The sequence below is a fragment of the Hordeum vulgare genome, chromosome 7H (assembly GCF_904849725.1).
Source record: "Hordeum vulgare subsp. vulgare chromosome 7H, MorexV3_pseudomolecules_assembly, whole genome shotgun sequence".
Classification (NCBI taxonomy): Eukaryota; Viridiplantae; Streptophyta; class Magnoliopsida; order Poales; family Poaceae; genus Hordeum; species Hordeum vulgare.
In genome coordinates, this window is record NC_058524.1 from 21,005,440 (window position 1) to 21,077,528 (window position 72,089).

Below are 72,089 nucleotides of genomic sequence, written 5' to 3' on the forward strand. Positions count from 1 at the left end.
TGATGGACAAGACCCCATCCTAAGCATAGCACTAGATCGTATTGTTCGTGTGCTAAAGCTTTTCTAATGTCAAGTATCTTTTTCCTTTGACCGTGAGATTGTGCAACTCCCGGATACCGTAGGAGTGCTTTGGGTGTATCAAACGTCACAACTTAACTGGGTGACTATAAAGGTGCACTACGGGTACCTCCGAAAGTGTCTGTTGGGTTGGTACGAATCGAGATCGGGATTTGTCACTCCGTGTGACGGAGAGGTATCTCTGGGCCCACTCGGTAGAATCTCATCATGAGCTCAATGTTACTAAGGAGTTAGTCACACGATGACGTGCTACGGAACGAGTAAAGAGACTTACCGGTAACGAGATTGAACAAGGTATTTGTATACCGACGATCGAATCTCGGGCAAGTTCTATACCGACAGACAAAGGGAATTGTATGCGGGATTGATTGAATCCTTGACATCGTGATTCATCCGATGAGATCATCGAGGATCAAGTGGGAGCCACCATGGGTATCCAGACCCCGCTGATGGTTATTGGCCAGAGAGGTGTCTCGGTCATGTCTGCATGTCTCCCGAACCCGTAGGGTCTACAGACTTAAGGTTCGATGACGCTAGGGTTATAGGGAATTTTTATACGAGGTTACCGAAAGTTGTTCGGAGTCCCGGATGAGATCCCGGACGTCACGAGGAGCTCCGGAATGGTCAGGAGGTAAAGATTGATATATAGGACGGATGGTTTCGGACACCGGAAGTGTTTCGGGCATCACCAGTAACGTACCGGGACCACCGGAGGTGGCCCCGGGGGTCCACCAAAGGGGGGCAACGACCCCGGGATGTAAGATGGGCCAAGTGGGGGAGGGAACCAGCCCCTAGGTGGCTGGTGCGCCTCCCCACTCAGCCCAATGCGCAGGGGAGAGAAAGGGGGGGCAAACCCTAAGCCAGGTGGGCCTAAGGCCCACCAGGGGTGCGCCACACCCCTCCTCCCCCTGGCCGCTGCACCAGCCCCCATCTAGGGCTGCCACCCCCCCCCCCCACCCTAGGAGGGGGAAACCCTCAAGGGGGCGCAGCCCCTCCCTTCCCCTATATATACCGGGCACTTTTGGCCATTGGGAGATAGACTTTTCCCTCTCCCTCGGCGCAGCCCTGCCCTTCTTCCTCCTCCTCTCTGCCGGTGCTTGGCGAAGCCCTGCCGGGAGACCTCGTCTCTCCATCGACACCACGCCTCGTGCTGCTGGAGTTCTTCCCCAACCTCTCCCTCCTCCTTGCTGGATCAAGGTGCGGGAGACGTCACCGGGCTGCACGTGTGTTGAACGCGGACGTGCCGTAGTTCGGCACTTGATCGAATCGCTTCGAGTACGACTACATCAACCACGTTCTAGTAACGCTTCCGCTTAGCGATCTTCAAAGGTATGAAGATGCTCTTACCCCTCTCTCGTTGCTGGTCTCTCCATAGAAAGATCTGAATATGCGTAGGAAAATTTTGAATTTATGCTATGTTACCCAACAGATAGTACCTATGATACTCCCATTACGGACAGCCTAAGTAGGTGTAATACTATGTCTGCGTAGGATTTCAGGAGATTTCCGGGATGGGATGAGGTGGATGGTTTTGTTTGGTAACTAGAGTAAAGCGAGGGGGATTTGTATGTTAACTTCGTAACTCCTCTATTGTATGTCTAGAATTTTTTCTTGAGTAGTTACAATGTCAAGTTCGCCCCATTCTGGGCTTCCAAGACCAGCAAAGAGGCAATGCTTGCATGGCCACCTTGAGACCTATCTGTATTGCTTGACAATCTCTCCCCACCTTTGAGTCAGCTTGTTGCCACGCCGGCACACACACAACAACAGCTAATTGAGGGGATCACCATCTGCCCATGTAGCGAGCTAGATAGAGCCGGCGTACAACAGCACCAACACTTGGACGATTGACTCGTCACCGCTACATCACCTCCACAGAACCTTCAGTTGTGCGTCAGGTGAAGGTAGCTAAGGAAATACGGAACAACCGGGCTTGAAAAACCTGCGTAACAAGGATACAAGCAATGCCGACTGCGCTCAACGTATCTCGGGCAGCTCTAAACAGTAGGCAACTTCCCCAATACGCTAATGTTCTGATATGCTAATGTTCTGATGTCTCTAATTCCCATGTGCATGTCATTGCATTTGATCTCTCCGTTCTTTATCTCATTCTCCCCATCATCCATGTGTGCTCGTTACCTATATGAATGAACAACTAGGCTAGCTATCTAATACAATGAAGATTCATATACAGGCTGGTATATGTATAGGGGTGGGGAAAGGACGGACACCATTATTCACACAAGTGTGTAACATGTTAGTTGAATATTCATTATGCGTCCATGGTATGAATGATCATAGGTACTATAAGGTTGAGGTATATAGAAATCCTTGGCGTACTTGTAGTAAGCGTGTAGTCTTCATGAAAGGCACACCTTAACTCAATATAACTCTGATGAAAAGTTCATGGTATACTACTATTGCGCCATAGGCTCTATGCCTCGTATTTCATTGTTTACTTGTTCTTTTTTGAGAGACGGATTGCGTGGCACTCTACAAATCAGAGCAGCAACAGTTCAGTCACAGCAAAGTTGTCAACACAAGTGGTACCCTAACTAGTGTCTCCTGCTACAATTTTATCCGCCAAAACCCACAGTAATCCACAAATGTCCTCGATTACATCACCGATCTGATCGCAACGCCGTGGTGAATGATGGCGCCATCCTTGCACAGCTGTGATTGATCTTTTGGGACAGCAAATAGGACCGACCGAATTGAACTAACCGAAAAGCATTGTGAGGTGGCGGTGGAGGCCCCTGGGCGATGGCGTTCGCGGCTGGTATATTCGACGGTTGTTGTGTCGTACAATGCTACTGTCTCCAGGTGCGAAGTGGGGCCCCAAGCATCCAGGTCAGGGTGTGCAAAACCGAACCGAAAACCAAAACTGAACCAAAATAACCAAACCGAACCAACATTTCAGTATTTCAGGTTTAAGGTTTTAGTTATGGTGTCCGGATCTGAAAACCATATGACATTCAGTTTTTTCGGTTAAAATCAAAAACCGTTTGGTTAAACCACAAAACAGAAATGATGTAATTACACGCTCACAAAATTTAATTTGCACATGACTGTGTCAAACTCCTAACTTTAAACATTTTTTTAGTCTAAACACGCTTTTATTCATAGCTCAATAATGTTCATAGGAAGTGTTTAACAGCCACAAATGGCACCCAAAATCCAAACCGAAAGTATGCTTAGAGAGGCTATGTGCCTGAGCATTGGTGGCCCTACCTTCGAAGATGAAGGTGCAACTATCGAAATTATCGCTTGTCTCCGCATTCTCCCTTGTGGTGCTGACGTAGTCACCCCCGGTGCAGTTCTTGATGTTTACTACTCCTTGACTGTCAGTAGCAAGAGCAAGAGCCTCGCGACGTGCCGACGCCTCGAATGTCGCCGGATCCGTCACCCCATTGATCTTGAAATCACTTATTAAGGAGTACTTCTTTTAAAGATAACTCCCATCTCACAGGTTCCGATAAGTGACACAGTACATATTTGCCACCTGTTGCAACCTGGGAGTTTCTTTATCCAAAATGGAAAACGAGTGTGGAAAAATAAAAAATTATCCAAAGGGAACGCTTAGAACACAATACGTGGCGACGGCTGAGAACGCGTCAAGTGGCGACGCATAGCAATGATCCTTATAAAGTTTCCGAAGGAGCCCTCGCCAACTAGTTACTCTTATGAAGCCCTCAAAATACCCGTGGCGACTATTTTTCGCGTTAAGCGGTACGAGGAGCTGCTCTCACTGAAGGTTTTCCTTCCAAGATTCGTATTAGGCCGGATCATTTGCACATGTAGAAGTAAGAAAAAGAGCAAAATAAATAGAAGAATCCTTGGTCTCCAGCGACAACTGCGCATGATGCTACCACTCCGGCCGTGTCATGTTAGTGATATGTCATAGGTGCGCATTGTACTTGAGGAGATACAAGACGGTTTTCTTAGATTGTTGTTTCTTTTTGTTCTTTCTTCTTATATTTTCTTAGACATTTTGTATTATTTTTCCACTTTGTTTCTTTGTTTTTCAGTTCTTGTTTATTTTTTTATTTTTATTTTGTTTTCTTCGTACTTTTGGTTATGATTCAACATTTTTTGTATAGGTCGACAACATTTTCCTAATACCATCTAACATTTTTCCTATACTTGTCAAACATTTTTAGATATTGTTCCATATTTATATATAAGTGATCAACATGTTTTTATGTACTTATTAAAAAATTTTACATACATGATCAACCTTTCATAAATACTTGTTCAACATTTTATTTAAATACTTGTTCAATATTTTTATAATAATTGTTAAACATTCTATTCAAATACTTGTTCAGCATTTTTCCAAATACTTGTTCAATAATTTTGCAATATTTGTTCAACATTTTTATATACATGATCAACTTTTCCTCAAATATTTGTTCGACATTTTACAAAATCCTTTTTCAATATTTTTCTCAAATATTAGGTCAACATTTTCCAAATGTTTGTTCAACATTTTCAAATACAGTTCAACATATTTTCAGATAAATTTTTAACAGTTTTTTTTTCATATAATTATATTTATAATATTTTAAAGTAAAAAATAACAGTACAAAAATAAAGGTAAAAAGAAAATAAAATAAACTTAAAAAAGGGGGGAAAGAGGTTTAGGCCTTCCAAGCTCGTGGAGAAGATTGCATACGGTGCAGCGGGAGTCAAATCGCCAGCGTTGATGTTCTCAGCCATGTCGTTGATGAAGAGGTTGCTGAGGTTGGGGAAGAAATCGTCGTTGAGGAAGTCGTGTTGCGAGCAGTCGCGTGAGTACGTTTCCCAAAAATCTGATCGCACCTCTCCCATACAGGATCACGAGAGGCGGAGCTCCGGAGGCCTGTTGTCCCTTCTCGCGGTGCACGCCGGAAGGAGGGATGGAGAAGACCTGGATGGCGGTGCAATGATCTGGAACGGTGTGAAAGCATATGTTGTGATGACGGCTAGGGTTGGCACGAACCTCACGTGTGTGTGTGTCTATATATATACATATATATATATATATACACATATATATATACACATATATATATATATATATATATATATATATATATATATATATATATATATGTGTGTGTGTGTGTGTGTGTGTGTGTGTGTGTGTGTGTGTGTGTGTGTGTGTGTGTGTGTGTGTGTGTGTGTGTGTGTGTGTGTGAGGTGGAGAGATGTGAACCCTATTATTGAATATGAGTACCATATGTGATGAATGTGTGTCTTTTTTGTGCATGGTGATATGTTACATAGTTGATACTTGCATGCTGAAAGATTTAGAGTTAGTTGGTATCAGCGGAACCCGTGATTACATACAAAGTAGTCCTAACAATAAGTACAACTATAAAATGCAACCTGGTATACATGTTAGCCTCGTCCTGCATCTTTGTGTTTTGTTAGGAAGTGCAGAACAGAGAGAAACCAAGAGCCAAATTAACTAAAAAGCAGTGGCAGAGCCAGTTCCCAACGATCGGTCACCCCCATTAAGTTACAACCGGCGCTATGCTAATTAACTGTACTAGACTGGGCAGGTCGTCAGCCACCGCTTGTAAGGTATATAAATATTACTTTCTTCCTTGCTAAATATAAGTCATTTTAGAGTTTTCACTACCGACTACATTCGGATTAAAATGAATTAGTCCACACATTAAAGTATGTTTCCGTATGTAGTCCATAGTAAAATTTCAAACAAAAACAGAGGAAGTATTAACTGATGTGATAGTGCCATATGCATTACTTAGTACTCATATCATGCCCTCGAACGCGCACGGCAGCAGTCCTTAGACAGATAATGTGTTTTTTTGGTCCGTGTTGGAGATGCCCTTATATTGCCAAAATGATGTTGGGGGGAGATTTATAAAAGATACCATGTACTCCCTTCGATTCTAAATATAAAGTCTTTGTACATATTTCACTAGTGATTACATAAGAAGTAAAATGAGTGAACCTATACTCTAAAATACTCACCAAACTATTACATGCTTAGAAGTGGATGTTGGACAAGGAAGACAACGTAATGAATTGTGTTTGCTTAGTTCCAAACAATGTTATATGATTAGAGATCCCTTAGCATGTGACGATTGCTTCCACCTTATATTAGTCAAAACTCCCGCACCAAGTAGAGATACTACTTGTGCATTCATAAACCTTCAACCCAGTTTTGCCATGAGTGTCCACCATACCTACCTATGGATGGAATAAGATCCCTCAAGTAAGTTGTCATCGGTGCAAGCAATAAAAATTGCTCTCTAATATGTATGATCTATTAGTATGTGGAAAATAAGCTTTATACGAACCTGTGATGAGGAAGACATAAAAGTGACAGACTGCATAATAAAGTTCTTTATCACAGGGGGCAATATAAAGTGACGTTCCTCCGCACTAAGAGGACACGCATCCAAACCTCAAAAGCGCATGACAACCTCTGCTTCCCTCTGCGAAGGGCCTATCTTGTACCTTTACTTTTTGCCCTTGTAAGAGTCATGGTGATCTTCACCAATTCCTTACTTAGCCTTTTTCTTGATGAACGTCATATGCTTGGGAAAGATCTATATTCATATATCAACTTGGAGATGAGTACTTATGCTTTATTATTGTTGATTTTACCCTTGAGGTAAATGGTTGGGAGGCAAAATTATAAGCCCCTATCTTTCTCTGTGTCCAACTGAAACTTTGATACCATGAGTACCACGTGAGTTGTAACAATTGTGGAAAACAAAAGAGATGATTGAGTATGTGGATTTGCTTTACAAGCTCTTATTTGACTCTTTCTGATGATATGATAAATTGCAATTGCTTCAATGACTATGGACTGTTGTTGGCTACTTCTCGGTAAGGTTTTTATTTCATGCTTTGCTTTTTGAAGGAATTGTTATTTTCCCATAAGAATCTTTATGATATATTGATGTTCTATGTGTGATCATGATGCCCTCATGTCTGTATTATGTTTTATCGACACCTTCATCCCTAAACATGTGGACATGTTATGGGTCTTGGTTTTCGCTTGAGGACAAGCGAGGTCTAAGTTTCGGGGAGTTGATACGTCCATTTTGCATCATGCTTTCATATTGATATTTATCGCTTTATGGACTGTTATTATACTTTGTGGTACCATACTTATGTCTTTTCTCTCTTATTTTGCAAGGTTTATTTGAAGAGGGAGAATACCGGCAGCTGGAATTCTGGACTGGAAAAGGAGCAAGTCTGAGTCCTCTATTCTGCGCAACTCCAAATGCCCTGAAAATCAACGTGGAATTTTTTGGGAATATATAAAAAATACTGGGCGAAACAAGTGTCAGAGGGGAGCTGCCAGGGGCCCACAAGCCTGGTTGCCGCGGCCTACCCCCCCTGGCCACGACAACAGGGCTTGTGGGCACCCTGGTGGCCCACTGGCCCCCCTCTTTTGCTATATGAAGGGTTTTGTCCGAGAAAAAATTAGGGTGAAGCTTTTTCGTGGATTCTCCGCCGCCACGAGGCGGAACTTGAGCATAACCAATCTAGAGCTCCGGCAAGACGATAATGCCGGGGAAACTTCCCTCCCAGAGGGGGAAATCATCGCCATCGTCATCACCAAAACTCTTCTCGTCGGAGGGGAGTCACCTCCATCAACATCTTCATCAGCACCATCTCCTCTCCAAACCCTAGTTCATCTCTTGTAACCAATCTCCGTCTCGCGACTCCGATTCGTACTTGTAAGGTTGCTAGTAGTGTTGATTACTCTTTGTAGTTGATGCTAGTTGGATTACTTGGTGGAAGAGTTTATGTTCAGATCCTTGATGCTACTCATTACACCTCTGATCATGATTATGATTATGTTTTGTGAGTAGTTACTTTTGTTTCTGAGGACATGGGATAAGTCATGCTGATAATAGTCATGTGAATTTGGTATTCGTTCGGTATTTTGATATGTTGTATGTTGTCTTTTCCTCTAGTGATGTTATGTGAACGTCGACTACATAACACTTCACCATCTTTGGGCCTAGAGGAAGGCATTGGGGAGTAGTAAGTAGATGATGGGTTGCTAGACTGACAGAGGCTTAAACCCCAGTTTATGCCTTGCTTCGTAAGGGGCTGATTTAGATCCACTAGTTTAATGTTATGGTTAGACGTTGTCTTAATTCTTCTTTCGTAGTTGCGGATGCTTGCAAGAGGGGTTAATCATAAGTGGGATGCTTGTCCAAGTAAGGGCAGTACCCAAGCGCCGGTCCACCCACATATTAAACTATCAAAGTAACGAACGCGAATCATATGAACATGATGAAACTAGCATGACAGAAATTCCCGTGTGTCCTCGGGAGCGTTTTTCCTCTTATAAGACTTTGTTCAGGCTTGTCCCTTGCTACTAAAAGGATTGGGCCACTTTGCTGCACCGTTGCTACTACTTGTTACTTGTTACTTTTTGCTTGCTACGTTTCACCTCACTACACCATCACTTGTTACCGCTACTTTCAGTGCTTGCAGTTATTACCTTGCTGAAAACCATTTATCAGAGCCTTCTTCTCCTCGTAGGGTTCGACACTATTACTTATCGAAAGGACTACGATTGATCCCCTATACTTGTGGGTCATCAACCTTCTTCGACGGCATCGTCCGCCTCCACGGGTTTCCTTCTTCTATCGTCAGCAACCATGACCTCGTGTTCACCGGCCATGTTTGGCGAGATCTTTTTCGGCTGGCCGGCGTCAAGTTGCGCTTGAGCACGAATTTTCATCCACAGGCCGACGGCCAATCAGAGGTCGTCAACACGGTGATTGCTATGTACTTACGTTGCATTATAGGCGATCGGCCATGAGCTTGGGTGGACTGGCTTTCATGGACAGAGTACTGCTACAACACCTCTTACCAATCCGCCCTACATGCAACCCCCTTTGAGGAGGTCTATGTTCGGCCTCCTCCACCCATCTTGCCGCTCCAACCAGGGACAGCCCGGACTTGGGCGGTGGGAGCCCTTCTTCGCGACGCAATGTCATTCTTGAGGAGGTGTGGCAGCATCTTCTGCAGGCCCAGCAGTTGTCCAAGAAGTACTATGATGCTCACCACCGCGAGGCCGAGTTTGTTGTGGGGGTCTGGGTGTGGTTGCGGCTTCTCCACGGTACTACGCAGTCACTTGACCCTTGCGCCAAGCGCAAGCTAGGTCCTCGCTATGCTGGACCCTTTCAGGTATTGGAACGCATCGGCAACGTCGCCTACCGCATTCAGCTGCCACCTGGTGCCCGCATCCATGATGTCTTTCATGTGGGCTTGTTGAAGCCGTTCCATGGGGAGCCTTCGGCGACTGGACCGGATCTTCCTCCGACATCCGACGACCGTCTACTTCCAAATCCGGCTAAGGTGTTGAAGGTCCAGTAAAGCCGTGGTGTGTGGCGCCTATTGATCCAGTAGCACGGCCTTCCGGAGGAGGACGCTACTCGGGAGACCCTTGAGGAGTTCCGCAAGCATTTTCCAGACATCCAGCTCAAGGACCAGCTGTTTGCGCAGGCGGGGAGAGATGTTATGATCGGTTTACATTATAAACGGCGAAGGCCCAGTTAAAGCAAGCTAGCCCAATTATCTAATAGTATTACGGGATTAGCCCAGTTTATTATATTTCCTAGCCTATAGAGATTATATATACTCATGTAAGAGACACCGTTTGAGGTTAAGCAGAATCAATCTATTTGATCGGCTCATAACAAGAGCCGGCGCCCTATCCCTAGCCGCCCCTATTCTCTCTCTCTCTCTCGGGTGCGACAACGGCGCCTCGCCGCGGGCAACCGCGCCCAGCACCACGTCAGTCACCCTTCCACTCATATAACTTGCGATCTAGGTCTGGTAGGGATCCTATTCCTATCATGCAGCGATCAACATCTTGAGGAAGGCTCACTCGATAGATGCATCTAACCCATACCAAAAAAGCTCTACCAGATTTGTGACATTTTTTCGAAACCATTGTTCGAAATAAAATCGACATCTAACCCATACCAAAAAAGCTCTACCAGATTTGTGACATTTTTTCGAAACCATTGTTCGAAATAAAATCGACCTAGAATGCATTTTCTTGGGTTTTGAGTCCTCCAATGGAACTCCGCCGGGGTCTCATCTGAAGGGAGGCAGGCTCTCGTTAAACGAATCCACCTTTCCCGAAGGCTTTATTTTTAAGTTTATATCTAGAATGTATTTGTATTCAAGGGATAATCTATTTGAGAAACAGGTTTCTAATTGGTATTCCTCTTTCCCCATGCCCCAATGCATGCAGCCATATATTAAAAAAAGTAAATCTCGGCACAGTACATAAAAGGTGTAACAACAAAGTGCATAAAAAAGATACAAGGCGTGCTTCGCGCCCAAACCGGAGATGATAATAAGATCTAGATGACTAAACACCTATCTTATTAATATGACGCCATCCAAACCGGTTGAAGATACCCTGTGCTACCATCTCCCAATGGACATACCCAGTAACCATAGGCTCCTTGGCTGCCATAGGATTGAGTAATGACCACGTGCGGATCAGTGCGGTAGCCGTGAAGATAACCTGCAAAAAGTGAATATCGCGTAATCTGTTAAACACTAAGTCATTTCTGCAATTCCATAGAGCCCACAATACTGCACACAATCCGACACGAATAAGTTTAGCAGTTTGAACATCAACTCCCTCTAACCACGTCCCAAATAACGAGTCTATACTATTAGGAGGAGTGATGTTGAAAGCAATGTGAAGCGAGCGCCAAACCAGTTTAGCCATAGGAAAATCTAGAAAGAGATGCTTAATACTTTCTAACCTCGTACGAAAGCTGAATCTAGGATTACCATTCTAATTTCTCTTGGCAAGATTATCCTTCGTTAGATTAACCCTTTGTGAACAAACCACATGAAGACCTTAATTCTAAGGTGAACTTTGATGTTCCATATATGCACTGATTTTGAAATAGGTGTAGAATCTACGAGATCTAAATACATAGATTTAACCTTGAATACTCCATTTAAGGTCAACTTCCAATGAACACGATCAGGTCTGTCAAAAAGGTTAACATCCATCAACCTTCGGATAAGATGCAACCAGGTAATCCATCTGTCGCCAATTAAGGATCTACCGAATTGAATATTTAGAGGTATCTCGCGTAATATTGAAGCAACGGACGCTTGTCGACGTTGGGCAATATGGTACAGCTGTGGATATTGAAAAGCTAAAGGCCTCTCCCCTAGCCAAGTATCTTCCCAGAATCTAGTCGATTCACCATCTCCTAGAATGAACCTAGTTCTGTTGAAGAAAGCATTTTTGACCCGCATCAAACCCTTCTAGAAAGGCGAGTCAGTTGGTCGTGCTGTAACCTGAGATAAGGTTTTAGATTGTAAGTACTTGTTCGTCAGAATCTGTACCCACATGCCTTCTGTTTCCATAGATAGTCTAAATAGCCATTTGCTGAGTAGACATCTATTTTTGGTCTCAAAATTTTGAATTCCTAAGCCCCCTTGTTCTTTAGGCTGACAAATAATGTCCCACTTAGTAAGGCGATACTTAGTTCTGACCTCATCGCTTTGCCAAAAAATTCGGGATCGATAGAAATCCAATCTTTTTCGCACCCCTACATGTACTTCGAAAAAGGATAGGAGAAACATAGGTATACTTGTTAATACTGAATTAACAAGTACCAACCTTCCTCCATAAGATAGGACTTGCCTTTCCAGCAACTTAATTTCTTTTCAAATCGATCTTCGATGCATTTCCAATCCTTATTTGATAGTTTTCGATGATGAATAGGAATTCCTAAATACGTAAAAGGTAAATTCCCAGTTCCACACCCAAACAATTGATTATAAGTGTTTTGTTGGTTTTTGGCCTCACCAAAACAAAACAATTCACTTTTATTAAAACTAATCTTCAGCCCAGATAGCTGCTCAAATAAGCACACGATGAGCTTCAAATTTCTAGCCTTTTGCAAATCATGCTCCATAGAGAAAATAGTGTCATCGGCATATTGTAAAATAGAGACACCCCCGTCAACAAGATGCGGGATTAGTACCCCTACCAGGTCCTTCTCGTTGGCTCGTTTAATCATAAGAGCTAACATATCAGCAACAATGTTAAATAAAATAGGGGACATCGGATCCCCTTGTCTGAGACCCTTCAGTGTCTGGAAGAAATGACCTACGTCATCATTAACCTTAATCCTGACGCTCCCTTTTTTTATAAAACAGTCGACATGCTTTCGCCAAAGCTCGTCGAACCCCTTCATACGTAGGGTTTGTTGCAAAAAGACCATTTAACTTTATCATATGCCTTTTCAAAATCCACTTTGAAGATAACACCGTCAAGTTTCTTCGAGTGAATTTCATCTAATGTCTCATGCAGGACAACTACTCCCTCAAGAATATTCCGTCCGTGCATGAAAGTTGTTTGCGTAGATTGCACCACTGAATGAGACATCTTAATTAGCCTGTCCGTTCCCACCTTTGTGAAAATTTTGAAGCTAACATTGAGCAAACAAATTGGACGAAATTGCTCAATACATGTCTCCCCCTCTTTCTTTGGTAGCAACGTTATGGTACCAAAATTCAAATGAAAGTGTTGTAGGTGACCAACAAACAGATCATGAAACATTGCCATAAGATCACCCTTGATAATATGCCAACATTTATTGTAAAACTCCACCGGAAACCCATCTGGCCCGGGGGCTTTACCGTTCTTCATTTTCCCAATCGCATCTAGCACCTCTTTCTCCGTGAAAGGAGCGGATAAAAACTCATTGTCAGCCTCTCCAACTTGGGGAATATCCGCTACCTGATGCTCATCCATAGTCACAAAACTATGATCATGACCGCCAAACAGCTGTTTATAGTAGTTAGAGATATACAATTTTAGGTTCTCATGACCTACTATTGTACCCTCGTCCTGCTCTAGCTGCATGATTCTCTTTTTCCTATGTTTGCCATTTGCAATCAAGTGGAAAAAATTAGTGTTATTATCCCCGTGAACGATTGCCCGAACTTTTGCTCTAGTTGCCCATTTCATTTCCTCCTCTCTAAGGAGTACTCGAAGTCTTTGTTCAACCTCGTTCTTCAGAACCCTCTCGTTCACATCCAGCAAAATGGTATCAGCCTTTCGGTCAAGCTCATCTATAAGTTTGATAAGCCTCTCCTCCTCATCCTTATACATCCCCGATACGTTCTTAGCCCAACCTCAAAGGTATTGTCTAAGATGTCAAATTTTATTTTGCCAACGATCCACGTTGCATGTCCCACCCAAGTTCTTTTTCCCTGGCAATCATATTCATGAACCCCTCCCGTGAGAACTAACTTGACTCAAAGGAGAAACCATTTTTATTACCCATATGATTTGCATTGCCAGAGTCTAGCAAAAGTGGTGTGTGGTCTGAGATCGCTCTTTGAAGCGCACGCACATTTACTAGTGGAAACTTATGTTCCCATTCGATACTAGTTAGAACCCTGTCCAACTTTTCAAAAGTTTGGTTTTGTAGGGAATTAGCCCATGTGAATTTCCTACCAGAGAGTTATATCTCCCTTAGGTCCAGGCTCTCTATAATAGTATTGAACATAAATGGCCATCTACCATCAAAATTATCGTTGCTCTTTTCATCAGCCCTCCTAATAATATTGAAATCACCCCCATCAAAAGTGGCAATTTCTCATCGCAAATTTGAACCAGATCAGCGAAAAATTCAGGTTTAAGTTCCGGTTGAGCAACCCCATACACAGCTACGAGAGCCCACTGAATCCTGAATTTAACCGCATAATCTCCCAACACCACTTCTCCAACTTGAAGTGTGTCACATTGGACTCCAAGTAATATCCCCCCGATCTTCCTCTTGGAGGGAGACAGTGCCAGTCAAAATCAACACCCGCTGATAAAGAACTTCAAAACTGAGAAGTAAAATTTGTTGGAAATATGCCCTAGAGGCAATAATAAAATGGTTGTTATCATATTTCCTTGTTCATGATAATCGTCTATCGTTCATGCTATAATTGTATTAACAGGAAACAGTAATACATGTGTGAATGAATAGATCACAATGTGTCCCTAGCAAGCCTCTAGTTGGCTAGCTCGTTAGTCAATAGATGATCATGGTTTCCTGATCATGGACATTGGATGTCATTGAAAACGGGATCACATCATTGGGAGAATGATGTGGTGGACAAGACCCAATCCTAAGCCTAGCACTAGATCGTATTGCTCGTATGCTAATGCTTTTCTAATGTCAAGTATCTTTTCCTTCGACCGTGAGATTGTGCAACTCCCGGATACCGTAGGAGTGCTTTGGGTGTATCAAACGTCACAACGTAACTGGGTGACTATAAAGGTGCACTACGGGTACCTCCGAAAGTGTCTGTTGGGTTGGCACGAATCGAGATCGGGATTTGTCACTCCGTGTGACGGAGAGGTATCTCTGGGCCCACTCGGTAGAACATCATCATGAGCTCAATGTGACTAAGGAGTTAGTCACACGATGACGTGCTACGGAACGAGTAAAGAGACTTACCGGTAACGAGATTGAACAAGGTATAGGTATACCGACGATCGAATCTTGGGCAAGTTCTATACCGACAGACAAAGGGAATCGTATACGGGATTGATTGAATCCTTGACATCGTGGTTCATCCGATGAGATCATCGTGGAGCTAGTGGGAGCCACCATGGGTATCCAGACCCCGCTGATGGTTATTAGCCAGAGAGGTGTCTCGGTCATGTCTGCCTGTCTCCCGAACCCGTAGGGTCTACACACTTAAGGTTCGATGACGCTAGGGTTATAGGGAGTTGTTATACGAGATTACCAAAAGTTGTTCGGAGTCCCGGATGAGATCCCGGACGTCACGAGGAGCTCCGGAATGGTCCGGAGGTAAAGATTGATATATAGGACGGATGGTTTCGGACACCGGAAGTGTTTCGGGCATCACAGGTAACGTACCGGGACCACCGGGACCAACGGAGGTGGTCCCGGGGGACCACCGAAGGGGGGCAACGACCCCGGGAGGCTAGATGGGCTAAGTGGGGAAGGGAACCAGCCCCTAAGTGGGCTGGTGCGCCCCCCACCCAGCCCGTGTGCACCAGAAAAAAAAGGGGAAGGGGGGAACCCTAACTTAGGTGGGCCTTAGGCCCACCAGAGGGGTGCGCCACCCCTCCTCCTTGCCCTGGCCACCACACCCCCCATCTGGGAGGGCTGCCGCACCCCCTAGGGTGGGAACCCTAGGGGTGGCACCCCCTCTCCCCTTCCCCTATATATAGTGGGCACTTTTGGCCTTTGGAGGACACGGTTTTCCCTCTCCCTCGGCGCAGCCCTGCACTTCTTCCTCCTCCTCTCTGCCGGCGCTTGGCGAAGCCCTGCCGAGAGACCTCGTCTCTCCACCAACACCACGCCGTCGTGTTGCTGGTCTTCTTCCCCAACCTCTCCCTCCTCCTTGCTGGATCAAGGTGCGGGAGACGTCACCGGGCTGCACGTGTGTTGAACGCGGAGGTGCCGTTGTTCGGCACTAGATCGGAATCGCTGCGAGTACGACTCCATCAACCGCGTTCTAGCAACGCTTCCGCTTAGCGATCTTCAAAGGTACGAAGATGCTCTTACCCCTCTCTCGTTGCTGGTCTCTCCATAGGAAGATCTGAACATGCGTAGGAAAAATTTTAAATTTATGCTACGTTACCCAACAAAATTATCCCGCCCTGTCTCCATAAGTGCGATAAAATCAAGTTGATGTTTTGAAGTTGCCTCTGCAAGAAACCTAGTTTTAGCCAAGTCACGAAGACCTCTGATATTCCAAAAGATGCCTCTCATCTTTCATCATAAAAAATTTAACAGTCTTAAATCTAGCACTCCTATGAACCGCCGAGACCGGATAAACTTTCCGTTTCCAAGGCCGTTTTGGTTTCTCACCAAATCCCTGGTCCATATAACCAGGTAATTGTGATTCGGCTTCAAGAGATTTCTCAGCGTCAGCCCTCTGATCTAGACTATAATCCTCTCCTACCTTCGGATCATCCATGGGGACCAAGTTGTCACATAAAGAATTCAGCCCCCTAGATCATTAATCTCAGATTCTTTCATAGGTTTCACGGCAGCCAAATTCCGAATAATATCAAGAGTCGTATCTACCTCCAAGTCTAGTAGGTCATTAATAGATTTCGAAACTTGTGTACGTGTGTTATCCAAAGATACCCCGACAGAAGCGGCATTATCTATAATTTCTTGCGGAGAAAAATGAAGAATGGAATTGTCTTTATTAAAAGACATACCTGTCGTATATTCCGCATCCCTCATTTTTGCAGCACGCATTGCACGCCCCAACTGCAGGTCATCCGCATCTGGCTAGTCTTGAATACGCTGACTGGACCTCCTCTCCGGTGTCATCGGATCCGGTATACTGCCAAAAGCTATGACTTCCTCAGCAAAGAATTGAGACATACCTTGGTCGCTACTCCCTTCAATATGCACCTCTGCCGCCGGCGCCACCACCGCGACTACCTCCTCCACTATATCAGATGGAGGAGTTTGAGGCCTACCCAAAATAGGCCGAATCTGCCTCGGCATTGAGCTCTCATCCTTTACCTGAGCAAGGAACTGGCCCAGCGAGACAGCCGGCACGCCGTCGGGCCGCGCTGGTGGGCTGCTTCCCAGGAATAGACAGTTGGACCTATCTCCTCTGTCCAACCGGGTCTGCACCCCACGTACCTCCAACAATCCTAGAAGGGGCCGAAGCTGGTTCAGACGAACCAAAACGCAGCTGCGCCAAAGGCGCTGAAATAGACGCCCCTCCCCCTGTCGATGGTGCCTTAGGAGGCTCCGACTCCTTTGCCCTTTTGAACAATGGTTCCCTTTTGTCTGATTCCCTAGAACCCGACTCATCATCCCCATCAAACATATGCACATCTTTGTCCGCCACCCTTTCATCGAACATGGGCGGACTCTCGATCTTAAGGCGTAGGGTGTATCTCATGCCCGCATGTGACCATACCACTTCATCCGACACCAGCTCGATATCAATGACACTGACAAGCAACCGTGCAACTCCTTTAGCACGAGTAAACGCCAAGTCTACTTTCTCAGTCTTTCCTATCAAAGACCCAAAACTCCAAGCGACTTGAAAATCATTAACCGCCTTAGGCGGAGCCCCTGAGAAGAGAACCCAAATCAGAGAAAGAGGGACCCCTTGTGGCTCTTCACTCTTCCACGAATCAAACTCTAACACACAACTCGTACTTGGCACTCTGCACATGCCAAACTTAAGCAGTCGTGCTAAATCTTCCTTGGAGGGAAAAACGACCTTGAACACATTATCTGCAATCAAAACTGGGTCCCACCTGGTCAGCAGACATAGTCCCACGAGCCACGGTAACCGTACCAGTCAAGGCCACATCTGGCGCATGTACGGCTGTCGTCGCCCTTGGGGACTCAAAAAACATAATCTCCTCGCAACAGACCCCATAAATAGCTACCACCGGCATCGGTCCAACCGTAAGAGGGCACTGAGTAGAGCCATGTTCAGGCTTGAGACAAAACTCACAAAGATCCGCCTTACATTCAGACACAAAGTGACCAGTCTCTCCGGATCAGTAACAAGTCATCTTTTCCTTCTTGCGCGCCCACTTAGATGGTGATCACCCCCCTCCAGCTTGCCGTGGGAGTTGCTCTTGTCCGTCGCGGCAACCACACCAGCATCAATACCCATGGGTTTTTCTTGTGCGTTGGATGAGTCCACCGGTTGCCCCTACTTCGGCTCAACGAAAGGCTCGGTCGCAGCAAGAACATCCGACGGCAGTAGCGGTGGTCTTGGCTTCCTGCCTCCACCTCTGCCACCCCAATTCTGCCGGTAGCCTCCTCTCTTGGGGTGCGCCGGGCCTGCAATACCTGGCGCAAATTTACCCGGAGGACCCGAGCAGCCAGCCCCATTGCCGCCATTGCCCTACCACGCATAGCCTCGTCCACCTCTTGATGAAGAGGACCCGCGGTGCTGGCCTTCACCATAGACATTAACACCATCGTCGCCCCAGCGACCGCGTGGTTGCAGCCGGTTCACATCATCTCCTGTCGGCCCTCCCGCTGTCGTATGTTGCACCGCCGGCTTCGCAGCCTGGGCCGGAGGTCGAGGCCCCTGGCCCGTCGGTCTACCAGGGTGTTGCATCGGCGCTTTGGCCGGTGGCGCTCCCCTCCCTGCCATGATCGCCGGTGGCCTGAGAGGAGGGACACGAGCAGCGCGACCCAGCCCCAACCTGGGGAACCCTTTACGAGAAGCAACCCTAGGGATCGACGGCTGCACGTCCTCTACGGATTCGTCTCGGCTGCATGTAGGCACTAACCCGATAGCCTGGGTCTCTTCCTGGGCCATATACCCAGGGTTTAGAGAACCCGAAATAATTGTCTGAGCTTCAGGCCTAACAGCCGCCAAAGCTGCTTTCAAAAAATAGACCTAGAATCACGCGCAGAAGGCCCGATCACCGCCTCCGCCGATGGCCAAACTGCGCGACCAAACTTCTTCTTGTTCTTGGTGACCATCGTCCAACAATCCGGTTTGAAGAAATCTGATAATGATAAAGGAGGTAGGTTTACCTTTGGAATCGGCCCGACCCATGGTTTCCTTGCAGCCGCCACCATCTTCTTCTTCGCAAGGATGAGATCAGGCCGCACCTTGCGCTCTTGCGTCGACGCCACCGGCGGTTCCAGGCTAGAAGGGGTTGGTACATCCGGCATCGTCACCTCCGACAGATCGGCGCATTTCTCATCATCCTCCTCGGCAAGAACCCAAAAGCGTACGCCAAAATGAGTAGGAGGCGAGGTTAGATCACATATCGAAGACTTGTCGAGAGTCCCAAGAGATAACGACTTCCGCACGATCATCCGAAAGCCATCAATCTCAAGAGTCTGCCCTACTCTGGGAAACTCTTGCTTTTGCAGGTAACGTCCTGCTAGAATGTCGCCCTTCGCATCTCTAATGGTAATCCAAAGAGAAGAAAGGTGTAGGTAGATGAAACCATGCCGGTCCCCCGGAGAATCAATGGCCGAGCCTTCAAACATGACCTCCCACCGGCGATGAGAGAGATCGGCCCCAAGCTCACTGAGTCCATCCCTGATCTGACCGTCGCCGCCAGCGACGAGGCTGATGTCCTCGCCGATAGCAGATGAAACACCGGGAAAGATCTCCTCGCCAGTTGCTGCTCCTATCTCTCCAGAATGGATCTTATCGTCGGTCGCCTCGCTAGTCTCCCCGTCTGTCGCCTCCCCTGTGGTCTCTCTCATCGTAATAGTAATAGAAGTGGCATGTTTCCCTTCACTTGGATGAGGAGGAGGTGCAGCTTCTAGCTTACATAGTGGGAGAGGTTTCGGACGTGGGCTTGGATGAACCTGGGCTTAGTTCATTACGACCAGATTTGTGACATGATTTGCCATCATATAACATCACCATGGCCGTTAAGGGGTCACCAATGTGTCGGGGTGGAACTAGCCGATACAACTCCACACCGCCGATTCATTATGTAGAATCCACCATACTGCCTAAGCCACTACTATAGTTCTACTCCCTCCGTTCTTAAATATAAGTCTTTTAAAAGATTTTACTAAGTGTTTACATAAGAAGTAAAATGAATGAAACAATATTTTAAAGTATGTCTATATACATCCGTACGTAGCCTTCTAGTGAAACCTTTAAAAAGACTTATATTTAGAAACGAAGGGAGTAGATGCTTCATGCTGGCGTCTCACGGGACTGCCTTTGTCATGCCAGCAACAATGCTGATGTACTCTCAGAGGCGCCGCCACACCAATTAATCTTCTTGTTGAGGTCACATGGTACACATGTTATACATGGCAGCATAAGTAAATATTCAAGTAGGAGTAATGATCAGAAATTGCTCTTGGCTCCCGAGCTCCATGACGGCCTTTAAATTCAACCTCCAATTTTGTGAAAAATCATATTTTAATATTTCAAAAAAAATTGAAAAAATATATATATAGATAGATGAAGATAATATACACAAGTGTGTAAATTTTCAGAACAAAATACGTTGAAATAAGGGCTATGCAAAAAAGACAAATCTGAAACCTTTTAACACATGTTATTATTTATCATTTCAGACCATGAATTTGTCTTTTTTATACAGGTCGCGTTTTAAAGTATATCGACCTAAAATTTCACACACATGATCACATCCTTGTTTAATTGTATATTTTTAAAAATGAAACTAAAATTTTCGAATTTTGATTTATTAAAAAATTTCAGGTCCCATGACGGCCGAGCTGCAAAACGCCATTCTCGAATAATAACACACTAGGTATTAAGTAGGAGTAATACTACATCTACATAGGATTTCAGGTGGTATTTGCTACACACTACGTGCCAGCCTCCACTTATTCAACTTTAGCTTGACAATTCCTCGCCAACTTTGAATCAGCTTGCTGCCACGTCGATACGCACGAGAACAGCTAATTGAAGGGATCACGATCTGCCCATGCAGCCAGCTCGGCAGAGCCGGTGTGCCACTGCAGTAACACCTCGATGATTGACAGGTCGCCGCTATATCGTCTCTTTATAACCTGAACCTATGCGTCAGGTGAAGGTAGCTAAGATAATATTTCATCTGTCCCAAAATAAATGTCTCAACTTTATACTAACTCTAGTATATAATTATACTACGTTTGAGACATTTATTTTGAAACGGAAAATGTACCTGACAACAAGGCCTCAAAACCTTGCTTAACAAGGACAGAAGGAACACCGAGTGCGCTCGACATATCTCGGGCAGCTCTAAGCAGGAAGCAACTTCCCCAATACGCTAATGTTCTCATATGCTAATATTCCGATGTCTCTAATTCCCATGGACATGTCATTGCATTTGATCTCTCCGTTCTTTATCTCATCTGCCCCGGCATCCATGTGTGCTAGTTACCTATATGAATGAACAACTAGGCTAGCTATCTAATACGGTGAAGATTTATATATAGGCTGGTATATGTATAGGGGTGGGGAAAAGACGGAGACCATTATTCACACAAGTGTGTAACATGTTAGTTGAATATTCATTATGCATCCATGACATGAATGATCATAGGTACTACAAGGTTCATGTACATAAGAGCCCCCGGCGTACTTGTGGTAAGCGTGCAGTCTTCATGAAAGGCACACCTTAACCCAATATAACTGTGAAGAAAAGTTCATGCGTATACTACTCATGCGCCATATGGCTCTATGCCTCTTATTTCATTAGTTACTTGGTTCTTTTTTTAGAGATGGTTACTTGGTGTTAGAGCATCTCTAGCACACTCCGTATAAGTGATCAAACCCGTAAAAAAATTACGTTTTACAGTTTTGATCGTAAAAATTATGCAGAACAGAAACCGTAAAAATGATCAAATCCATAAATTTTTAAGAGGAACGAAAAAGCCACACCCGAAACCTTAATTTTGAAGGTTGGAAGGCCGATTCTAGGTGGCCTTATATATCGCGGTCAAACCTCGTCGGAGCAAACACGTTGACGCGGAGTTTGCCGGTATCCGCCCTAAACTCGCCGAAATTCGTAATCACATGTCGGAAAAGGCCGTCGGAAGCCGCAATCGGTCGCCGCCGGTATGAATTGGACGAGCTCATGTCGACCTCGCCATGGCCTCCCATGACCTCAGCCTGGCCGCCTGAATCCTCCCAGCGCGGCAGGCAAAGGGGTACGGCTCGGCCGGCACGGCTGGCAACAGAGCAAGGCGCTGACGACGGAGGCGACGGGGCTTGGCCAGCGGGCGACAAGGCGTGGCCGGCGTGGTGCTAGGCGCGGCCGACGGGCGACGGGGCATGGCCGACGGGCAACAGGACGCGGCCGACGGGCGACGGGGCGCAGACGACAGGGTTGGACGCGGCCGGCATGGCCGGCACGTCCGCCTGGAGGAAGGGGCGGTGGCCTCCGGGCCGGAGGAAGGGGCACTTTATCACAGTTTTACAGTTTCTGTTCTAGCGTACCTAAAATAAACCCTTAAAATACTTTTTTTTACCTGTATCTCAATTTTACAGCTTATGTTTTTACGGGTATGTTAGGGTGTGTTTGGTTGGACGGACAGGCTAGGGTGGTTGTGGGTATCCCCAACCCTGCCGCGCCGGCCTCCTCCCGCGCCGGCCGCCCCGGCCGCCCTGCCACGCCGGCCTCCTCCCGCTTTGGCCGCCTCCCGCGCCGGCCGCCCTGGCCGCCCTGCCTCCTCCCGCGTCGGTCGCCTCCCGCGCCGGCCGCCTCCCGTGCCGGTCGCCTCCCGCGTCGGCCGCCCCGGCCTCCTGCCGCCGCGCCGGCCTGGCTCGGGATCGAGAGGAGTGGCGCGACGCGTGCAGAGTGGTTGCCGCGGCCCGCCCATTTTTTGGGTTGACCACGTCCCTTTTTTTGGCGAATATTCCCAGCATCTGGCTGCCTCTATCCCTCCTCGTCCCAGATCCAAACGCATGACAACCACAGAAAAAAAAAAGTGATTATCTCTATCCCTGAGAGGATATCCCTGCAATCAAACACACCCTTAGAGAAGCTCTAAATAGGTCATGTAAGCAGAGTGAAGGCTACAAAGAAAGCCGCCCAGGTCCACCTATCCTCGGTAGGAAAACATGCATCTACAACGGGTCAAAAAAAAGCATGGAACTACATGCATCCAAACCACACACTTCACATAGCCGTGTTGACAGGGGTAGTCATAGCTCCTTCATAGTGCGAAGTTATCATTACTGCTTGGAGTTCAATAATTCTTTGCGTATCCTCAACTACAGGACATAGCAGAAGCGGCAAGGGCTCGATTCTAGTATCCTGTCTCAAAGTATAGTTGGCTAGACCCATTGACAAAACATATCCGCTTCGCGTCCGTGGCGACCCATTTTCAACTTAATTTTTGGAATTGAAATGCGTCGACGCGCACACGACGCGGACACGCGCGCGTCTTCTTGGTGTCAGCATGTGGTCGGCCTGGCCTACTTGTCACACAACCACTAACTCACGTCTGTCCGTTTATTTAATTCGTTGACCCACCCCACCCATTTCTCTTCTATTATGTTAATATCACAGTGTTGATGTCTATTTGCTTCCGGTTGGGTGCATGTGCCGACCCAATTAAAAAAAACAGACACGAACTGACCGACGAACGATCCAAACGGGCAAAAATGTTTTCCGTTTGGGTCACCCCATTAAAATTGCTTTAACAAATACTACGCCATACCCATCAACCATGTGGGACCGCAGAGGCAACTAAGCCGCTCCTTTTGACACCATCGCATGGCCGCCCCAAGGCAACGCCAAGGATACCAAATTCTAGCGTTGTTAGCCTTCCAATCTGGCAGATCCCTGCCACCCCTGCCGTCGGCGTTAGCCACAATGGCGGCAGCGACCGGCACCAAAGGGCTAGGGCAGGAGGGTTATCGTGGCTCCCCTATTGAGGGGGCAGGGGTGCCTCGTGATGGGTGACCTTGCACGGTTGTCGGGGCAGGTTCCTCGCTATGTGGCCATAGTCGGCGACTCCATGGCTGAAGGGGTGCTCCGATGGACTCCTCAAAAGTGTGATGGACAGCGATGGTGGCCATGGATCTGGTGTCTTGTCTAGATTCGTCGTGGCGTAGCTCCGGCCAGTCGGTGGCGCATGATGGGACCGGTGTGGGATGGCCGGAGTTCCTCTACCGGTATTCCGGCGGCGCCAAACATCTACATGGTGAAGGAGCGCAAAGATCAAGTCAGTGGCAAGATCGAGGTGGTGTGACTTTCAATGAGAATCGTGTTGTCTTTGGTCATGGCGGAAGATGACGGAATCTCCGACAGGGTTCCCCTGCTAAGGCATCATTTTTGCATGTTGTGTCACCATGGTCGGGATGTTTCTATGGAAATCCTACATCTGGGTCTCCAATGTTGAACGATGACGACACCTTCAATGCAGTTCTCCCTCCTATGGGTATCATTTTGAAACATGTGCTAACTGGAGCGGACAAGAGGTGGAGCGTTGTTTTGGCATGAGCTGATGGTGAAGAGGCCAGGGGTTTAACCTCCTTCTCAAAAAGAAAAGAAAAACTCACATGCTACCTCTTAAGTAGGAGTAACGTGACACTGTATGTTAAGTAGGTGTAATACTATGTCTGCATAGGATTTCAGGAGATTTCCGGGATGGGATGAGGTGGATGGTCTTGATTGGTAACTAGAATAAAGCGAGGGGGATTTGTATGTTAACTCAGTAACTCCTCTGTTGTATGTCTAGAATTTTATTGAGTAGTTACAATGTCAAGCTCGCCCCCATTTTGGGCTTCCAAGACCAGCAAAGAGTCAATTCTTGCATGGCCACTTTGAGAGCTATCTGCATTGCTTGACAATCTCTCTCCACCTTTGAGTCGGCTTGCTGCCACGCCGGCACACGCACAACAACAGCTAATTGAGGGGATCACCATCTGCCCATGTAGCGAGCTAGATAGAGCCAGCGTAACAGCACCAACACCTAGACGATTGACTCGTCACCGCTACATCACCTCCACAGAACCTTCAGCTGTGGGTCAGGTGAAGGTAGCTAAGGTAATACGAAACAACCGGGCTTGAAAAACTTGCGTAACAAGGATACAAGCAACGCCAACTGCGCTCAACATATCTCGGGCAGCTCTAAACAGTAAGCAACTTCCCCAGTACGCTAATGTTATGATATGCTAATATTCTGATGTCTCTAATTCCCATGTGCATGTCATTGCATTTGGTCTCTCCGTTCTTTATCTCATTCTCCCCATCATCCATGTGTGCTTGTTACCTATACGAATGAACAACTAGGCTAGCTATCTAATACAGTGAAGATTCATAGTCTGGTATATGTATAGGGGTGGGGAGAGGACGGAGACCATTATTCACACAAGTGTGTAACATGTTAGTTGAATATTCATTATGCGTCCATGGTACGAATGATCATAGGTACTATAAGGTTGAGGTATATAGAAATCCTTGGCGTGCTTGTAGTAAGCGTGTAGTCTTCATGAAAGGCACACCTTAACTCAATATAACTGTGAGAAAAGTTCATGGCATACTACTGATGCGCCATAGGCTCTATGCCTCGTATTTCATTGTTTACTTGTTCTTTTCTGAGAGACGGTTACTTGGTGCTAGTAGGTCATGCAAGCAAAGTGAAAGATACAGAGAAAGCAGCCCAGGTCCACGTATCGTTCTGGGGGAGCAAGAGATGCAACTACAACCGCTCATAGAAAAAAAGGCATGCAACTACATGGATACAAACCACACACTGCACACAGCCGTGTTGACAGGGGTAGTCATGGCTCCTTCATAGTGCCAAGCTACCATTACTGTTTGGAGCTCAATAATTCTATACGTATCCTCGACTACGTAGCTCAAGCACCAGCACTCAGTCCAAGGACACCTAGCTCATAGTTTAGTGCGCTGTGTAACAAAATCGGCACACACATCAACCATCATTGCATTGTGGAGACAACACCAATCTGCTCACCTGCGTGAGTTAGCTCCGTAATGAATGGCCATCGCCATAACAAGCTTGTGGCCTTGTGCGTATGCACAACAACGCCATTGGAGAGCGCGCACATGGAGCGATGCGCATTTCATGGCCGCATCTCTTGGGCATCAACGTCTAATTCTCAAGATGCAATGAGTAATCTCTCCGTCTGTAATGAACGCTGAACACGGTGACCCTCTGAAACTCTAACCTTCTAGAGTTCAGAGACTGTCCATATGAACGGTTATTAATGGTGACAACCTGCCATGCGTTCCCTGTTAATCAACAACTCGCATAAAGTCATGTTTCTTGTTCTCTGTTTCTCCTTTTTCTCTTCCTATATTTTCTGATTTGGGGTCGAGATTTTTGCTGGTTGGATTTTGGATGTTGCAACATATCATTGGTTATTATTAAGAATGTAATGTTTCTGAAGATAGTACTTTCATAACCTTCAATTTCGCTGGCACCACAGAGGCACAGACTTCAGAGCTCACCAATCGTCACTAACAGTCTATAAATCAGGTGTTTCATGTATGTGTTTGCAATGGAGATTTATTGTTGTTGTTAGACGGATTGCTTGGTAGTCTAGAAATCAGAGCAGCAACAGTTCAGTCACAGCAAAGTTGTCAATACAAGTGGTACCCTAAATAGTGTCTCTTGCTACAATTTTATCCGCCAAAACCCACAATAATCCACAAATGTCCTCGATTACATCACCGATCTGATCGCAACGCCGTGGTGAGTGATGGCGCCGCCCTTGCACTCATCGCCGGCCGCATAGTAGGTGTTCGTCCTCCACAGCTGCGATTGATCTTTTGGGACAGCAAATAGGAGCGACCGAATTGGACTAACCTAAAACCATTGTGAGGTGGCGGTGGAGGCCCCTGGGCGATGGCGTTCGCGGCTGGTATCTTCGACGGTTGTTGTGTCGTACAATGCTACTGTCTCCAGGTGCGAAGTGGGGCCCCAAGCATCCAGGGTGTGCAAAACCGAACCGAAAACCAAAACTGAACCAAAATAACCAAACCGAACCAACATTTCAGTATTTCAGGTTTAAGGTTTTAGTTATGGTGTCCGGATCTGAAAACCATATGACATTCAGTTTTTTCGGTTAAAATCAAAAACCGTTTGGTTAAACCACAAAACAGAAATGATGTAATTACACGCTCACAAAATTTAATTTGCACATAACTGTGTCAAACTCCTAACCATAAACACTTTTTTAGTCTAAACACGTTTTATTCATAGCTCAATAATGTTCATAGGAAGTGTTTAACAGCCACAAATGGCACCCAAAATCCAAACCGAAAGTATGCTTAGAGAGGCTATGTGCCTGAACATTGGTGGCCCTACCTTCGAAGATGAAGGTGCAACTATCGAAATTATCGCTTGTCTCCGCAATCTCCCTTGTGGTGCTGACGTAGTCACCCCCGGTGCAGTTCTTGATGTTTACTACTCCTTGACTGTCAGTAGCAAGAGCAAGAGCCTCGCAACGTGCCGACGCCTCGAATGTCGCCGGATCCGTCACCCCATTGATCTTGATAACACTAGGTACCAATGAATTGAAGCCTACTACCAACGAGGCCGCCTAAGTTTGCTTATTTATAACAGAAATGACTTTTCATTTCCTTAATATGCATATATTATTGTACGAGTGCAACATACAAGTCACCATGCACGTACTGAATGTTACCCCCAACCAAGAGATATTAAACTTGTACGCATAACTAAGATGGTAAAAACACTTCATATAAATAAAAAGATGGTGAAAGTACTTAATCAACATTTGATAACTAAGTTTGATACATGGTATTGCAGGAAAAAATGTACCACAATGAAAAACGTATTTCAATTTTTGATTATCCCTGAACTGAAAATTGAACTATGTGTTGTATAAAAATTAGCTTCAACCTTGGTTATTACTGAAACCGAACCCAAAGCAAGTTTTTATTGCCAAAAATGAACCGTATTTTTATACAAAACCATAAAAACCGAAGTATAAAAATCATATTAATCAAAAACCATATGAAGCAGACCGAATCAAACCGAACGCACACCTGACCCAAGGCCCAGGCCCAGAGCGTACAAAACATACCAGGCTATTTTACACATATAGGTGTTTCTATAGGTCCGTCCGGGGTGCAGCACAATTAAACAAAAGAGGCCCAAAGTCTGATGCCCTGGCTCACCTTAAGCGTGTGAAGACCTGAAATCATTAATTAAGGAGTACTTCTTTCAAAGATAACTCCCATCTCACAGGTTGCGATAAGTGACACAGTACATATTTGCCACCTGTTGCAACCTGGGAGTTTCTTTTTCCGAAGATCCATTATTTTCAAAACAATTAAACTCTTAAACCATGTGTCCGAATATCTAACCGTTTTCACCCTTAGATTCCTCGTGCCGTTATCTCCAAAACTAGATCCTATGTTGATAGTTTTTGACGAACTTTTTCTCACGCAGAAGGAAAAAATAAGTTTTTTTGTTTTCGAGAGGCACGCTCGAAAGCAAACGTTTGCCTCTCGTGAAAGCAAAATCGTGCCTCTCGTGAAAGAACAAAAATAGAAAATGCGTTTTGTTTTCTGTTTACGAGAGGCAAAACCATTCCTCTCGTGAAAAAAAATCAATGCCTCTCGCGCAATTAAAATTGTGTCTCTCGCGAAAGAGAAAAAAACAAAAAATGAGTTTTTCGTTTTCAAGAGGCACAACCGTTCTCTCATGAAGGCAAATCCATGCCTCTCGCAGAAGCAAAACCGTGCCTTTTGCGAAAGGAAAAACAAAAGCAAACGTTTTTTTTCTTTGCCAAGAGGCACGCCCATGCCTGTCGTGAAAGCAAATCCATGTCTTTGACGAAGGAAAATCGTGGTTCTTGCGGAAAAAACGTTTTTTTTCGAGAGGCACGGCCATGCCTCTCGCGGAAGCAAAACCATGGTAATCAAGGAAGTGAAAAAATAAGTTTTTTGTGCTATTTTTTTTATTTTTGTTTAGTCCGAAAGCAATGAAAGACCGTGGAAAACTGGAACACCAAAACAATCAGAAAAACTCTAACTAAAAAATGGAAAACGAGTGCGGAAAAATAAAAAATTATCCAAAGGAAACGCTTAGAACACAACACGTGGCGACGGCTGAGAACGCGTCAAGTGACGACGGATAGCAATGATCCTTATAAAGTTTCCGAAGGAACCCTCGCCAACTAGTTACTCTTATGAAGCCCTCAAAATACCCGTGGCGACTATTTTTCGCGTTAAGCGGTATGAGGAGCTGCTCTCACTGAAGGTTTTCCTTCCAAGATTCGTATTGGGCGGGGATCATTTGCACATGTCGAAGTAAGAAAAAGAGCAAAATAAATAGGAGAATCCTTGGTCTCCAGCGACAACTGCGCATGATGCTACCACTCCGGCCGTGTCATGTTAGTGATATGTCATAGGTGCGCATTGTACTTGAGGAGATACAAGACGGTTTTCTTAGATTGTTGTTTCTTTTTGTTCCTTTTTCTTATATTTTCTTCGACATTTTGTATTATTTTTTCACGTTGTTTCTTTGTTTTTCATTTCTTGTTTATTTTTTTTATTTTTTTTGGTTTTCTTTGTACTTTTGGTTATGATTCAACATTTTTTGTATAGGTCGACAACATTTTCCTAATACCATCTAACATTTTTCCTATACTTGTCAAACATTTTTAGATATTGTTCCATATATATATATATATATATATATATATATATATATATATATATATATATATATATATATATATATATATATATATATATATATATATATAAGTGATCAACATGTTTTTATGTACTTATTAAACATTTTTACATACATGATCAACCTTTCATAAATACTTGTTCAACATTTTATTTAAATACTTGTTCAATATTTTTATATTAATCGTTAAACATTCTATTCAAATACTTGTTCAGCATTTTTCCAAATACTTGTTCAATAATTTTGCAATACTTGTTCAACATTTTTATATACATGATCAACTTTTCCTTAAATATTTGTTCGACATTTTACAAAATCCTTTTTCAATATTTTTCTCAAATATTAGGTCAACAGTTTCCAAATGTTTGTTCAACATTTTCAAATACAGTTCAACATATTTTCAGATAAATTTGTAACAGTTTTTTTTCATATAATTATATTTATAATATTTTAAAGTAAAAAATAACAGTACAAAAATAAAAGGTAAAAAGAAAATAAAATAAACTTAAAAAAAGGGGGAAAAGAGGTTGTGGCCTTCCAAGCTCGTGGAGAAGATTGCATGCGGTGCAGCGGGAGTCAAACCGCCAGCGTTGATGTTCTCGGCCATGTCGTTGATGAAGAGGTTGCTGAGGTTGGGGAAGAAATCGTCATTGAGGAAGTCGTGTTGCCAGCAGTCGCCTGAGTACGTTTCCCAAAAACCTGATTGTACCTCTCCCATACAGGATCACGAGAAGCGGAGCTCCGGAGGCCTGCTGTCCCTTCTCGCGGTGCACGCCGGAAGGAGGGATGGAGAAGACCTGGATGGCGGCGCAATGATCTGGAACGGTGTGAACGCATATGTTGTGATGACGGCTAGGGTTGGCAGGAACCTCACGTGTGTGTGTGTGTGTGTGTGTGTGTGTGTGTCTACGTTTGGGGCTCCTAGGTGCCCAGGCTCCTTGCATTTGCACCATTTGATTGCATTTAGATGTGTGTTACAAAAGGTAATGAATTAATCCATCACTAATTAGCAATTTTGAAACAATTATGAGACATAAATGAATGTTATTAAGCATGGTCTAGCACGTCATGCATGGAAATATATTTTAAAAAGGAAAAGTACTACACATTATGTATATGGACATTTATTTCATACAGGTATGAATTAGGTATGTATGAATTCATTTTTTAAGTATGTGCCCGTTTGATTTTTATATGTATATACTTAGAATATTTACTATACATGCACTAGATTTTTTCTACGTATATACCCAAAATACTTAGAACGTATCGATTAGATTATGTATGTGCAGATTCATTTATTTAATACACACGCATTACATTGTTGACTACGTATATAGCAAAATATTTCGTATGTATGCATTACATTTTTTGTGTATCTATATACCCAGAATATTTAGTACATCCCATTCGATTACGTATGTATGGGTTCACTTATTTAGTATGTATAGATTTTTTTTGTGTCTATATATATCTAGAGTACACAGTATTCTTTTTGTAAGTGCATACTCGTCGTATTTACATACCTCGTCATAAAATTTATGAGTATATACCCCTAGACAATAAATACATAATATCGTGTGTATACATGTATTTCTAGGTATATCTTCAGTATCATTTGTGGGTATGTCTCAAAAGAATATACGTCTATTAAAAAGAGTGTATTTTTTTTTGGTACGAACCATCCAAAGTATATAGTTTTGTATATATTTCCAAAGCATGTGTGCATTAAAAAATTGTATGCCGGCATGCAATCTTAGGTCCTTGTATGTATGAAAATAATCATGTGTGGGTATTGGCATGCAATATACATTTCTAATAAAACTAAAAAAATCATGAGTGGATATATGGACGTACAAAAAAATCATGCATGGGCATACATACGTAGGAAAAAAATCATGCGTATGTACGTAATTTCTTTAGTAAGTATTAGATACCCCTATTATATCGTTAGTAAACAAAAATACACGTATTTAGATACCCAACAATTCAGGAAAAAAAATCAAAAATTAATACAATTTATTGTATGGCAAGTCTTGCATGCCTAATCCTTAAAACATAAATAAAATATAAGTATGGAAAGTCTTGCATGAAGAATAGTTAGGAAACAAATCAAACATTCATTGTGCAGCGATACATACCTAAAACAATCAAGGTGCCCTAGATAATTTACCTATATATGTGTGTGTGTGTGTGTGTGTGTGTGTGTGTGTGTGTGTAAGGTGGAGAGATGTGAACCTTATTATTGAATATGAGTACCATATGTGATGAATGTGTGTCTTTTTTGTGCATGGTGATATGGTGAAATTACATAGTTGATACTTGCATGCCGAAAGATTTAGAGTTAGTTGATATCAGTGGAACCTTTGATTACATACAAAGTAGTCCTAACAATAAGTACAATTATAAAATGCAACCTGGTATACATGTTAGCCTCGCCCTGCATCTTTGTGTTTTGTTAGGAAGTGCAGAACAGAGAGAAAGCAAGAGCCAAATTAACTAAAAAGCAGTGGCAGAGCCAGCTCCCAACGATCGGTCACCCCCATTAAGTTACAACCGGCGCTATGCTAATTAACTGTGCTAGATTGGCCAGGTCGTCAGCCACCGCCTGTAAGGTATATAAATATTACTTTCTTCCTTTCTAAATATAAGTCATTTTAGAGTTTTCACTACCGACTACATTCGGATTAAAATGAATTAGTCCACTCATTAAAGTATGTTTTCGTATGTAGTCCATAGTAAAATTTCAAAAAAAAAATAGAAACAGAGGAAGTATTAACTGATGTGATAGTGCCATATGCATTACTTAGTACTCATACCATGCCCTCGAACGCGCACGGCAGCAGTCCTTAGATAGATAATGTGTTTGTTTTGGTCCGTGTTGGAGATGCCATTATATTGCCAAAATGAAGTTGGGGGGAGATTTATAAAAGATACCATGTACTCCCTTCGATTCTAAATATAAAGTCTTTGTACATATTTCACTAATGACTACAAAAGAAGTAAAATGAGTGAACCTATACTCTAAAATATGTCTATATACATTTATATGTAGTCCGTAATGAAATCTCTAAAAAGTTATATATTTATAAACGGAGGGAGTAGTTGTTTGCATAAGTAATCTAGGGTATTCAAAAAATCTCTACATATTGGGCGACGTCGTGGCCCCTCTCGTCTCCTCTAGCCCCGCGGTTGTTAGTGAGGATCAACTACATCGATATATATGATTTAATATTGTAATAAACTGGCAAAGTCCAAAATTATTTAGTTAAGCTAAATCACTACATAGTTGCTAGATGGAAAGTCGTTGAAAACATAAAAGAGTAAATTGAATTAATGAGCAATAGAAGTTTTTCACTTATTGATTTGTAGATGAATGCTGAACCATGTGGCACCAGCTCACTACTGCTACCTGGGTACTATAAATGCCATTGCTTGAAGCCTCCAACCATACATTTCATCTTATAAATGACACTAAAAACACGTCCAAGTAGCACCATTTCCCATTTTTCTCTCCATAACTTCGACAATGTGTGTGCAGTGTCTTGATGGATATGTTGTTGGATTGGAAGATGTTAGGAAAATTTGGTTAGGCACAAATCGTCAAACCTGCATGATCTTGGGGGTACCTCACACTGGAGATTCATTTCCCGGGTGGTCAGGCCACCAAATTCTCTTTCCCTTCTCTAGAGCATCTGCATGACTGCTCTGTTTAACGACATAGTTATATGACTGTTGCAGGTAATTGGTAGGCCAGTGTTGAGTTGATTTTATATGTGTGAAAACTAGACATAATGGGGTTTATCTACATTTATTGCCATCCCACATTTTATTTCTTATGTAGGGAATACTTGGTTGAGGCAACGGAAAGAGATAACAAAGCAGGCTACTAACAGAAATGAGATGTTTTGACCCGTGTGAGAGAAAAAGGAAATTGAAATAGCCAAGTTTGCAACGAAATTGTCAACATGCAACCTCCTTTAAAAAATATCAATTTGAAACATATAATCATGCAAAAGAACCGTCTCAAACTTGATGTAGAATTCAACTATTTCTAACTAACTTTTTAAAGGCATTATCTGCATTAAAAAAATTATGAAGATTGTACCATTTCCAGTCCCGAAACATATCTTGTTTGATTCAGTTGGGTTGGATGGTGACATGACGTATCGGTTGGGCTTGTTGACGGTTGGGCTACATCAATTCATATTTGACGCTCACTATGTCGAAAAGCCGGGAAAGTGTGCTTGCCCCATATATCTTTATCTGGCCCACTTATCTTGTCGTTCTTTCTTTTTCTTCATGTTTTCCTTCTTTTACTTTTTACATTTGTTTTTTCTTTCATTTCACCTTTTTCCCCTTTTCACTCTAAGTGTTTTTATTTTCTATATTTCAAATTTTGTGGTGTGTGTCTGAACATATTTATAAAAGCGTATGAACACATATTGACACTTGCACGTACATTTTCTTTGAAATACATGTTTAGAAAGGTGCATGAACTTTTCTACAAAAAAGACATGGATATATTTTTGTGCACAAAATTATATAAAGATGAGATGTGCATTTTATACATAAAATATTTTATTCATTTTTTATGAAATATTTTACATATTTATTTGAAAATTCATATTGTGGTACTGTTGGGGAACGTCGCATGGGAAACAAAAATTTTCCTACGCGCACGAAGATCTATCATGGTGATGTCCGTCTACGAGAGGGGATGTGTGATCTACGTACCCTTGTAGACCGTACAGCAGAAGCGTTAGTGAACGCAGTTGACGTAGTGGAACGTCCTCACGTCCCTCGATCCGCCCCGCGAACTATCCCGCGAACAGTCCCACGATCTAGTGCCGAACGGACGGCACCTCCGCGTTCAGCACACGTACAGCTCGACGATGATCTCGGCCTTCTTGATCCAGCAAGAGAGACGGAGAGGTAGATGAGTTCTCCGGCAGCGTGACGGCGCTCCGGAGGTTGGTGATGATCTTGTCTCAGCAGGGCTCCGCCAGAGCTCCGCAGAAACGCGATCTAGAGGTAAAACCGTGGAGATATGTGGTCGGGCTGCCGTGGCAAAGTTGTCTCAAATCAGCCCTAAAACCTCCGTATATATAGGGAGAAGAGGGGGAGCCTTGCCTTGGGGTCCAAGGACCCCTAAGGGCTTCGGCCGAGCCAAGGGGAAGGTCTCCCCCTCCCAAACCGAGTCCTACTTGGTTTGGAAGGTGAAGTCCTTCTTCCCTTTCCCACCTCCTCCTTTTTTTCTCTCTCTTTGATTTTTCTTCCAATGCGCATAGGGCTCTTTTGGGTTGTCCCACCAGCCCACTAAGGGCTGGTGCGCCACCCTCAATGCCTATGGGCTTCCCCGGGGTGGGTTGCCCCCCCTCTCCCCCCCCCCCCCCCCGGTGAACTTCCGGAACCCATTCGTCATTCCCGGTACATTTCCGCTAACTCCAAAAACCTTCCGGTAATCAAATGAGGTCATCCTATATATCAATCTTCGTTTCCGGACCATTCCGGAAACCCTCGTGATGTCCGTGATCTCATACGGGACTCCGAACAACATTCGGTAACCAACCATATAACTCAAATACGCATAAAACAACGTCGAACCTTAAGTGTGCAGACCCTGCGGGTTCGAGAACTATGTAGACATGACCCGAGAGACTCCTCGGTCAATATCCAATAGCGGGACCTGGATGCCCATATTTGATCCTACATATTCTACAAAGATCTTATCGTTTGAACCTCAGTGCCAAGGATTCAGATAATCCCGTATGTCATTTCCTTTGTCCTTCGGTATGTTACTTGCGCGAGATTCGATCGTCAGTATCCGCATACCTATTTCAATCTCGTTTACCGGCAACTCTCTTTACTCGTTCCGTAATACAAGATCCCGCAACTTACACTAAGTCATATTGCTTGCAAGGCTTGTGTGTGATGTTGTATTACCGAGTGGGCCCCGAGATACCTCTCCGTCACACGGAGTGACAAATCCCAGTCTCGATCCATACTAACTCAACGAACACCTTCGAAGATACCTGTAGAGCATCTTTATAGTCACCCAGTTACGTTTTGACGTTTGATACACACAAAGCATTCCTCCGGTGTCCGTGAGTTATATGATCTCATGGTCATAGGAACAAATACTTGACACGCAGAAAACAGTAGCAACAAAATGACACGATCAACATGCTACGTCTATTAGTTTGGGTCTAGTCCATCACATGATTCTCCTAATGATGTGATCCCGTTATCAAGTGACAACACTTGCCTATGGCCAGGAAACCTTGACCATCTTTGATCAACGAGCTAGTCAACTAGAGGCTTATTAAGGACAGTGTTTTGTCTATGTATCCACACAAGTATTGTGTTTCCAATCAATACAATTATAGCATGGATAATAAACGATTATCATGAACTAAGAAATATAATAATAACTAATTTATTATTGTCTCTAGGGCATATTTCCAACAGGTAATTGGACAAATTCTAAGTTTTATTGCAAAAGAATCTTAAAAATAACAACACTTTTGACACTCCAAAAACATATTTCTTGTAGAAAAAATTGATGAATTTCCCTAAATTATATATTTGAAATATTAAATCTGAATATGTTGATCGCGTTAGTGGCCAGGCTAACTATTCGCCTTAATAGGGTTTTGCTATTAGTATTCACCGTGTGTCACGTAGGAGTACGTACCTCCTTTTGTTTGTGGGTCGGTGAGGGGGCTATTTCCAAGGCTGCGGCCCCTTGCCTCTGTTTTTGGTCGTTTTTCTGTTTCGTTTGGGTTTTTCTTTTTGAAACGAGGTATGAACGAATCATTTTTATTGATTAAGAAGAAATAAGAATTGCACTGTTAATTGATAGAAAATCGGGTTAAAACTAGTGCAAATTCTGCCGCGGATAAGTTAGCTAAGTTAAGTTTAAGTGATGAACTCTGTGATGTGTGGTTTGGTGCTTCCTCGGACTGTGTTTTGGGGATTGTTTCGGATGCGATTTATGTTCCCTTTGATTAGTTAATAAAGCGGCAGATGTTAAACCTCAAAAAAATAACCATAAAATGGGCGCCACCTGCCAACCTGGCCAACAAGCCAACAGATGGCCACACACGTGAATCGCCGACAACTACGGACCCCTGCTGGTTCAGCTGGTATTGTGATTTGGTTGGGTTCGGCTGGAGTCGTAGACACACGTTTGTGTATGAGCTTTCTATTTTTTGTTGAATCCTAGGCCAATTTGGTAATTGGTATGCGATTTTCCGTTTCCATATAAAACGAATACGAGTAATATGGCAATCTTTCTCTTGTGTAGTTTGAAATGTTTTCTTGGTTTCCGAACAGGACCGGGCCTACAGTAGACTCTGCACGTTAATATGCCGACGTTTCAACTACCATGGGTGTGCTGTCAGCAGTCGCCTGTCGGTTCATTTTACCTGCTGCCTGCGTCGACACAAGTCATTGGTCTCGCTTTTGTTTTCAGGCGACGGCACACGACTTATTCTGTCACGACTTGGTCGAGCGCAAATGTCAATCGATAATCAGCACAGCACAGCACTCTCTCAAAGTCAATCATTTAATTCATTTTCTTTGAGCAAACTTGCAGCCTGAGATAAGATCCCAATCCTGCCATTCCGTAGCTGGCGTCAATGGCGTCAAGCCAACTACGTTCTGTGCGAAATAGCCAGCGAACGATCGACAAATAGTGGCAAAATGCAAGTCTTCCGGCAAAGGAAATGCATGAGCTGCTACGAATCTTCCGGCAGTGGATAACAAAGCAGTGGCAATTACACGGTCTTACGAATCAGGGTGGTGTCGATGGCGAAAGCTCGGCTGCGGCGGCGGACATGGCGGAGAGGCGGCTGGGCAGGGCGCGGAAGGAGGAGCGGCGACGCTGGCGCTGGTGGTGCGACGAATGGCGGACGAGGGCGGCCAGCGCGCGCCTGACGTGGTCTCCACCCTCGACCAAGGCGGTGCGCACCAGCGAGTTGGCCGTGGCCGACCGCCTCGCATGGTGCAGCCAGCCGGACACCGGCTCCGGCGCCGGCGAGGGCCCCCGGTGCAGCGCGCAGCGGAAGGAGCCCGGGTGCGTCGTTGGCGAGCACGAGCAGGCCTTCTTCGCCCGGCCATGACCGCGGGAGACTACGTCGGGCACCCAGAGGCGGTTGTTGATGCTGGGATGGCGTGGCTGCGAGCAGATGCCGCCGGCCGCGGCCGCCGAGAGAGCGACGCGGCGGTCGAAGGATTGCGACGCGGTGGAGAGCGCAATGGCGGCGCCCCACGGCGGCCGCCGGGTCGGCGCGGTCGCCCTCACCATCCAAAAGTCAGCGCTTCGAGCGGTTGGATTGGCCACCGAGCGGTGCTATGGTGGTGTTCCGGATGGCAAATGGATATTGCAGCCCGAAACAGATTTATATACGCGGGAAACAGGACAGGAGAAGAAGCGACTCGGTTCAAGGCCAACCGTTTGAGATGGGCCTGTCATATAGTATTGGACTTTGGTGCCCTGTGCATGAAAATAAAGAACCACACCTCGACATGAACATAATCAAGTTTTTTTCTTAACCAAGTTTCAAATACTTGAGTTTCATGAACAGAACACATGAGATATTCTTTTTGGTAACTTTGAGACAACGTGATAATTGGTGCAATACAATATTATACAGTGGATGATACAGTCTATTGCCCCTGCTTTATAAAAAAATTGAAAAACAAATTCATGCGTTGTGAGAGGCCGCAGGCACATGGTTCACTCGGCGTGGACGCGGATTTATCCTAACTAGATGCGCGCGCAGCTCATATCGTTGCCGTCCATCCGCATGTGGTCAAATCAACAGGCCCCACATCTGTCTGCGCCATGCAGCGTTTTCTTTCGGAAGTGAGTTTTTTTGATGCATGCATGCCTACTCGTGCTAATAAGGTATACAAATTAAGGAGATGTGATACCAATGTTGACTATATTTAAATTGAAGAATTTTTTCATTTGAGTTTACCATAAATACATTCTTTAATATTGTGTGTGGCTCAAAAAAGTTCCGTAAAATTTTCATCAAAGTTCTGGCAAGCTATTTATAAAGTTCTTCATTTTTAAATACAGTTTGTAACAAAGTTCTTTCATATTTCTAACAAAGTGCAGACCCGTTATTCAAAAAGTTCTTCACTGTTCCAACAAAAAAAATCTTTCAAATGTATCCAAGACTGATCTTGCTCTAAAGGGCTTGATGTCACGAGTTCAAATATGTAAAAAGTTTGAAAAACGAGTTTTTGGTTTAAAAGATATGAGCCACCAAAACTATCAATTTTTTTAAGAAAGAGATGGAGTTAGAAGGAAGAGGGAAAATAAAGTAGGCATGCATGTGTCACTGTCTGCACAGCAAGAGAGAAAAGAATCATGCACATGCAGAGGATGGGTCCAAGTGGGACAACATCGCGCTGATCCACAAGGCAAAGCTTCGGTGTCGATTCCCGCTGCGCGCGCAACCGATTAGAGAAAGCCATATTCGCGTTATTCATCATGTTCATTGACCCCCTCCCTCCTACAAGCTCGGATATTGACGGAGGGAGACCCTAGGCCTATCCAGGCCGTTTACTCCTTTTTTCCTTCCAAACAACACGGGGTGGACGCTAACCGCAGCCGGCCGCCGCAAGGCGACGTCACACAGTGCAGCCCATGCCACTGCAGGACGAGCGCGCACCAATAGCAGCGACTGGCCGGCGGGCCCGTGCTACCGACGGGATCCTGCAGCCGGCAGGCCCTACACGCAACAAGACTCCTCAACCGGTGGGGGCCTTGCAGGCCAGAGAGGATGCCAGCCGGGTTCCCCAGTATCATACACATGTCCAAAAACGCATCAAAAAATCTAGCAAAAGTCATGCCAAAATTTATAACACAAGTGTCCCGGGCACTCGATATATTGTACTTTATAGCATTAGTCATAACAAATTTCGGCATGACCTTTACTGAAAAAAAGGACATATTGAGCGCTTGAAATTTTTCAGAATGAGAATTAATCAATATTTCGTCAAAACATAGGCCACTCCATGTGTTCCGTGCAAAATGATACTTCATTTCAAACATCCATATTATCTATCTATGTAACAACAAATATAGTACACAAAACATATAAAATATTTGGATCTATCCATTTTTGTGGCATTTTTCATAATGAAAGAAATTAAAATTTCATCAATGCATGATGCATCCATGCATCCATCCATCTAACAATCCATCTAATAAAAATAAACCTAAAACTAAAGACACGGGAGAGGGAGGTGCTCACGGTGGGTGGGCGGAGTGAGATACTCATAGTGGCCTGCCGACGCACACGGGGAGGGTGGCGGTGCGGGAAGGGCCTAGACGAGGGATGGGGCAGGGCAGGGAGGGCCCGAATGGGGGAAGACCGGAAAGGGGGACAACGGCGGCGCATGGAGGGCCGAAACAGGGTAGGGCGGCGGCGGGGGGAGGGCCAACACTAAGCCGGCGGCCACACGGGGAGAGGGTTAGCCAGGACATACGGGTGGGAGCGAGAGCGTGGAGAGTTAAGAGCGTGGTGAGTTAAGAGCGTGGTGGGGGAGGGGAAGCTATTGAACGAGAAAGTAAACATTACACGCGGTCTTGGCGCTGGCGGGCGCAAGTTAGTATCTGCCACGGCTAAGTGACTTCGGCAACACACCAACACGGGAAAACTATTCTATGGAGGGTCTCACAAAGTGCCTGCCACTCTCGTTTGACCTAGCACCGGCGATCGGTAAGCAGGACCAGTCACAACTATGTTTTGCCAAAACTAAACATCCGGTCAAGATAACTAGTGGTGGTTGTCAATCACCGCTCGTCACTGCTCTGTGATATAGCTATGGTGAGCACTAGATAGGGCCCGTCACTGCTGAATTACGCAAGCAAGTCCCGCAATAGAGATTGTACCAGTGGTAAGCGCTGAGGGCTGCCCGCCACAATTATTCCCTTAGTTGTGGCGGTTTATTCTTATTACCAGCCACGGCTTCTTTTAAAAAAAATGGTGGCGGATATACAATACGCCCGCCACTAATCGATGTTTCACTTATAAGCCCTTTTTCAGTGGTGGCAGCACAAGTGATATGCGCTACTTCTAAGGATACCTAGCAGTGAAATCCTAGTGCGCCATGGAACAAACATCGCGATGCCCATCAGGCCATCAACCATCATTATACCTAGTGCACCAGTGCTCTGCGCTCGATCCAATGTACTATGATTCCACATGATGCAACACAATTATTATTTTTAATATCGACACACTTGATAGTGGCGTTGACTAGTGTCGGACGCCATCAATTACATTTGTATCTACGGCCTGGCCTACCCGCGCATGTACGAAGACATTATCGCCGGTATTGGAAGTGGACATCGCTACTTGGACTCATCACTCGCGTTATACCATCGTGTGTGGGCTCTGTGCTGGTAACCAAGTTTTCGAACGCCGCTACTAGGCATTCTCCTACTACTATCCTAGGCTTGCATTTTTCTAGTCCATTTGCACCCTTTCCTTATTTTTTGTGGCATACAAATATTAATTTAGAGTTGTGCATATTGGCATATCAAGACTTTGTTTAGACTATAACCGGCTATCAAATCCCGTTATCTTTCATCAAAAGGACAAATCAAACCCTAATAGAGTGTAACACTCGTGTAGAAATGATTATCGTGTTACTTTTTACGAGTGTGAACAAAGCGAGACAATTCGTTGCATGAGAAAGATGAAATAGACGAGTTTCACTCATTTCTTGATTTAACGTACGGAAATATTACCACTCCGAAGATGGTCCCGTTTAAACCCTAGTTTCATTTATACTCAAACCTTAATATGATTCTCACGTTCATCAAGCCCTGGCTCATAGTGGTCTACACGGTAGACAATATCATAAGCCAAAATATGAATTGTAAGTAGTTGAGAAGCAACCGGTTATTTCACTAGAAAACCATTTCAGATTCGCGGTACCAAGTTGGATCGAAGTTGTTGAACCGAAAGACATCGGTCACTAAAAGTCATCCAAGAGTGAACGAACATCAACCGCAGTGCGCTTGGCATTCTTGCAACCGAGCCGAAGGCCCAAGGTTGAGGCGGCAGCTTGGGTTGTAGCCATCACATGAGCACTAAAGAACCGCATCACCCCATCAACGAAGGGATTGCACACCTCTTGATGCAAGAGAACCACATTCACATAACCTTCGCCGTCGTGATTACCACCCGCCCAATCACCAAGATCGCTAGTCAGATAGGCTGTGGTGATGCTTGGGCGGAACAATTCAGAGCGGACGATGCTCGCGGTGGGGGAGCTACGAAACGTAACTATGCACCCGGAGGATGCATCTGATAGAGACCATGACACAGAGGATTTGGGTGGGGCATCTCTCGGCATTGAGAACTCATTAGCGCTTGGACACATGAGGCTTGCGGCCTATGGAGAACTCATGAGATTGTATGGCTAGATACTCAACGCTGCTAACATTCTGATGTCTCCCATTCCGGATTTCATAGGTCATATGTCCTCCCCTCCCCCTTGGTTCATGCGTGGTCATTCTCTATACGAACGAAACAACCGGGCTTCCTACTGACTTTGGCGAAGATGGCGCGGTATATGTATAAGGGGGGAGGTCTGATGCATGATCCACACAGGTATAACATCTTGGTAGAACATTCATTGTGTATCCATAACATGATTGGCCGTGTGTATTGAATTTCTATACCTACAAGGAAAAAATTGCATCCCATGACAATAATGCCGTAGGACGCTTGGTGTTAGTATGTCCGGTAAGCAGGACGAATGAAAGGATACGGAGGAAGCGGCCCAGCTATCATGGCGGGGAGAGGAGGGCATGGAACTGTTCGGCCATGGCTCCTTCACAGTGACAAGCTACCATTAGGTCTCAATAATTCGGTGCGTACTCGTGACCACCGAGCAGCAGTGCTCTGCGCTCGATCCAAGGACACCTAGCAGTGAAAGCCTAGTGCGCTACGGAACGAAATCGCGACGCCCCGTCGACCATCATTGCGGTGATGCTGCACCCGCACCTGCTCACGCGACCCGTGATCAATGCCATCATTTCGATCTCGAAAACGCATGGCGCGCAACGCCCACGCCTGGGAATGGGATGGACGCAGCCGTGTACGTACGTACTTTCCTACTACGTTTGTGCAAGCAATGGCAATGGCAATGGCAATGGTTGTTCATCCAGATTCCCAATAATTGGTACTCCCGATGCTTCAAATGTTATCCAGATGCACAAAATGACATCGAATTTGAATGAAAGCCCAAAACATCGTCAGCAAATCATGAGCTCACTGACCGGCGACCGGACCACCATGCTTCGGAACTCTATACAGGAGGACCGGCCATGGATGTCCCGAGGAAGGAATCCAATGCTATGCTGGAGTTGGAGGAATACTACGACGACCGCTAGCGCTAGATGCGGCGACGATGGTGAAAGAGAAACGAAAAGCTAGTGGTGGTCGAGCGCGTTGGGGCCGGAGCAGTAGCTGCGGTAGGGGTCCCAGACCCACTGCACCAGGAACCGGCGCCCGCCGACGCCGTTCAGGTTGTAGGACGCGCCGGACCGGCCGTCGGTGAGCAGCTGCCCCGTGTACGCGCCGCCGCCGCCGGTGCCGTAGATGCCCTCGCAGAGGTCGGCGATCTCCGTCGGGAAAGACGGGTCCCCGCCGGCGTACCACGCGTTGGCCAGCGGGTTGGACGCCATCTCGGCCAGCTCGTGCGCGATGACGCTCACCATGCCGTCCACGCCTGGGTCGCCGTTGGGCGGCGCCTCGGGACGCCGCCCCGGCACGTACGCCGGGATGGCGAACGGGTACGCGCACACCTCCGGGCACCGCCCCGCCGAGTTGCCCACCCACGCGTACGGCAGCGTGTACCCGACCACCGACGGGAAGGTGAAGTAGTGGAACCCGCACACCTGCCCGCAGAAGCTCTCCACGCGCACCTCCGGGGACGTCAGCACCAGGTACACCCCGCCGGCGTCCACCGGGAGCGGCCTGGTGCGCGCGGTCACCGCGTCCTTCACCACGGACTGGATGTCCATCCTCGACAGCGACGCGCCCCGCGACATCCGCACGTCGCACTTCTCCTGCCCGAGCGCCACCACGGCCGACACGTTGGCCGTGGTCTGGTCCGTGTAGAGCCGGACGGTGCGCCACCAGTCCGCGACGGACGGGGACGGGACGGGGGACTGCGGCGAGAGGGAGCGGAGGAAGGCGCGGATGGTGCGCTTCTGGTCGGCCGGCCAGGCGCCGTACCAGATCGGGTGGACGGTGATGTCGGCGGCGAGGACGGGGCCCATGTGGTACTCGAGCTTGACGAGGTCGGACGACCCCTCGAACTTCTTGGACGCGCCGAGGGCGGCCACGGCGTCGCGCGGCGGCCACGGGCGCCACGCCATGGCGAGCGGCGCCGCGGCGAGGGCGAGGAGGAGGAGGAGGGGGGCGCCGCCGCGCTGCGGCATCTCGGCTGGCTGGAGGGGAATGACGCGCGGTTTACCGGAGGTTCTTGGCCCCGGATGCTTTATAGAAGGTGGGGGACGGTGGTGGTGAGACTGTAAAATCCATGGAGGGAGAGTGGGGGTGTGGAGTGGGAGTGTGGAGTGGAGTGGAGAGGAAGACACGGGACAGTGCTCTTGCCTTGGCGCTTCTGGGGTTTCAAAGATGGAACAGTTTGGCTCTATGGTTTTGTCTGGGGATTAAATTAAGGGAGAGGTGGAACTGGAACGTGGGGTGTTCCTGCTAATCTACTGCTCACTAAACATTCCTTCTACTGCGTCAGTGTCAACCTGTAACGTGCATGGGCTACACTTTTATTGATGCGGATTAACTGAGCACGGGTGCGCAGTAAAATTTTCAAAAAAATGGGTAATATTCAACATATACTTTGAAAGCTAGCAAGATTCCGTCATAAAATGATATTTGTGTAAATCGTGGTAGGAGAAAACTAAGTCGGTGTTTAAAAATAACATTTTTTGAGCATTTGTTTTCTTTGTCACGGATTCCACCCCGTCATTTCAGTATAAAATCTTACAAACAGTTAAAATATTTTTCCAAACTTGTCATAAAAAGGTATCAAATTTAGTACAGTATCAATTTTTTAGCTTTCACTGTTCACTCTCGAGGTAAGAAGGGCTCGGTTATAATCTTCTCGGAAGTTAATTTTTCTGGAGTAGTAAAGTTAGTGACATGAGTGAAAACTTGTACCACGTTTGCCTTTCTTTTTTTACATGAATGATTGTAGCACCACATTTGTACTGCCAGTCAAGTGGGAAGACCAGAAGCGCATATGGATCCCTCCAGCTTTACGACCGCACCACATCTTGCGCTTCCACGCAAGAACGAATGCCAGTAAGAAAAGAAAAAGCGCGATTGTGTACCGCTTAGTACGTTAGCATGGGTGGTTTGCCATTTCAAAAATAAAAACAGTAAAAAAAGCATGAGCCAAGTGCGCGCGCTCTAGACTTTAAGCAATCGGTGGGACCCGGCTGCCAGATTGCGGGGCGTCTCTGTCTCGTCCCTTCGCACCGGCGTCCGGTTACCATCATATCAAGCGGGGATGAGAGCAAGTACAATGATTTTATTTATATAGAAAAAAGAAACATGAAAAAAAAGTAAGCTCTTATAGAAGAATCTAGCTATAAACGAGATTCTAGTCAGATGCAATAAACATGAAAAAAAAAGTAGAAAATCAGAAAAAATCCTAATTTTACAATCAACGTTATAACTAATTTTGCTGTATAAGCAGTGACGGCGCTTGCGCATGATTGAAGAAAGGGCCATTATCCAAAGAGAACCAAATTAATAGAAAAGGGATCCTAATATCTAATTTAAACACTAATTAGACCTAAAATATAGCAAGTGTTTGCATGGATGCAAAAATCAAGTAGGGCCATGACCCTTGTTGGTCTACATTAAGCTTCGCCAGTGTGTATTAGAGCATGGTTAATAGTACAGCCAGCTGCTGGCTATATGATGTTGACACGTCATCTATAGCCAAGCTTATAACCCGCAAGTACAATAGGTAGATGTAAATGAGTACTACTTTATTGATACAAGGTCCACCATTCTCTCTCACAAAGTGTCTAGGAGCACGTGTTACAGCCGGCTGTTAGTTTGTAGCCCGCTTCTCTTCTCTCTTCTCTTCTCTCTCTTCCAACTCATCATAAATATATTATTTTAAATTCTTACAACCCGCCTACGTCATCCTATTATACTTGCTTTTAGTGAATGCATATAAAATACTAATTCCTCCGTAGCGTAATATAGGTCGCTGGACTACTGTAAAAGTTTTGGGAACCACGGTCTGACGTGTTTGGGCCCACACCACGGTGCGCCGCCGTACACGCGTCACTGTTGGAGGGACTGACGCCGTGGGCCACACCGGAGATATTTCCTTTCGTTCCCACCCGACCCGCCTCGGCACGCGCAGGCGGGGGTCCGGCTCACGAGGCCCCATGTCTGTCCGACCCAAACGAGCCGCGATGCCAAGCCGAATAATAACTCGAGCACCGTCCTGCGGGTAACGCTCGCCCACCGACGCGCGGGCCCCGCCGCACGCCGCGGCCCGCACGTCATGGACCCGCGCGTCGGCATCCCGCTTTTTCCGCGCGTCCGTAGGGAGCCGCGGGCCCGCGTGTCCGGCAAAGGTGGGGGCACGGGCCACGGAAAAGGGCGAGGGAATTGGAGCGAGGCAGGCGCGGCGTACTACCGCACTGCGCCGCATCGATTGCCGCGGGGCCCACCTGCCCCTTGCTTTGCTGCTCCCCCTCGCCCGAAGAATTTTCCTCCCTCCCCTTCTCTTCTCTCTACCGTGCGTGCGTGCGAATCCGAGCGGTCCGTACAGTACGCGTGCAGCTACAGGAGCCGTTCAGATCTGGGCGGTGGTTTCGTCCCAGGTTTTTGTGACGGTTCGTTCGTGAGCCGTGAGATGGATGATGAGTGGTCTACGAGGCCATGGCGGCGCTTAAAGCCGGCTGCTTGAATTGCCTCTGCGTCTTCTCGTGCATTGCCTTTGCGTCTTCTCGTACTCGCAGCCTCCTCCGTTCAGCCGTTGATCATCCATCAAGCTTAAAGAGTAGTAGGGCCGAGACTGACAGCACCTCTGTTGGGTCTACCGCTGTTCTTTCTCCACAGCTGCCTCCACAGCTGTTCTTTCTCCATAGCTACTACGAGGCTCCGTCGGGTACGACCAACCTTGAAGTTGAAGGCATGGAGGCAGATTTGCTAGGAGGGGGCCGAGTCAAACCCTGCTGAGCGTAGCAGAGTCTGCTACGTACTGTGCCACGCACCACTTCCTCTCGGTCCCTATTTCCAACTTTTTTTCGGTTCCTATTTCTAACTTTTTTGACAAGCCTGTCTATGTGCGTCACCGCAAAGTCAGCAACTTCAACGCGTCCATCCAAAGAAACGACGTTTTTGCCTATTTTTTTGTCTGTTTGAATCGTCCGTCCCTCAATTTATGTTTACCTTTTTAATTAGGCTTGTTAGGTCATCTAATATGAAGCAAGTGAACGACGGCATTGTTAACACTGATCTCCCGGCAGTTGCCTTTGGGAAGCTTGCAAACACCGATCGAGCATGACGGCATCGCCGCAGAAGCTGGCCAGAGCAATCGCGGCAAGGATGTGTTGGCCGCGACATCGGAGGAAGCGGCTGCGGCCAGGCGGCGAGGCGATGGTGGTGGCGACGTCGAGGTAAGCTACTGCGGGGGAGGTATGTGGGTGCGAACGACTGGCCAGGGCCCTAGAACTGGACGATGGCGGCGACGGGATGGGGCGACCGAGTGTTGGCTGTCGATTGGAGGAAAAGAATGGTCTATGTGCCACCAACTAGCGGGCCATGACGAGAATTAGGTGGGCGTCGTGGGCGTCCGGCTTGTGTCTCTGCCAACACAAACGAGACCCAGATTTAGGTCTGAAATGGGTCTCTCGACGGGTGAAAAGCAGACACGCATTTGTTTAAGTTCTCGCGTTGGATCAATTTTTGTATCGGTTTTAATTCAAGGAAATCCGAACGAAAAGATTGGACGGGCGTGTGGGAGTCGCGAGGCCTTGCTTTGCTGCTCGAAGTGGTCCATACAGTACGCATACTACCGGAGCCGTTCAGATCTGGCCGGTGATTTCCGAGGGTGCAGCATGCTATACAGTCTCCTGCAGGAGTGACATCAGGTAGTGTTGGTGAACCGCGAAATGATGAGCGGTTGTTACTAGGGTTCGTACCACGAGTAAGAGCGTATATAGCCGGACCCTTAGATTTGTCTTAAACATCTAAATAGACTGTCCGGTCAGTGACTAGTTATAAAAATACAATCCAATCGAATCTTTCATATTCGTTTCAAACGCGTGGGCTGACCGACATTTCTTATATTTAGTCTAAATATAAAACGGATATGGACGGCCCGGTCAGACCTTAGCGCGTCAGACTGATAGGCCCGACCCACCACTGACCCCATCATTGTCCCACAAAATCCGCACTTCAGGCGCCTTCTTTCAAACCCTCTCTCTCTCTCTCTCTCTCTCTCTCTCTCTCTCTCTCTCTCTCTCTCTCTCTCTCTCTCTCTCTCTCTCTCCGTCCCCTCCTTTCCCTCTTCGAGTCCGATCCCATCGAGTGCAATGTCGAGCTCCGGCAACCGTTCCGGCTTCGACGGCTCCGATGTCGACTACGACGAGGAGTTGGTTCTCCCCATCACCTTGGAGCGGTTCAAGGTGGAGACCGCCGGCAACTTCGGATCTGGAGCTCAGCCATAGCTCCCACGCAGGCAGAGCTATCATGCCGGATCAGGACCCTCCCGACCCACGCGCAACTCCTCCAGGACTGCGCAGTCCGCGCCTCCCCATGCGTTATCATTCCCCCGTCGGCTGCTCCTTCAGGCGAGCAGCATGGGGTCCTAGTGCTCGCGATGTTAGCCCGCACGGGCACTCCGGAATCGGAGGCGCGCGCCGCCCATCGTGAGAGGAAACAAGCAACGGAGAGGGAAGCAAAGCAGTTCGCACGCCGCCACCGTAGGATGCCGGCGAAGCCCGACGAGGACGAGTGCCTCCTCACCTCGGTGTTTCGCCAATCCCTCATGACGGTGGAGACAAACTCTCGGCGCCTCCGACGGAAGAACGCCCAGGCACTCCGGCTTGCTATTGAGCAGTCGAAACGCGAGGCGAAGGAACTAGCGAAGGAGAAGACCGACTCGCGAAGATGAAGTGGAGCAGGACCGGGCCGTCCGTCGGATAAAGAGCCTCATCATCCTCTCGGACTCTGACTCCGACGGCGGCGACAACATGACCTCGTCATCCGACCCTCCTCCAGTCGTGGACGGCTACAGCTGCGCCGGCGACCCGAAGGGTAAAGGGCTGGCGAGGAAGTGGTGATGTGCCCCCAACTCTCCCCCCTATGCAATATTTATATAGTTTTTAGTAGTAGTAATTTAAGAAGTATTTTTTATGAACTGGAGATGATCTTTTGGCTGATATCTGATGTCTTTTTAAAGCTGATTTTGTGTTTATGTGCTTTTGATTTTGTTGTCCGATATCTAAATACGTAAAGTAACTCAGTGTTGTATGGATAGTATGAATATAGGGTATTAAATAGGGAATACGTGGATGTAGAAAAAAATATAAAACGTATCCGATCAATGTCCATGGACGCGTTCAAGCACATCCGCGGGCGGAGCAGATTTGTAAGTTCCCACGGTAGATGCTCTAATGACATTGTTTAAAGTCGACTGCTTGCTTTGCATCCTCTTGTGTTTGCTTTGCAAGAGAGTAGTAGGACTGGCAGCAGCTCTATTACGTACCGCTACTACTGGTCTTTTACTAGACAGCTGCCTACTCAGGCAAATATATCTTGAAGCCTTGGACCTTGGAGGCAGATATGATAGGAGGGGGTTGAGTCAAACCCTGCTGAGCATAGCAGCGTCTGCTACGTACTGTGCCACGCACCACCAGTACGTCCTCCTCTCGGTCCCTGTTTCCAACTTGTTTGACAAGCCTGTCTGTGTGTGTGTGTGTGTGTGTGTGTGGGTGACCGCAGGGTCTAACTTGTGCCGTCGCCTGCTGAAAATAAAGAGGCCCATGACTTGGGCCGATGCAGGCATGGCGAGCAGCAGGTAACATGATACGAAAGGAAACAGCTGACGGTACAATTTGAGACCCAAGGTGGTTCAACGCAAACCTGCAGAAGTTCCCTACAAACACTTCAAACTACACAAGCGAAAGATCCACATATCCTTTTTTTTCTTCCCTTTAGAAACGAAATATCACAGGGCTTAAATCTACGGAAATGATAAACCCTGAACGTCGAGGTTTGTTTGTCCATGACAAAACGAACGTTTTTATGGTAATTTTAGTTGACGTGAGGATGACAAATTTAGTTGACGAGCATGAATTTTTTTTTAGTAAAAAAAAACGAGAACGAAACTACCATTCTTACCAACTAAACTCGTCATGGCCAACAAATATAAGTTGACCGAAAAAAATATTTGATTCCCCTTGATCAACAAATATATGTTATCGGAGAAAAATTTCAATTTATCATGGTCAGATTCTAAACATTCATAACTTATGGACGTTCTAGATCTAACTAGATTATGAAGCCCATACACACAAATGTCCACGAACACCAGGTGAACCACAAAACTCGGCGAGTAGAGTAACGGCCCAAATCAGAGGCAAGCGTATGCTGCCTTTGAAAACAGCCTCCTCACATACACATGGAATAAGTAGAGCAACACCTTAAGGCAGGGGCGGAGCCAGGATTGGCTCTGCCCCGGAACCCAGGCCTCCTACAGTACATGTGCAGTGTTGCTACAGTGCACAAACCCAAAAAAACTTACCTCCACGTCCAGGGATCAGCCCACCCTCGGCCTGGGTCCTGGATCCACCACTGCCTTAAGGTGCCTAGGTATGTTGGACAATGGCCCAGTCAATAATGTTTATGTATAAAATATAATCCCCCCCCCCTCGGCTTGGGTCCTGGATCCACCACTGCCTTAAGGTGCCTAGGTATGTTGGACACTGGCCTAGTCAATAATGTTTATGTATAAAATATAATCATAGTTTTGCTAGAAAGGTACTTATTTTTTAGAGTAAATGTATTCAAAGAAAATGGTCTTCTCCATAGGTGTTCATATTCATCCCCCCCCCCCCCCCACACACACACCACCACCACCACCACACATAACACACACAATTTTTAAAATAATCTAATAAGAAAATCACATAAATGTAAAATGGGAAATGGAAGAGAAAATAAAAGGAAAATAGAAAATAAAGAAGACATTATAAAAAAGGGAAAAAATATATGAGTTTGGCACACGAATATCTATGAACTCCAGCCAAACCATGATACCCACCGAGCAGAGCAACGGCCGAAAACATAGGCAAGTATCCACAGCCTTGGAAACAACCTCCTCACACGACCAGGAGCAAAAGCCTTTAGGCGCCTAATTAGGCTGCCCACTAGCACCTGAAAGAAATTCAGTTTTTTCTTGTTATATATAGTTTAGAAACAATTGTCATACATTTAACGAGAATACGATTTTTTAGTGTAGAAAATACTGTTAGTTTTCTAACATTATTGCAATAGTATTGGGACATTGTCCCAGTATCATAATATATTTTCCAAAAAAAATTAAAATTTTATCACACGTTTAAATGATATTTTTTGCATCCAAATAAACATATATTTTTATAAGAAAAATTCATGCATTTTTAAACATGTATTTCAAAGAACATGGTCGTGCATGTCTCAATGTGTCTTCATATGATAAGCATTTGTCCCCCCCCCTCCCCCCCCCCCCCCCCCCTCAGACCACAAAAGGAAAACACATAGAAAGTGAAGTTAAACAATGGAGGTAAAAAAAAATAGTATGAAAAGGAAAGAAGGTAGACAGGAAAAAAAGGAATGACAAGGTAAATGATCTAGACAAAGTTCGCGACGGATGCTTGTTTGCCAGTTTATCCGACACGCCGAGGGTCAAATAGGAATGGACGTACCCGACCAGTCAACACGCTCCAATCGACGCATCATGTCATGACCTAACTGAATAAAACATGATTTATTTCCCTCGGGAAAATGGAACAATCTTCATAATTTATATTTAATGGGGATCATGCCTGTAAAAATATAGTTAAAATTATTAGAATTATACATCTAGTTAGTGATTGTTTGATGGTTCTGTTACATAATTATATGTCTTGAGTTAATTTTCCTCACATGGAAATAAAAAGCAAGTCATTTTTGCGAGTTGACTGTCTCTTTCATTTAAGTGAACAACGTATTCCCTCCATCCGGAAAGGGGATATATGGCTGCAACAAATTGTCGGTAGAAACCATCATGTATAGTTTGCACACATATTAAACTAACTCAAGACGGGCCTACCAATTATTCACAACTATCATATAAATTTTGTCGTTCGAAGGAATGGTGTGGCAAACGCTCTAGAGAGGGGAAAGAGAGTTTGGTTGCTCAATGACCCGCAAAGTGGATTCCTGGTGTGAGGTACTCTCGACTTCATGCGCGTCAGCCAATTTGAGCCTAACACATTTTTCCTAACATCTTCCAATCCAGCAACATATCAATCAAGACAATGAGAGTCTTGCACGCACACTATCGAAGTTGTATATAGAGGCATGGGAAATCATGCCACTTGCAAGTATTTGTAGCGGGATTGGAACATGGAAAGTGCAGTTAGAAGCAATGACCTTCATAGTACCCCGGTTAGTCCTAGTGGGTTGGTGCGACATCATGGAGCATTGATCTATGAACCAATTATGCCAGCACTTCTATTGCCCATGAATTTTTAATATTTATAATGTTTTTACTGGGTTGTTGTTGGAAAGAGGTGGGAGACTGGTAGACGAGGCTTTGAGATGGCAAGAGAGAGTGAATTGAGGAAAATGTGGTGACATATATTGTTATTACATTACTATCGTTGCGAAAATTTGGGAGAACTATTTTGGCAAAGGAATGAAAATCAACGTATCATTGTATCCTTGTTTCCCGTAGCATGTTGTCGGTCGAGGCCACATGCGGTGAGGTTGCATTTGTTCTAACATGTCGCTCCATCGCCACATGAACAAAGCAGGGCAAGGGGATTGGCTATGGAGGAATGGTTGGGCCAAGAAAAGGTAAGAACTTGGGATTGATTGGTGAAATGGACCAATTAATAACCCATACAAAGCAAGGTAGAAAGTTTGTCACAAAATATATAGCATAGTTTTTTGAGCCAAACTATATATCGCTTAATGCAATGCTACCATATGCCTCGGGAGCTCCTATTGGACGCTTACTGTGTCACATAGTGCCCGACGCACATGCAGATCCGCGATTGGGCTGACCCAATCAAAGACACCAAGCTAATTGTGTTAATTCCATGAGAAATAAACCAAAAAAGAAATGCACTGTTTGGAGGATTCAAACTCGTGAAGTACAGCTCATTGATGAGTGACGCTAGCCACTAGAGGGTATAACTGCTAGTAATACTTCCTTCGTGTGAAAATACTTATCATAGAAATGGATATATCTAGATATATTTCAGTTTTAGATACATTTATTTTTATATATTTTATGATAAGTAATTCTGGACGGAGGGAGTACATTTTAGTGCAATGTTTTTTAGAATTCACAAGAGTGGAATATTTAATGTAGCCTAATTATTTACTGTACTTTATAGTTTTTAAAAGAATTCACTCGGAAACATGGAGAATATTTTGATACAACGTAAAAAATTGTGTACATATTTTTTTGGAAAAAAAGGGAAAACTTAAAACACTAATGTTGAAATTATAAGACTTAATCTTTTAAAATATGAAAACATTTTTTATAGTAAACATTTTTTTTTAAATTCCTCGGAGATTTTTTTCGAATTAGCAAACAAATTTCTTGCACATTTGACAAATTTATGATTGTTTTTCGAAATGAGATCATTTTCTAAAATTCGTGAACATTGTTTTACAAAAGAAACAAAATTTAACAACACAAACATTTTAAATTTTTTTTGAATTCATGCACATTTTTTACAATTGCATTTTTACAAATAAAATACGAACAAATTTTGAATTTCTTTCCAAGATTTGGAACGAGAATAAATTTAAATTTGTGAACAAGTTATGATGATACTAACATTTTCCGAAATGTTGAACAATTTTTGAAATTACGAAACATATTTTCAAAACAATCGATCCATTTTTGAGATTCTCAATTTTTCGAATTTTTCAAAATTTTAAAAAATTCCCACTAAATTTGAAAATATGAACATTTTTAGAAAACTCCGTACAAATTTGGGTATGTTGGAATAATTCTCTATTTTTTATTTGCGAACAGTTATTGAAACTCCTGAACAAATTTTGAAAACATAAATATTTTATAAAAATTCTGTACAGATTTGGGTATATCAGATAATATTGTTTTTGTTCCGGAACATTTTTTGGAACTCCCGAACAACAATTGAAAACATGAACATTTTTTTAATAATTCTGTACAAATTTTGGTATACTAGAATAATTTTCAATTTTTTTCTTCGGGACATTTTTTGAAACTCCAGAACAAAACTTGAAAACTTGCATACATATTTTCAAGCTCCCGAACTCAAATTCAAACATGAAAATTTTCTGGAATTTGTGAACAAATCTTTAAATGCAATATTTATTGAAACTTCTAAAATAATTTGTAAACATGAAGATTTTTTTCAAAATGGAGAACAAATTTTAAAAGGAAACATTTTTTTAAACAGCCAAACATAATTTAAAAACTTCTTAGTTTTGAACTTATAGATTTTTTTCCAAAAGCGAACATTTTTAGGAACATAGGAACATTTTTTCGAAGAGAAAGAGCATTTTCTGAATTTGTAATTAAAAATTAATAACAAAATTACTTTCTGAACTTCTGAACTGTTTTTAGAATTTTAGAAAAGAAAATAAAATTCTTAAGAACAAAAATCAAAATGAAAAGAGAAGAAAGGGGAATTGAAAATTCAAATAAAGAAACAAAAAACAAAGAAAAGAAAAGGGAAAAGAAACTAAAAAAGGAATAAAGAAAAAAGGGAAAAAACCCAGTGAAAACTCGGTTCATAAACCTGCAAGAAGGTTCCCAAAACAGGACTTTGCAGCTCCTGCACTATCTCGTAATTAACCAGGCCATCTTGATCGCTAGGTCGCTCACGTATGTGCCAAATAGCCACAACTTCGCGCAAAGTGCGTCAAATAGGAAATTACCAAAATCACTAATAGAGAAGTACTTCTTTGAAAGATCACTTTCATCTTTTCAAGTTGTGATAAGTGGTCAACTGCATATGTGCCATTTGTCATAACCTGGTAATTTTCAATTTTTTCCTGGATCCGTAGTTTCAAAACGTTTCTTCTCTTAAACTGTGCGTCCACATCTCGATCTGTTTTCATCGTTGGTTCCTTGCATCGAGATCTTTAAATCTAGATCCTATGTTGATAGGTTTTGACGAACCTTTTTTTCAGCGATGCATGGGAGTATTTGTTGGGAGGCTCCCGAAGGAGCGCTCGCCAACTAATTGCTCTCGGAAATTCCATGTGCCAGCCCATTATGACTTACTACAGGAGCGGTTTTTTCCTATGTGTTTCTTGTGTTGGTTTTTATCCTTCTTTTCTTAGGATTTTTTGGGTATTGATGTTTTTCGTGGTTCTGTTATGGTTACTCAATTTTTCTCCTTTTTCTTTATCTTTGTGTTTTCATTTTTTTAATTTCTTAATAAGATTTTCTGTGATAAGTTTTTTCATTTCCCCATTGTTTTCTCAACACAAGTCTACGTATATTTTAATTATACATAGAATATTTTTCAAATACAAGATGTACATGCAAACTGAACATAGCTCAGATGGTTAGGTTCCTTATGATGAAATTATCCTATCAGGGTTTAAGTTCTAGACTTGATACTTGTGCTTTCATTTTCTTTAATTTATTTCAGCCTTTTCGGTGATGTTCGTTCAATAGAATGAGATGTTTCTATCAAGTACCAGCCGACTTTGCTAGGTTAGTATGCCGAAGGTTATCATAGAGTTAGGGTCTACGTCCATAAGTTTATATGGGTGAGTGTATGTGCATCTATGTGATCATCCACGGTTGTACTTTATTAAAAATAAATACAATATGCACATTCTTGCTCATTTTTTTGAGCATGAGTTAAACCTTTTTTAAAACCTAAGAATTTTTTTTTAATGGCATCAAACATTTTTGTACATTATATAGACATTTAAATAATTCATGAACATATTGTTGTAACATGTGAACATTGTTATAAAATGGCACCTGTATTTCTTTGAATGGTATGGAATGTTTTTTGAATTATGCAAATATTTTCTATATGTTATAAACATTTCTTTAAATATGTCACAAATAACTTCAAGGAACATTTTTCGAATGTCACGTACATTTATTAAGAACGCTAACAACATATGTTTTTGAATTATAGGAACATTTTATGCTGCATAAATATATTCAAGAATGTCACGAAGAAATTCCATAACGTGTGAACATTTTTCCTAAATGGAATAAAAAAATTCTCGAAACGCTTGAACATATTTAAAATGCCACGAGAATTTTCTTACCGATTTATTAATTTCTGCAATAAAATTTCGGTAACACTGCACAAACATGTTTTAACATGCAATAATTTATTCTTACATTTGAACAAAATTATTATCCATTGTGGAAATTCGAGTAAGATAAGAAAAACACGCGATAGAGATACCAGCTCTGATCCCGCTCTGGACTGATCCATTTATGGGGCGCTTAAGGCGACGCTACGTTATAGACGTCTGAATGACTAATTAATGAGTACATCTTTTAAAAATTACTCTCAACTTTCCCAAGTGGCGCACGACATGCATGTCACTTGTCACAATTTGAAAGTTTTTTTCTCGTATATTCGTATTTTTAAAATGTTTTACCTCCTAAACCGTGCGTCCGAATCTTGAACTGTTTTCACCGTCGGGTTTCTCACGTCGAGATCTTCAAAATTAGATCTCATGTCGGTAGGTTTTGATAAAAAAATTCATGAAAAAAATCAAACGAAAATACCATATCTCTCATGATAGAAAAAAAACAGAAAACATGTTTTTTCCATGCCTCTAGCGGAAGCAAAACCGCCCCTTTCGCTAAAGAAATAGAAAACACAATTTTGCCTTTCCGATAAGCATGGCCGTGTCTCTGACGAAGGCAAAACCGTGCCTCTCGTGAAGGCAGAACCGTGCCTCTCGCAAAAAAAAAAACAGAAAATGCGTTTTCTTCTTTCCAGGTGGTACGTTTGTGTCTCTCGCGGAAGCAAAACACGTTTTTCACGCAATTGTTTATTATTTTCTTTTGTTCAAAAGTTAAGAAAGATCGATGAAAAACCAGAACACAAAGAAACCCGAAAAAGAGCAATCTAAAAAACCAAAAACGCGTGCAAAAAAAATCCAAAAGGATTATATAGTATGTGACACATTGGTACGGTTGAGAATGCGCCAAGTAGCGGCGCATGGAAGTGATAGTTGGAAGGCTTCTCAAAGAGTGCTCCTCAAGTGTGCATAACATTTTATTTAAGCGTGTATAACAAAATGTTCTTGATGTATACAAAATGTACGATATGTACTAGTCCAAGGCACGTGCCTTACACATGTGCATTTGAATTTCCAATTTTCACACGAACACAAAAAATTCAATACAAATTGAGCACTTTTACCTGAACTGCTTTAGCTTTGCAGTCTCGTGCCGGGTTATTAAGAAAAAACTCATTCTCGGTTAAAATGTCTTGATAAATTTTCTCTTTCTTAAATTGCGAAAATATGCTAAGAAATTTTGGTTAGTACTAGTTTTCAAACATGCAGTCAATATTCACAAAGTGGCAGTTCACGTCATGGGATCATATTTTGGTTAGAAAATGATCATCTCCATGCATTCAACATCACTTGGACGTAGATGGAGTGCAGTCAGGGGCTGGGCTAGAATTATTGAAGGGTCACGTAGCCGAAAACAATGGCCAGAAAATTATATATATATATATATATATATATATATATATATATATATATATATATATATATATATATATATATATATATATATATATATATATATATATATATATATATATACCAGAAGGGATGTGCGCACTTTGCTACGCCATTGATGTTGTTGGATTTCTTAAAAACACTAAACAGTCCGTTCCAAAATATACAATGTATTATTTTTGAAAAGTCAAACCTTTTAAGTTTGATCAAATTTGTAGAGAAATATATTAAATTCATAATGTCAAATCGGTATGATTAGATTCATCATGAAATGAATTTTCATACTTTTTTTTAATATTATGGATGTTTATATTTTTGCTCTGAACTTGATCAAAGTGAAAAAACCGACTTTCAAAAAATTAATGCCCATTATAATGAAATTGATGGAACATGTAGTTTGACAGATTGGGGAGATGATAGAGTGTGTTTAATTTTTATATACAATGTGGTCATCTGATGGACCTGTCGTGATGTAATTCTGTGTTATCCACTAACCAATCTATATTTATGTGAGACAATTTCTGCGCTGGTGGCTACATGTACTACATTAATGTTTTAGTATCATAAGGTGGGGCTTCTTTTTTCTAGATGATGAGAGGGTATGCGAGATTGATATATTTTTATAGGCCGAATGCTATTGATTCATTCAAAAAGTCGTTGGCATGGTTAAAATTATAAACCGAAAGCAAAATTGATCACCTCAATCGAATGAAAAAGCTTCAAAATTAGGGAACATAGTGAGTTACAAAATCGAATAGGACAACTTGAGAAATTGTTGATCCGGTCAAAACCGGCTGATTAATTCTAAATTAAACACCTCAATTAATTACAAGGCCTTAAAATTTAGAAAGCATAGTGTATAGTATAAAAGAACTAAATGAAAGAGTTTTGAAAAATTGTTGACCCTGACAAAATTGGATGGCTTAATTTTAATTGTAGACCTCAATTGAATGTAACCCTTTATAACTAGAGAGCATATAGTTAGAGGATGTTCATATTATATATGCCTGACAGTACATCTTCTTCTATATGTATAACGAAACTCGTGAAAAATGATGGCAAATTGTCGCCCCGCTTGCCCGTCCCAGCTGGTCCGAATGGGATGTTGACAGACACCTGACTCCTGACACGGTCATATGGGCCATGAAGCTTGCCACCGGGGGACTTTTTTCACTGCTTTAACCCATAAGACGTAAATAATTCACCGAATGAACTTGATTTGAAAGTATTTCCGGATTTGATCCTTTTAGAAACGCCAGAACCCGTGACGTTGCTGCTCCACGTAAAAACGTCAGTCTACCGCGGCGTTTCTGGTCCACATTCAAACGCCAGTCTACGGACCACAGACAAAACGCCAAGGCACATGGCGTTGCAGCCTATTCAGCAACGCCAAGGTTCATGGCGTTGCTGCCATCACTTGCTCTGGATCGTGAGACCGCACCACAGATCCGTCCCATGCGAGCATGTGCCCAGTGTCTCCCTTTCTCTCCTTCCAACCGAGCAAGCATCCTCGACCCCTAGCTCCGCGTGCCCGCGCTCGGATTCCGCTGTCGCTTGACCCCGGTGTTGTGCCACCTTTCACGCTTCGGTCCGTAGACGTCCATGCCTGTAACATCTGTCCATCAATGATCGACCTGTCCGGTCCACCACATGCGTGCCCCCCTCATGATACAGTGCGTCGGCATGTGTGGCAAATGAAAATCTCTAACAACGACCAGCCTTATGACCAGACGCAGGCTCTGCTGAAATGAACGGCAATAAGGTTGCATCCATTGTTCACGGGTCACCTAGCAAAGAGGGCCATTTTCTAGTAATACTAATTGCTAATGAATGGAAAAAAAATGCAAGAAACGAACGGTCACATGGAGCTGCAGAATCAGCTAGCCGCAACTCCTTCCAAGCAAGCAGCGCGCCATCCCCGCACGTCAACGGTACATGCATGCATGCATGGTGCAAACGAGGGAAGCCATCCATAGGCCAGCGGGCGCTCTCGAGGGCCACTGCTGCATGACAGCAGAGCATGCATGCACTGCAATCTCTTCCTTCCTGCTGCCTGCTACTACCACTGCTGGTACTGGTACAAGTAGGAATGGTATTTTAATACCATTTTCACAATTACACTAGTACTGGGCCCTTCTGGTGCATGGTCTACCCAAGGCACACGTGGTTTCTTTATCCAGGGACTAGATTAAAAAGTCCCTTTTAGTCCGTAGGTAAAAAAACAGGAGAGACTTTTCCTTAAGGGACTATAAAAAATACTCTATTGGACGGATTTTTTTTCTTTAATCAATGGGACTAAAAAAAGTCTAGTCCCTGAAAAAGAAACACCACCTCAATGTTCCCACGTTCAAACGCCATGAGCCTTGGCGTTGCTGTGTAGGCTGCAACGCCATGTGCCTTGGCGTTTTGTGTGTGGTCTGCAACGCTTCGTGGACTGGCGTTGGAATGTGGACCAGAAACGCCGCGGTAGACAAACGTTTTTACGTGGAGCAGCAAAGCCACGGGTTCTGGCGTTTCTAAAAGGATCAGATTTGGAAATACTTTTAAATCGAGTTCATTCTGTTAATTATTTACGTCTTATGGGTTAAAACAGTGAAAAAATCTGCGACCGGGCTAGCTGTAGAAGAGCTGGATGGTGGCGAATGTACGGAAGGTTGCTTGCTCAACTAGAGTATGGAGTGTGGTTGGAAGGTAGTGCCTTCGATAGTCATCCTTCTACTCCGTGAGTGGAACATGGGACGCGGAGTTTTGACACCCGAGCTCAAATGAATTCGGGTGAACAGTAAAATCGACCAACCTTGTCAAATGTTCTAAGTGCATGCATAAATTTGACATGAAATAACAGTTCTGCAAGGCGTGGTAAAATAAACAAAATGTATACTTTAAAAATGCGCATTTTTAGAGTATCAATTTTATTTATTTTGCCACGCTTTGTAGAAATATTATCACATACCAAATATTTGCATGCACTTAAAACTTTTGACAAGATTGGTCTAAAAAAATTCAGAATTTTTTAAATTTTTTTCAAATATTTTTTGGTTTCACTGTTCACCCGAGCTCAAATGAGCTCGGCAGTCAAAAGGCACTTTCCTGGAACATGGTCCTTTCGAGCAGGAGTAGTAACATTTCTACTCCTGCTTGTGGACAAGTTTGTAAGAGCAAATACAATACGTGATGCACGTGGGTATATACTTTAAGTAATTTATTTTTATTAAGTTAGAGCAGAAAGAAGAAAAGCGGATTACAAATTAACTGTTAATTGTAACACGTGTTTCGTAGAAACTTTATGAAAGCGTTGTTGGAATTAAACCCGACTAGATGCCCCTGTTGGCTGGAGTGTACACGAAACGTGTACATATCCGATTAAAAATTGAATTGTATACCGAGTAGGACTATATTAGTTAGGCAGGTTAGCTAGCTAATATAAATACTCAGGTATTCTATACTCTTTGTACAATCGTGAGATTAAAAGCAATAAAATTACAAGGCTCGACACGAGCCTTTTGACCAATCCGGCGTATTGTGTTACCGCGACTTGCCCTAGCTAGCAAGACACTAGAGATCCATACACCAGGGTGCTTGCCTGCTTGCCGTACGTTTGTTAAAGGATTGGCCGCTTTGTATTACGGTGCACCTCGACGTAAAAGCAATTCGTCGAGTTCAGCTAGTGGTTAGTCTTCGTCGTCGATCGTCACCGTCGTCGGAAAGTACTCGGCGTCGGGTCTCGGCCAACAATTGGTATCTAGAGCAAGGTTGATCTTCTAGTAACGGAAGATCACGTCGAAGGACGACAAGGACAAGCAGCTGGCGGCGTACTCCGGTGCGGCTAAAGTATTTGCTGCTCTGACGAGTTCTTCATACCGACGATTTGATCGCGAGAACTTCGGGGTTTGGAAGGCCCTAAAGGAGTGTGGTCTCCGCGCCAACGTGTTGTGGGACGCAGTCGATCCAGGAGGCGACACTTTCAAGAAAGGGGGAGCGAGCACTGGAAGGATCGGCAGGCGGCATCGGCGATTTACTCGGTGACGTCGATGGATGTCCTCCAATACCTGATCGCCAAAGAAACGGCGAAGGAGGTGTGGGATACCTTGGAGCTCATGTTCAAGGGACACGACCGCGTCAAGCAAGCCAATCTCCAAACTCTCTTAAGGAACTATGAGATTTTTGTCCAGGGCGACAATGAGTCCGTGGACGTGTTCGCTTCATAGGTTGCTACTCTCGTCGATCGGATCCGCGCACTTGGAGAAAACCTCACAGAGGCCTCGGTTGTCCGTCGGTTCTTGCGCGCGGCTCCTTCCCGGTACCTGCAAATTGTCACGGTGATCGAGCAGTGCGTCGATCTCGCGACACTCTCTATTGATGATCTCGTCGGACGCTACAAGGCTCACGACGAGCGTATGCGGTATAGTCTCGGGGACGGAAGGAACGATGAGCTTGTCATGCTCACGCGGGCTCAGTGGCAGGCGCTGGACTCAAGGAGAGAAGGTGAGGGCTCTAGCAGTTACGCTCGCCAAGATCATGTGCCAAACGAACAAAATCAAAAGGACGCCAGCGATGGCGCTCCGAAGAAGAAGAAGTTCGACAAGCGCAAGATCAAGTGTCACAATTGTGGCATCATGGGGCACTTCAAGTCGGAGTGCAAGAATCCCCCAAAGGAGAAGGCGCTCATGGCCCAGCAACGAGATGAAGGTGATATGATGTTGATGTGTGAACTCGTGGACGAGGAGGATCCAGTTCTTCAAGTGTCGGCTAAAGAAATTACCGCACTCCATGAAGAAAAAGTTTGCTCTCAATATCATGGTTCGAAAACCCGTATCGTTGCTACGGATGCGGGGGGTGATTCCGAAACTTACATCGATGCTATGGGTGTAAGTGCTATCTTTGCTGGACCGAAGGAAGCGCTCATTGCATGCGCCCGGCCGTGGAGAAGTGGCCTTGTTACAAACATTGGGGGGGGGGGGGGGGATTCCAAAATTCATGTCGAAGCTACTGACGCGATGCATAAGTCCGAAATTTATGTCGATGCTACGGACACAAATGTCACTTCGGCGTACGTGGCGTCTGAAGACCACAAATCAAAGTATGCTGATGTAAAAATAGACACCTGCGTACCAATCATATCATGTTGTCCAGTGACAAACGAAGACGCGATGTTGAAAGTCCATGAAGAGGGAAAGCGTACATGCGATATGTCGCTGAACAAATTAAGCATGGAGACAACAAGTGTTGTGTGCACTCGGACAGCGGTTCGGCCAGACAGATGTGCAGTCTACACAGGACCGAGCCATGACGTTGTGCATCAAGAAGAGCAGCCGTGCTGTGTTGCAATGCAAGGCACACAGCTGGTGCATCGTGTGATGCATGCCCACGTCCAGAAAGCAGTTCATAAGATGGGCTTGGCTCATTGGTAGGAGGAGAAGACCTCCTGCTAGGAGGGCTTGCTAGCTCACATGGTGGAGATACGTCAGACCGTCCAAGACATGAAGGTTGCATCCCATGTATTGCAGGGGAAGGATGCCTAACATCAGAATATCGGATTGGAATTTTTGCATCGCCAAAAGAAACGTGCGTAGCAGAATTTTTTCTGTTGCTTCCGACGGTAATGGAAGAAAGGACAACATCACCTACACCCGTACAACTACACCGGTGTTAATTGATCCGGTAAAAGTGAAAGGGAGTGGGCGACAATGTCTAAAAAAACGCCAAGGAACCAGCGAAATTCGAAGGCGCAAATACAAAGGAGTGTTGCCGTCATTGCTATGGAAGGAGAGTTGGGATCGATCCACGACAACAATGCATAAAAACTTGTGGATCTTCCTAGCAATGAAAAAGCCATGGATCTCAAGTGAGAATTTACGATCAAGAAAGAAGCTGAAGGGAATTGTGTGAAGAACAAGGCGAAGCTAGTGGTCAAAGAGTACATACAAGAGGAAGGTGTGGATTTCGAAGAAGTGTTCGTTCCCGTTGCGAAGATGAAATCGGTGAGATTACTCATCGCTCTTGTGGCTCAAGAATCATGGAAGATACATCGCATAGATGTAAAATCCATGTTTTTGAACAGTGAGATAGAGGGTGTGTGTGTGAATCAGCCACCGAGCTTCATCGAAGAGGGAGAAGAGCACAAGTTATCAAAGCTACACAAAGTCTTGTATGGGCGACGACAAGACCTTCGGGCGTGGAACATCAAACTTGATCAGACTATGATTTCTCTTGTATTTGAGAAAGCCACACTGGAGCATGCAATGTACAAGAGAGGTGAAGGAAGGGATCGTCTACTAGTTGGCATTTATGACGACGATCTATTGATTACTGGAGCAGATGAAGAGGTGATTGCAAAGTTCAAGCTACAAATGAAGGAGCTTTTCAAGATGGATGATCTAGGTCTTTTGAGTTGCTACCTCGGGCCAGAGGTACATCAAAAGTCGGAAGGGATCACACTATGCCAGAATGCATATGCAAGAAAGGTACTTGAAAGTTGTAGCATGAAATATTGCAATCCAATTGACGCTTCAATGAAACCTCGTCTTGAGCTGAGCAAGAAGAAGATGGTGAGACTACTCGGCTACAGTGGTAGTGACAAGGAAGGAATTGTTGACGATCGTAAGAGTACCTCGGATGTGGCATATTTCCTTGGTGGAAGCATAGTAAGGTGTCTATCATGAAAGCAGAAAGTGGTGACATCAAATTCAAGTGAAGCAGAGTGTCAAGGTATGTGGCTAGGGAGGCTACAAGGGGATCTGATGAATCGATATCCGGAACAAGTGGTGCTCAATGTTGATAGCGAGTCTATATTTTTTCTACGCGATGATTCAGTGCGGCATGACATGAGTAAGCACATTGATACGATGTATCAATACATGAAGGACTGCATGGAAAAAGAGGAGACGAAGGTCAACTACCATTGCACCGATGATTAGTTGGCTGACCAAGGCTTTGGATCGGGAGAAGCTCTTGAAAATGCAAAGAAGGATCGCGTCGAAGCTGTAACGTAACGACGTCATGTTTAAGGGGGTAATTGTTGGAATTAAACCCGACTAGATGCCTGTTGGCTGGAGTGTACACGGAACGTGTACATATCTGATTAGAAATTGAATCGTATACCGAGTAGGACTAGATTAGTTAGCAGGTTAGCTAGCTAATATAAATACTTAGGTATCCTATACTCTTTGTACAACCATGAGATCAAAAGCAATAAAATTACAAGGCTCGACACGAGCCTTTTAGCCAATCCGACGTATCATGTTAGGGCGACTTGCCCTAGCTAGCAAGATACTAGAGATCCATCCACCAAGGTGCTTGCCTGTTTGCCGTACGTTTGTTAAAGGATTGACCACTTTGTATTGCGGTGCACCTCGACGTAAAAGCAATTCGTCGAGTTTAGCCAGTGGTTAGTCTTCGTCGTCGATCGTTACCATCGTCGGAAAATACTCGGCGTCGGGTCTCGGCCAACAAGCGTGAGGGGGATCATGTATTAAAAAAAGTACATTTTTATATCTAACTATTACACTTGTTGACTATAAGCTCAGCTATAGGTGACATGACCATCATATCATATAGACAACAGTTGGTTGTACTGGTTGCTCGTGAGAGTGAAATGATGAGTGGTCGTTACTAGAACCGTTCGTACAAAGCTAATGTCGGTGTATAAAGCCAACTGCTTGCTTTGCATCTTCTTGTGTTTGATTTGCGAGAGTACTGCAATATCTTCTATTAGTGTCCGTTCAGCCGTTGATCATGGATGCTTAAAGAATAGTAGGAGTGACAGTACCTCTATTACGTCTGTTCTTTTTAGTAGACAGCTGCCTGCTCAGGCCAACAAATCATGTTGATCCAGACACTGTTTCGTAATGTTTATCGAGGTACAAGCTACTACGAGCACGAGGCTCCGTCGGGTACGTAGGGCCTTGAAGGCTTGGAGGCAGATTTGATAGGTGGTGGTCTAGTCAAACCCTGATGGGCATCGCAGCGTCTGCTACATACTGTGACACTCACCTATACGTCCTCCTCTCGGTCCCTATTTCCAACTTGTTTGACAGGCCTGTGTGTGTTCTGACATGTGCCGTCGCCTGCAAAAAGATAGACAGATCCATGGCTTGTGTCGATGCAGGCATGGCATGCAAGGCAAAATTGACAAAAATGACATTGCCAAAATTGACAAAAATGACCCCTGGAACGAAAGAACTCACGGATTGACCCCTCGGGGGAAATAATTCACCGGCCTGACCCTTTTGTGTGGCGCCCGACACCTAGGCGCCACACTGTACTGTGTGATGCCTAGAGGTTAGGCGCCACACCCCCGACCACGTGGCAGGGAGGGCCCCACCCCCAGGCAGTGTGACGCCTAAGTCTCAGGCGTCACACATTGTAATGTGTGGCGCCTGACCCTTAGGCGCCACACACTGACTTACAGAGCCACGGGCCAGCCCCCTCCCCCACCCCCTCCCCACCCCCTCCCTCATTCAAACAGAAACTTCCATTGCGGCGGCTGGCTCTCATCCCCTCCCTAATCCCCTCCCCCATCTCCTTCAGATCTGAGGATTTCTTCCTTGGATTGATCCCCCAAGGTAATGTCCTCCCCCATCCCTTCCCTTTCCCATCCTTCTATCCAATTTTATTATGTTTTGGTTGAGTAGATTGATTTTAGTAGATTGATTTGAGTAGGTTCTTAGGATTTGACTAGTTAGGATTTGGTTGAGTATATGAGTAGTTAGTAGTTAGTAGTAGTAGTAGGTATAGGAATTGCATTAGGTTTTGGTTTTGGTTGAGTATATGAATAGTGAGTAGTAGTAGTAGTTAGTAGTAGAGGTAGGTATAGGAATTGTATTAGGTTTTGACTAGTTAGGATATGAGTTAGGATTTGACTAGTTAGTATATGAGTTAGGATTTGCATTAGGTTTTAACTAGTTAGGATATGAGTTAGGATTTGACTAGTTAGTATATGAGTTAGGATTTGCATTAGGTTTTAACTAGTTAGGATATGAGTTAGGTTTTGACTAGTTAGGATTTGACTAGTTAGTATATGACTAGTTAGTTGAGTATGTGACTAGTTAGTAGTTAGTAGTAGTAGTAGTTAGTAGTAGTAGGTATAGGAATTGCATTAGGTTTGGGTTTGTAGTTAGTGGTAGTAGTTAGTATTAGTAGTAGTTCATATGAGTATATGAGTCTTATTTGAATATTAGTAAATGAGTAATTTTTTGTGATTTGTAGGATGGTGTGGCTTCTGAATGATGTTTATGACGCTGAACACCGGGCCTATTTCATGTCGGAGAAGAAGATGGTAAGTAGAAAATGATTAGTAGATTAGTAATATTTTGAAAATGTAATAAGCACTTGATATCTTCTTCTCCTATATGTTTGCAGGAGCTTACGCCCCTGAAGATCCGGTCTCATGGGGCATCCTCTGTAATGCATTACGATGAGCGCTACACCCCGTACATCGAGATGACGGGACTCCTTCCATTCGTGCAGCTTGTGAGTCGGTCAACTCCAAATCTGAACGCTGCGGCAGTCACAACACTCATTGATCGTTGGAGGCCGGAGACACATAGTTTTCACCTCCGGACCGGAGAGATGACGGTTACTCTTCAAGATGTTTCCATGATCACCGCTCTTCCCATCGAGGGGAAGCCACTATGTATGAGCACTGATTCTGAGGGATGGCGGCATCAAATGGAGGCTCTTATTGGTATGTCGCCGCAGGAGCCGGAGGTGGAAGATGGAGGGAAGAAAGATAGAGTCCCTGCCGGCGCCACTTTCACTTGGATTGCCGCCAACTTTGCTCATTGTCCTGAGGACGCAGATGACGAGGTCATCCAGAGGTATGCTCGCGTCTACATGTGGTACGTCATCTCTAGGACTATCTTTGCGGACGGCACAGGCAAGAATGCTCCTTGGATGTGGCTGAAGGCGTTGACTGTTTTGGACAACAAGTTCAGCTGGGGCTCGGCCGCACTGGCTTACTTGTATCGGCAGGTAATAAATTGTTAATATTAAGTACTCTCTGTTATCTTTTTCTGCTAAACTGATGCATGTTTGTTGTTACTTGTAGTTGGACGATGCTTGTCGCAGGACGACAAAGGACGGTGGAGTTGGTGGTTGTATGCTCCTACTTTCAGTATGGAGCTGGGAACGCCTACCTGTTGGACGCCCTAAAAGCTCAAAGTGGAATACCTGGGATGACCACGACAACCCTGTACGGCAACCTACATGGGCTTACAAGTGGGACTTGGTATCGGAGGTGGCAAGCGAAGTGAACCTATTGTACAAGCAATACACCAACGAGATGGATTCCCTTACCCCCGAGCAGGTAAGATGGTTTCAGAGTTGACTTCCAGCTTCTATGTTGTGAGTGAAATGAATTGTGGTATTCATCTTGTGTTGTAGGTTGAATGGGAGCCATATGGTGTCGGGACAAACTTTGGTGATGCACACACGTTCGAGCTGAATGCACTATGCGTGCAGGAAAGACATCTTTGGCTAATGCGTTGTCCCCTAATATGCAATTGGGCGGTTGAGTGGCATCTCCCGCATCGTGTGCTGCGTCAATTTGGTTACTTTCAGCCACACCCGCCGGAGTGGGTGGACACGGACACACAGCTTCACAGGTAACAAAAAAATAATTAGTGATTAGTTTTGTTCTTAGTGTTGAGCGAGCTACTGATGTGTTTTGTTCAAAGCAGGTTGGATAGGAGGAGGCAGCGAAAAATCAAGGACTGGCAGAAGCATCATAAGAGCTACGTCCTTATGTTCGAGCAAAGTGTGCAGGCAACTTCGAGCATACAACGAACCCAGTACCGTCAGCATTGTGCTCTTGCGTTCAGCAACTACCTAAGATGGTTTCAGGAGAGTACTCGTGTCGAGATTTGTCCGCCGGCTTACGAGGAGGACATATTGGAAGAACCCACTGAGTACGATGAACTTGCCCAAGGCGGTTACAGCAAGTTGATTCGCGAAGGGTACCAAACTTCCTTCGCCCCTATCCTGAACTTTGTGGTAAGTGTGCTCCCCTATGTAAATTATGAATTCTAGCGGACCTATTCACTTGCACTTATTTGTTGTCATTGTCTTGTGATCATAGCGCAAAGAGGTCAAGAAACAAGCTGACGAGTCCGAAGATATTCTAGATAACACACCTGGAGGAAAAAAGGGAGAATCTGCACTTCGTCTATTCATAAAGGTGTTGTGTCATTATTATTATTTTGCCCACGAATGCAACATTATAGGTTACCTAATATATGTCATTTATATTTGAATCTAACAGGAACAGGGCAAGAAGTTACGGCGCCTATCCAACATTTTAGGTTGCCGTGACCCTGAATATGTTTCACCTTCGAGATCCGGTTCATCCGAAAGAAATACTCTTGACGATTCAGCGTCTTCGGGCGCTCGTATGGATGATGGTGACATTACCTCGGCGGCTAATACCCAAAGAAATACTCAGGAGGATGATGTTGACACTCCTCAGGTATGACATAGCCATACAGTTTGCACTTTCAACCTTCAGCCTTGAACCTTCAAATTTGAACTTTCAACCTTCATATGTATTAGGCTGCGAACGACATGACGTTGAAGGCTTTCCAACGCTCCGCTTACATGTTGAAGCCCAGGAAGGAATTTAAGCGCTACTCACCGGATGATTATGCGAAAGGGAAGAATCCGGTGGCCGGGAGCTCTCGTTTGTCAAGGATGAGAAGCAGGGAGGATGAGGTTGAGGATGACGATGACGATGAGTCGGATGACCCGGATCAATTTGTGGTTGCGAGAAGGAAGAAGCTAGTATCCAAGAGGGGACGAGGCCCCAAGTGATTTGGAGTTGGTGTTGCACTTGTCGAGCTGAACTATTTACTGTAGTCTTGAACTATTTCGAGTTGTGAACCATTTAGTTGTTGTTGCAGTTGTTGTGAACCATTTAGTGCTGTCAAAAGATCCTTATTGCTGGAAATATATTGCTTTATTGCTGTCAAAAGATCCTTATTGCTGTCAATATATTGATTTATTGCTGTTATAAGATCTTTATTGCTGTCAAAATTTGCTTTATTGCTGTCCAAATTCAGTTCCAGCAGGTTTGCACATGTGTGGCGCCTAAGGCTTGGGCGCCACACATGTGTAGTGTGGCGCCTAAGGCTTAGGCGCCACACATGGACTTATACTAGGGGAGGGGCTGGGCTGAGGCTGTATAAGTCCATGTGTGGCGCCTAAGCCTTAGGCGCCACACTACACATGTGTGGCGCCTAAGGCTTAGGCGCCACACACTCTGTCATGCCTAGAACTGCATATTAATGGAGGAGGAGTTCAAAAATAGTGGTGGAGGAGTTCAGATACATACGTTAAAACATACAACACAAAGCACATAGTAGTGGTAGTGGAGTTCAAACATACATACGGTTCTTGAAGTAACTTACGTCCAAAAGTGCATACATAGTGGAGTTTCATAGTAATAAAGCGCGGAACCAAACAAGGTTCAACAACACATAGATTACAAGCATCCGGCTCTATTGGGTCGAGCAAGGCCCCTTACCCTTCTTCTTCTTCCTCTCTTCTTCCTCTTCCTCTTCCCTTTTGCGCAGTTTTGAAGCCTCTTCCTTAACCCTCTCCGTGAAGCGCTGATGCTCCCGCTCTCTCTTTGCTGCGGCCTCTGCCAACATCTTCTTAAAGTTAGCTTCATATTCTTTTTTACGTTTCTCTAGCGTCTTCCTGTCATTCTCCTTTATCCTAGCCTCATATCGCTTATGCTCAAGGAACATTTGCCACTCCTCATCCCTCTTTGCCTTATCCTCCTCATCCTTCTTCTTTCGCGCTTCCGCTGCATCCTCCTCTCTCAACTTCTTTGCAGCCCTCTCCATCAACAGCTGCTCCTCACTGGCTGCATCCTTCTCCTCCCCCCACTCCGCTTTTGCCTTGTTCGGCTGAGAAGCGGCCATACCTACAAAACAGGCATCATAGCTCATAGTTAGTAAAATAACACACAAAGGAGCATAAAAAACAACATGATAAAGATAAGTGAAATATGTGACATACGGAAATGGTCCTTGTAGGTATCCACGCATACCAATCCTAGTAAGTCCACCACCTATCCCACCACTGCCTCTAGCACCACCACGACCTATCCCACCCTGCCTCTAGCACCACCACGACCTATCCCACCACTGCCTCTACCACCACCACTTCCTCTAGTACCACGTCCTCTAGTAAGCCCAAGTCGGCTAGGAACATGTTGAGTAGGAACTTGTTGGGTCGTGCTTGCTTGACCCGTCCCTTGTTGGCTCGTGCTTCCTTGACCCGTCCCTTGTTGGCTAGGACTTGGTTGGCTAGGACTTGGTTGGCTTGACCTGGAATCATTGTTTTTGGACTTCTTCATTCGCGCCGTACACCTTCTTCTGTTGTGCCCTGTTACACCGCAATCTCCACATTGTGATCTCTCAGTAGGCTCTTGGAATTGGTTGTTCCCCATTTCTCTGCCACCACCATGGCCCCATCCATCCATGTCTCCTCTAAAACGCTTTGTCTTTCGTCTTCCCAGTTTCACAACCTTCCACTCTGGGTCGGGCCATAGTTGTACTCCATGATACTCCAGCCATTGTGATTGGTCAAAGTATGGTTCAAATCTAGGAGCCCATGTATGCTTCGTGGTCATTATCGAGAACTCGGACTCCCTCACGGTTAGTGGATGGTTGACGTCCACATTCCTACTGCGAGCTGTCGTGTACAAATGCGAGCATGCGAGATGAAGCAACCTTGCCCTCCCACAAGAGCAATCACACAAGGATAAAGAAACTTTGAACGCCCTGTTTCCGTGTTGCTGGCCATCGTTTCCCGTTCCTCCGGGCTCATTCACTTCATATGTCCAATCCTCGTTGTTGTAAAGGGTAGCTGTTTGGGAGTCAGCCTTCCGTGATTGAAATACCATCCATTTGTCAACCTTTGGTGGAAACTGGTACTTATACTTTTTCTTGTTCTCTCCCGCAATCTGATCATCTGTTTCTTGTGAGTACTTTAGAAAGTATGTTCTCAACTTGTCGAATGTGTATTGAACTATTGCCGTCACCGGCAACGCACGGACACCCTTCAACACCCGGTTGAAGCATTCTGCCATGTTACTGGTCATTTGACCATATCTTCGTCCATCTTCGTCATAAGCTCGTGCCCACTTGGCCCGAAGTTCAATGTGCCTGTTAAGAAACTCAAGCCCACCTGCATCAAGTTTTTTGTTTACAAGCAAAGCATTGTACAATCTTGCAAATCGTTTGTCAGAAAATGCTTGACAACAATCTTGAAGATCATCCGCCATCTCCTTGCTACCACATGCCCGGTAGAAGTTTGCACAGAAATGCCTCATGCACCATCGATGATGCAAAGGAGCATGGCCGGGAATGACAATGTCAACCGCGTTAAGTATGCCTTGATGACGATCCGATATGACACGTATTTCCCTCTCAAACGGTAATACTTTGGTTCTCAAAATATGTAAGAACCATTCCCAGTTAACATTGTTCTCTGCCTCAACCAAAGCAAAAGCCAAAGGCATCAACCGGTTATTGGCATCACTTGCTATTGCAACCAACAAAGTGCCCTTGAATTGTCCGGTCAAAAACGTGCCATCAATGGAGATGACAGGACGGCAGTGCTGGAAAGCCCTCACACATTGCTCAAATGCCCAAAATGCACGGCCAAATACGCGAACCCTATTTCCATTCTTAATCCTTGTTTTCTCCCCATACGGCTCGACCACATGAACCATGCCCGGGTTAGTGTGGGCAATAGCTCCCAACAACCTAGGTATGCGGTTGTATGCTTCCTCCCAATCACCATACAACATCTTGAATGCGGCTTGCTTTGC

The 72,089-nt window shown here is 44.7% G+C and overlaps 2 protein-coding genes across 2 annotated transcripts; both read right to left on the reverse strand.

Moving 5' to 3' along the window:
- Positions 1–36,774: 36,774 nt before the first annotated feature.
- LOC123408063 lies at positions 36,775–37,533 on the reverse strand. The gene has a single exon (XM_045101268.1). It carries the CDS (start codon positions 37,531–37,533, stop codon positions 37,021–37,023), a length of 513 nt encoding a protein of 170 aa, XP_044957203.1. The 3' UTR covers positions 36,775–37,020.
- Positions 37,534–42,411: 4,878 nt separating this feature from the next.
- LOC123410025 (protein EXORDIUM-like 3) lies at positions 42,412–43,893 on the reverse strand. Its single transcript, XM_045102897.1, has one exon. It carries the CDS (start codon positions 43,702–43,704, stop codon positions 42,691–42,693), a length of 1,014 nt encoding a protein of 337 aa, XP_044958832.1. The 5' UTR covers positions 43,705–43,893; the 3' UTR covers positions 42,412–42,690.
- Between the last annotated feature and the right edge of the window lie 28,196 nt (positions 43,894–72,089).

Coding starts and splice junctions, on each gene's coding strand:
- LOC123408063 (XM_045101268.1), bottom strand. CDS start 37,533: ATGGTGAGGGCGACCGCGCCGACCCGGCGGCCGCCGTGGGGCGCCGCC.
- LOC123410025 (XM_045102897.1), bottom strand. CDS start 43,704: ATGCCGCAGCGCGGCGGCGCCCCCCTCCTCCTCCTCCTCGCCCTCGCC.